General features: G+C 42.1%; 1 protein-coding gene across 10 annotated transcripts; it reads left to right on the forward strand.

Annotated features, from left to right (window-relative positions):
* The first annotated feature begins 8,229 nt into the window (after positions 1 to 8,229).
* Positions 8,230 to 40,068, forward strand: SEMA6D (semaphorin 6D). Of its 10 annotated transcripts, none has more exons than XM_075100384.1 (19): positions 8,230 to 8,280; positions 25,110 to 25,266; positions 25,626 to 25,737; positions 26,337 to 26,397; positions 26,507 to 26,569; positions 26,660 to 26,761; positions 26,972 to 27,062; positions 27,341 to 27,460; positions 27,922 to 28,010; positions 28,775 to 28,992; positions 29,101 to 29,232; positions 29,428 to 29,583; positions 29,667 to 29,840; positions 30,593 to 30,733; positions 30,836 to 30,913; positions 31,745 to 31,803; positions 32,153 to 32,209; positions 34,069 to 34,236; positions 36,329 to 40,068. In XM_075100384.1, the coding sequence occupies exons 2-19, from the start codon at positions 25,158 to 25,160 to the stop codon at positions 37,630 to 37,632; spliced, it is 3,234 nt and encodes a 1,077-aa protein (XP_074956485.1). In that variant the 5' UTR covers positions 8,230 to 8,280; positions 25,110 to 25,157; the 3' UTR covers positions 37,633 to 40,068. The 10 variants fall into 10 exon arrangements, with proteins under 10 accessions (XP_074956485.1, XP_074956490.1, XP_074956487.1 ...); XM_075100383.1 differs by having other exon boundaries at positions 8,231 to 8,280; positions 31,715 to 31,803; XM_075100391.1 differs by lacking the exon at positions 8,230 to 8,280 and adding an exon at positions 8,434 to 8,553 and having other exon boundaries at positions 31,715 to 31,803.
* Positions 40,069 to 72,089: the final 32,021 nt, after the last annotated feature.

Consider the following 72,089-nt stretch of genomic DNA (forward strand, 5'->3'; position numbering starts at 1 on the left):
CAGGGGATTTAGTAATAACCTAATGATCACTGGTTGCTTCTTTGTTGTATATTTTTGCTATGTTAATTCTTCCAGTAGGTGCTGCAAATAGAAGATTTTGTGGGATAGAATAGGTGCCACTGCTGATTTATATTGCCTTGGATCCAAAGTGCTTTCTACACTTTTGACCCCCCATACACCCCTCTTCTAGACCAAGCTTCCTCCCTGACAGCTCCTTTGCATCACTGTTTCCTGCATGACTTGTCACAGACAATGGTATTTCCCCAGACTCTGTGGAGCTTCGCAACACTCAAGATTAGTGGGCTGACATGCACAGTCATACAAGCAGCTGGCAGACTGTGATCTGTGAAACCATGTGGGGATGAAATGGGCGACCTATCTCATTGCCACCTACTGTCACCTCAAAGGTGAAAATATGTCATCTTGCACCCACCAAAGAAAAGCAGTAAGATGTGTCCCAGGATCAGTAATATGAGAGTGGCTCTTGGACATAGTGCAGCACTTCCATAGTTCATGGGGGGAGTGGGGCGGGGGAAGAGTAGCAGTAACTCCAAAGGATCAGTCACCTGCACTTATTTTCGCTTCTTAGTGCTATATAGATAATAATAATAATAATAATAGTAGTAGTAGTAGTAGTTTGTATGCCCTCACCTTCTGTAAGTGGAAATTTTTCTTCTGCACTAATATGCAAATCACAGAACAGAGAAAAGCAAACCTTTCATGGATGGCTCTGTTATGGCTGCTCAGTAGAAAGGATTTTGCAGCCCACAGCTAGCACACAAGAGGGAACACTGAGGTACACCTGAGCTAGAAGTAATTTTTTTAAACAAACTGTAATATTAGATAAGGACATAAGTGTTGAAAAAATAATTAAAGGTATCCACCTATGCCTCAAGAACAAAATATCCTAGGCTAAAGTCAGATACTGAGATGTCAAGGGGTATACACTAAAGAGAAACTCAAGTTAACATGCCAAAGGCAGCAACTCCTGTCATTACTGATTGTGCGTGGGCTATGAACTTTCTGTATGTGTCACCGAGGTATAAGTAAACAATTTGATCATCTTTCTTCAAACCTATGATGACAGCCTCCCCTCTTTCTGGCTAGTAATGCACTTGAGAAATGTGGTAAGGCTTTATTTCTGAGTTCAAGCAGATACAAATTTACAAGCAGTTTGTTTACCTTTCCATTCTTAGTGATTACTGGTATTAACTATTTTCTAAGCACTCTCCCTACATCAGCTGTGAATAATGTCTGTCTGTTCCTTTACGACTGTTTTACTATCACCCAAATGAGGCAGGTATTTGACTCCTGAGTCAGTGTTAGGCTGGACAGCTGCTTAGCTGTGACAACCCAAGAAGCTACCTCAGGCTTGCCCAAAAGAGATTCAGACTGTACTAAATTACATTCTTAGAGTTTTATTTAAGGCCTTAATCCATGGAGTTATATTTGGTGGGACAGCGAAGGTGCAAGGTTTATGTGTGTCTGTGGATGTGTCTGTGTGAGTCCATACATGCAGGCATGCCTAGTTGCTTGCTTTCTGTAATACTAGAACCTCCATGACCATAAAATGTCATCAGCTGGTACCTGTGAACTTACCTTTGTGTAGGATGTGATTGTTGGTATATGAAGCCAAGCTGATTCATGTTGGATTTTATAGACTCTGGAATGAGTAATGCGATACTAATCTATAGGTAAACTAATCTGCTGGTATTTATAACCAGGGAGCAATTGCCTTAACTGCAAGTTTAGAGATGTGACAGTTACAGTAGCTAGTAACTTTACTGTAGCTCTGATTGGGAACCTGTATGATTGGCTGACTTTCTAAGGGTGTATTTGATTTACCTTAAAGAAAACATCAATCTTGTCTGTGGTCATTCTTACTGATAGGGAGTAATTTTTCTTCTGGGCCTGAACATAAAACACTTGAAGTCTGAGCCCAGTGAAGTAAATAAAAAGATAAAATTATCATCTCTTCCCATCGTACGTTATCTTATAATTTATACATTACACATAAAAAAGAGTGAAATAATAGAATGTTTTCAGGCCTGTTCCTGTTCTGAAGGTCACTGGTTCTCCATAGGACAAGGGGGACTCACCACAGAGAATCAATTATAGGATTAGGTAATCCCCTAAAATGGGACTGAAAAGTAATTTTGTGTAACGGAATTTGCTATATATAATATAAATAGATAACATTAAGTGTCTTGTCATCTTGTGATTATATGCCATGCACATAGATTTGTTACTAATGCGTCTTTTCATCTGTCTATGCCTGAAAAGGCAGCACATTTCACTACTAGCAAGGAAAAGTGTAGGTAAATACTGTGGATGGTGAATCTGTACTGAGTAGCAGTATGACAAATGAAATTTTGGAAATTAAAATTGTAGGCTGTGAGGAAGATCACCTATTAATCTTGGAAGTATGCCATTAAATCTAATTACAGTGTTTTGTTATGACCTTAGATGTTTGAAATGAATTCCCCATCAAATGATAGGTGATGTAATACAGCTAACTGAAAAGCTAATCATTGTACAGAAAATGGAGTTTGCTTGCTTTCAGTGACTCCTGTAGACATTTAAAGTGCTGAGGGGAGTCAGCAACACCTACCATTCTATACGGGGCCCCAAAGGGCACCATGGCAAAGCCTTCAGCTCGACTTTCCTGTTCCCAGCTCTCTGCCCTGTACACCTGTCCCTGTCTGGGTTTTGTTTTCTTTTAACAAGATTATTCGTTTGCAAGGACCAGGAATTAATCACATTTTACTATTGCAATGATCTTTTCAGGGAAGTGCCATGGCCAGAATTGTTGGCCTGAAAGAGCTGGTTTTTCAAAATTAAATCTGATGGGGAGCTTGCAGGCAGGAAAAACGAGTTCTACAAGCCTGTGCCGTTATGTTTATTGCTTGAATCCCTTTTATTAGCTTTGACATACAGTCATCCAGATTTCACTCCAAGCACATTTCAAGTAGTAAAATACACAGGACAACACATTACAAACATCATGTCTATGTCTTTTCCGTCTTTGCTGACGTGGGATTCTCTGTGCCAGCCCCGCAGCCTCAGCAGAGGATGAATTTCTGGCCTTCCACTGCCTCAGGTTCATCTGTGCAGGATCCCACGTGATCCCCACTGGCTGACCCACGCAGCAAACTGCCAAAGCATTAAAAAAAATTATTTGTTTTGCAATTATTTTCATTAATTACTGGCACATATTCGTTACCTCCCCAGAGGTAGATGGGGGAATTGGAAAGCCAGTGTATTGAATTTCAGTCAGACTTTTCCCTAAGTAAGAACTGAGAGCAGCTATTAGATTTATCACTTAAATATTCAATACAGAGATAGTGTTCTGTATGCTTCTCAAGGTAAACTGATGTCAGATGATCATGGGTGGGCATGGAATAGCAGTGTGGACCCATTTCTTACACCAGCCAGAAAGATAATTTACAAGAGTGGAAGCATATGCACACACTGATCCTATACAGAGCCAGGATAAAGTTGCCAAGTTTGGATGCACAGCCCATCAGTGTTAGCAGAAAATTATCCCTACGCCTTTAAGTGACAGGAATACAACCTGAGATTTCTACACATCCCTCTAAATGAGGAGGGAGATTAGAAATATATAATAAAGAGAGAACAATGATGGTAAATTGAAGTTTTGACAGTCAGAAATACTTTAAAAACAACTCTCAACACGGTAGCCAAGAAGATGCTAAAAGAAAGTGTTGAAACTATATTTTACAAAATGCTAATCACTTAAAAGCACCTCCTATAATTTTCTGACAGCTGACAAGGGTGAAAAGGGGGAGTTTATATTATCTGGAAAATATGATAAAATTATTTTCTTTCCTTTAAGCATTATAAAGAACTACACTTATGTGCTACCTGAATTGGATACTATTTACAGGGATAAAATTATGATGGCTTTTCTTAAACTTACCACTCTTTATACAGTACTTGACTTACAACCAATTATTTTCCTGTATCAACACAGGACAGGCTCGTTATATTAAAAATTTGCTAATTTTAGCCTATTGGTGTAAATCATGAGTGACAATGTTCTGAAATGTCTCACTTCTTACTTGCATTGATACTGCTAAAAGCTCAGGACTCAGAGAAGGAAAATGGCTGGCTCGGTTTATTGCTTTCCCAGCCAAACACTGGGATTTTCACCTATATTTCCCCAGGCAACAAGGTTTAGGGTGATTGAACACGGATAGGATCTAAATGCACTCCAGGCAGATTAAAGACCCACCTTCTTGGGATCTAAACCATAGGGTATGGGGGTGAATAAGTGGCTACAAATAGAGCAATAACTACAGTAAGGATTCATGGAGACTGGATGCTAAAGCCAGGAACTGTAGGCATCCATCTCACAGAGGTGAGCATTAGAAAACACATAATTCTGCATAGTGCAGGCTAACAGTGGAATACCGTAATGAGCTATCAGTTTCAGTTTATGTGGCTTTAACCCTGTTCTGGTGATGAGCTGTGAAGCATTGTAGCTTCAGCTTTCTATTTTCTACATTTATGTTCTTAAAAATTCAAAGGAGAGAATTCTTCACCAATCTATAGGGATGAAAAGGCTGTTTTTCTTGGAAATTGTCCTACATTTATTCACATACATACATGCCTGCCTTGCCCTGTGCGATGGCTCCCCAGATATTGAGAAGGCATGAAGGCACATAAAATCAGAACTGTATGAAAATAACTCTTCTAGGTTGCTAATAGAAACAAATATTATCAGGCAGACTAATATTTACCCCTGCAATGGGAGCATTACTCATTGAATAGCACCTTAAATTGTCCAACTAATTTTATGCACTCATAATAAATAAATACTATTCTCTTTTATTATCAGACTTAATTACAGTCAAGGTAAGTCATAACATCCGCACTTTGCAACTTAGATTTAAGGATAATGAATATAAAAACTGTTCGTGTCTACTTCCTTGGGAATGATATATCTGATCCATACTAAATTACCTACCAATTCCTCTGTACAATGCCATGCACTAGTTAGACATCTGTATGCACTGGAGAAATGTGGTGCTTTTTGGAGAAAAAACAGAAAAGGGAGGAGGAAAATATTTAGCTAAAATATAATGACTCTTCAGATAGAACATCATCACATCCCGGCACTACTGTGATTTGGCCATCCTTCTGTAACTGACGTTTGCTGGTTTTATCGGAAATGACACAGTTTCACATTTCATTCAGAAGCCATCGTGTCCGTGCGTTAGTGTGCTGAGTCACTGATTCAGCCCTGGCTCAGGCAGAGGAAACCATCAATACCATTTTCTCAGCACTTGGTATTTCCTAGGGATGCGCTGTTAGAGCAAACTTTCCTGGGCGGCCACAGTCTGAAGGTGGTTTCCGAAACGTGCAAACTGCCCTGCACTGTGTGCACTTGCACTTTCTTACCAAATCACCATGTGGCTGAAGTAGTGATTTTAATGGCCGCTTCTGCTTGCTGAAATCAATTCAGCCTTGGTTATAAACGCAGTGGAGGCATTCAAGCAGAATGAAATGTCTGGTTTAAACACATATTAGTTTAGTATTAAACGTATTTTAGTGAAGCAAAAACTCAATTTGTTGTTCTAACAGATGGTGGTTCTTTTATCTGTATGTAAATTTTGAATATTTTCCTTACATTTTCAAATCCATGAACAAGTGTTGCTTAAGTCTTTAAAACACTTAGAGAGTGAGAATTCCTTTAGACAATAGGAATAACCCAGAAGCTAAACCTATGAGATAGGGTGAGTGCTTTCATTACCATCTCCTACACAGGGACAGTCTCATCAGAGCCAAAGCTGGTCCTCGGGCATTCCTGGCTCTTGGGCTGACAGTCCATTTTATCCTGCCTCTGTACTTTCAGATTCTGCTGATGTGTTTCTTTTACAAATCAATCATTCTAGGGGTAATTAACATTTAAAAGCCAGGTTTCCTTTAATTCCATTAGTATATTTGTGACAAGAAATGTGTTGGCTGAATCCAAAGGTTAAGAGTTACAATGAAGAACAAGTTTTAGGATAAATGAAAGTTAAGGCCTAAAATAGCCTGACAATACCCCATTAATGTGCACACTATTGACACAATAGTAGTCTATTGTGTCAATGAGGATTTAAGAAGCTTTGCAGCCCATGTTACTGATAGTTTATCATATCAATAGGAGCCTGCATATATTTGTGTTTAAAAACCTGTGGCAGTGTAATTCCCTGACTGCACACATATTGTAAGTGCACATACTTTAAATCCTTACATAAAGTGGTTTCTAGCCATGCAGCAAATTTTGAAACTATAATAAACTGCCATATTTAAATGTAGACACAAGATGTTAGTCTTGGCTATACCAAAAAGCCTCTAAAATGCTTATTTCAAACTGAAACCCTTTGCCCTACAGGAACACGATCTGATTCTCAACATTGTGTCAGCTGCCTAATTTCAGTTAGATTTAAACTGTATTAATCTCTCATCCCGATACATGGAAGCCTTGAGTCAGCTTCTGGCTGGAATGTATAGTGGGGAAGAAAGGTCCCTTCCCAGAAGCAGCCCCTCTCAGAGTAGAGGCGAGTGTGCAGCCACAGCCCAAGCAGACGCCACAGGCTGGGCTGGGCTTCCCATGCCCCCACCACAGGGAAAACTGAGCAGCATTGCAGAGTAATTTCTACATGCCAGTCACAAAAAGGATGTATTGAATGAAAATATGGGTGGCTCTTCTAGGACTGCAGTTTTTCGGGCTGGCACCACCATCAGGCATTTAAAAATCCAAGAAACAAATCCCACATTTGTAATGCGCTGGTGTGGGTAGGTTGCACCTAGGTACCCGGACCCCCTCTGAATCCACACAACAGTGGGTCTGCTCCAAGTGTTTGACTTCCACCGAAGAGGCCACAGAGCTATTCTGTGAACCAAATCCTTCTCTTTGAGGCAGTCTAAGCCTTTTTGTTCTCAGGCTGCAATTCGATTCCTAACCAAGTGACTAGTCTCTAACGCAGCATTTTCATGCACTGTGCAAATTTTGATGGTTTTCAGATTAGGGCTGTCCCTGAGAAAGAGAAAATAATGTCCTTACACCTTTAACCAGGCAGCAGCTCCTGGGGTGCAACATAGCCGTGCTGTGTTTGCTGTGAGGAAGCCCATAATGATGTTGCCTTTAGCCTGTCACCACTAGGAAACAGAGGGAGACAGCCAAGGGACTGAGTTGCCAAAAACGTCCTATTCCCATGGCTGAGAGATTTTGTTGGCACCATCTCTAAAGAGAATTTAATATGGGCCAAATCCTGGCACCCTTGCTTAGACGAATCAGTTCTCAAGAGGCAACACTCCCGCTGCGAGCGGTGCATGTGTAAAAAACCTGCAGGATCAGCCCAAAATATCACTTGGGAGTATCAAGCACTTGTCTTCCAGAGGGGCAGGAGTGCCGTGGGTAGCAACCTGCCCAAGGACTTGCTGCGGAGGCAATGCCCAGCTGAGGGGCAGGGAATTGCATGTGAATAACAGGGATGTTTCCCCAGCCAAAACTCTGTATTATTTTTACTGAGAATTTTTCTGATTTCCCATAAAACAAGCATGATGATACACTTTGGCGAGTAATCCTTTCTTTTCTTTCTTGCAGGGACATCCAAAATATTTTGTGGCACTTGATGCCTTAATTAATTTATATTTCATGTGAAGAAAAATGAATTAGAGACAGCTATTTCCTGGATTTCATTTCTGCGATTAAACCGCTTGTTTTTGGAATATCTGAGGGGATTTTGGACAGGCACTTAAAAAGATGTCATTTCAAGGACATTCCTCCCGCCACCACCACCACACGCGAAGTACTCGTCTGCAAAATCGAGTCTCGTTAGCCTGCAAAATTGCATTGCTCGCAATGACTTTTTCTTTCGAAGATGTCTGTATTAAGAAGCGAAGGTAGCGCCGGCGATGAGCGCGCCGCCTTCCTGAGCCCTGATGGCTTTCCCTTCTCGATGGCTTCGCCCCAGCCGCGCACCTCCGCGCCTGCGGAGGCGGGACGGGCGGCGGGGGGGGAGGCCGGTTCACCGAGGTGCTTTGGGAGGGGTAAAACTACCGGCGAAGTTTGCGGAAGCCCCGCGCCAGCAGCCGCGGCCTCTCGGCGGCGGCGGGGGGCAGCGGCCGGGGCGGTGCCGCCCCCGCCCCGCCATGGCGCGGCTCGCCGCGGAGCGCCGCCGCCGGGGGCCGGGTTGGCGGCGACGGGGCCACAACCGAAAAGTTGGCCGCGCTCCCGGCGGGGCCGGCGGCGGCTGCGCCCGGGCGGTGCGTGCGCGGGGGCGGGGGGCGGAGCGGGGCCGGGCGCGGCGGGACAGCGCGGCGCGGCGAGGGGCGGGCGAGAGTAAATACATTAAAGGCGGGGAGGGAGGGGAGGAGGGGGGAGAAAAAACAGGCAGGCGGGAAGGGGTGGGCTCTGCGGGGCGCGCCTCCCCCGCGCTGGCTCGGCACCGAGTGGAGCGCCGGGATGGGGCGCCCGGCGGGGGACGGCGGGCGGAGGCGGCAGCCCCGCCGGCGGGCGGCGGCCGTGGGCAGCGGCAGGTACGCGGGGCCGCGGCGGCGCTGCCGAGCCGGGCGGGGGGCGGCGGCCGCTGAGGGAGCCGGCGCTGGCCGGGGAACGGGGAGCCGAAGCGGAGCTGTTCAGTTTATCCCCGGCGAAATCGTCCCCGGGCGCTCGGGGTGAGTTCGGGCCGGCGCTGGGTCGGGGGCTGAGCCGGGCCGGCCCCCGGGGGCTCGGCGCGGCGGCGGCGCGGGTGCCCAGCGAGGCGTGATTTACGGGCTCCCCGGCAGCAGCCGGGCGCTGGGAGGCAGAGGGAGCTGTGTTTCAAGCTCCCCATCAATTATAGATGGAAACAAATACTAGAGTCAGTTCTGAATTATCTCCGCGCAGAGGCAGGGGTAGCTCCGCTCCCTCCTCCTCGCCTCCTGCTGAAAACAATGCTCCGTTCAGGTGCAGAGCGGAGAAACTTTACTTTTTTTTTTTTTTTTTGGGGGGGGGGCGGGGGGGAGCATTTCAGCACTGCAGAAACCGATACAGCAGCTTTCAGGGAGTAATTAGAAAGGGTTCAAAGCCTTCTTTATTATTTATACGCGCTGGATGGAAATGAAAGGTCACACAGATATTTCTAGGTGGATATTATGCCTGTGTTTTAAAGGATTGTTTTGTTGTTTTTTTTTTATGATTGTCATTGTGTTTTATCTTGCGAGTTGGAAAATGAGATTAAGCATACTTTAGGTTGATGTATGGAAAACATCGTAGTTCCGGTGGATAGCCCACTTGTTAGCGTGAATATGGCTAGTCCTAAATTAGTGGGTTTTTGACAATCCTTGAGTTGTTTCTTACTTCTGGTCAAGATTATGTCTGTATCACTGGCATCAACGTGAGCAATTTGAGTGAAATTCGGCCCTCGGTGTGTGAAGTCATTTGTATTTGTGTGTGTGCCTTAGAATACATTTACTTTTGAGCATGGCAGCAGCAGCAATGATGGTTCATAATGCTCACATATGTGGCACTTGCTGTACAGATGGTATTGTAGCTTATCCATGTACACAGACACACACGCCTCACACATAATGTGCAGGAATTACAGCAAACTTCCTCTAAAATACCGTTCAGTGCTCTGTAAATGTGTGACATTTTTCCCTAGGTATTTCCTTTGGAGGAAAACGTGCAGCTGTAGTGGGATACCTTTGTCTTCTAAGTTGTTAGTCTTTCCTTAATGATGTTTATTAATTTACTTAAATGATATTTGAAAGAACAGCTTCCTACTGTCTTACAGGCTTTTACTGCTGGTCTATTGCTCTCACATACAAATACTTTCACAGAGAGTTTTCTGAGGTTCTCTCCTTTTCCCCCAGTCCAACAGGAAGCTCATTGTAAAGCTTTGCAATCACTTTTGTGGCAGAGAGAATAGGCGTTTTTCCTGCTTTATTCATGCTATAAAATTGTATGCACCTCTAAAGTCTACTTAAGTTACTATTCAGTAAATTAAGCTGTATGTAATCATGCTTAATGTAGTAAGTGACAGGCATATTTTGTTATGTTGGCAGATACTGTATAAACATTTACTCTGGCTTAGATAAATACAAATTGCCAGTTGAGCACTCTGATTTCTTTTCTATATAATAATGAACTTTAACACTTTTTATATTAACTAATATAAAGCTCAGCTGTTTCAAAAACAGGAAGAATAAGTTTGTAGTAGGAATTTATTAGCATTCTGAATCATGTAGCAGTGATTTGTTTTTGAAAGGACAGCCAAAAGAAGTATGAACCAGAGGCTCTAAATTAGTTTATTTAACTGGCTTCTCACTTCCATCTGCACCTTTGGTTACAGTGAACAGTTACCTTCCTCGTATTCTGCAGTCACTACCTGTTCTCATTTATGGTCACGATGCAACAAAGATAACATCTTCGAAACGTGCTTTGTGTGATGCAGGAGTGTGTGCCAGGAATACAGTGATGGCCCTGTCAAAGCTCTACAAACCAGCTGTATGGCTGTGGGCTTTTTCCCCCTAGCCTCTTGTGCCCTTTGAGCTGGACCATCTGAATGTTTCTACCTCTTCTGTATGGCTTATCTGAGCTGACTATTACAGCAGATACTGTAGCCCTTGGAGCTGCCGTGACTTTGATGTAGTCTTATGAAGAGCGCACATTTAGATAGAATGCTTAATTATATATGTAGTTAATTCTGACTAAATGAGTCTTCGATCTGATCTGCCCTGTTATATGAGGTATGTGAAGGTAAAGAAAAGTACATCATAGAAGCTCACTTCAAAGCATGTATTAGGGATTTGTAATAACATATCTTCTGGTCTTACTATAGTAGGTCACATGCAGATTGTAGCTCTTGATTTTAATGGGTTTTAAAGTCTTTAAAAACACTATTGCACTTAACACAGGATTTAGCATCCTTTGAAGTAGGGTGAAGCCCAGTTACCTGGATGGAACCTGTATAAAAATGCTGAAATGCTTTGGTTGTACTTGCTTCTGAAAAAAATAAATTTGAAATATGAAGTCAAGTGGAGGTCCTATGTAAATACAGTCAGTTTTCACTGAGTGTCATACAAGTGATATGACAGAGACTATTTCAGTTCTAGCCTTTCTTTGTAAGACAAAGGAAACAGTTACATCAACAGCGTATGTGCTCTATACGTTTATGTTGAGCTTGTTTATGTTGCAGTCTCTGATATTTTTCAGGGAATAAGCTATGTGTTTGCTTTGCTTACTGAACAGAGGAAATGGTGGTTGATTACATACTCGTGTGTTAAACATACCTATAATTCCAGTTCGAAAAAAAAATCAATGTCTTTCCACTGGATAAAGTAATACTTTGCTCCACAAGTAATTAAGATGGAAGGCATATTACTTGCATTGGGTAGTACAAGTTATTTTCAGTCTTAGCGCTCTGTATGTAATTAAAACAGTTCAAATGTTGCTTTCGTCAAAACTGCTGTTAGAACAGATTATCTCTTTTCTTATGCATCAGATAAGCTATTGCAGTTACCGTTAAAATCCATCTAAGCCGTTTTATTAAGTTGTTAGTTGTTCTGTGAATAGCTGCCAGCCTCAAGTTCGAAAGAAAGTAGGTTCTGATTTGTTCCCATGTCACATGGAAGAGGTGTGCAGTGAAAATCATATTACTGCTCTTCCGATGCTGTTTTCTGGAGCTATGTGTAGCCCACTTTCTCTCGTTGTGGCTTGACAGTAATTACAGCACAGCTAATATCAGAAGTTGATTCAGTTTAGTCAAACAGGAAGACTCTTGACTTGTCCCACTTCCAAAGTCAAATGTTTGTGTTAACCACAGAGATCAAATCTGTAGTGCACATACATAACATATGAGTAGTGTTTATTTCCCTAACTTTTTGATTCCATTCGGCTTTTGTTAACTAAACCAGATTAGCATTTTAACAACCCTGAAGTGAACTTCTGCCATTCTCCCTTCTTGGACAGTGTGTGTAGGCCATCCATCATCCTGTCCTTGGCCACAACAGGCTACTGGCTCCCATAACCATTTGGAGCTACACAGAAACCATCCAACTGTGAACAGCACAGCTGGCTACAGCAATTTTTTCTTCCACACCACTGGCAGCATTGTCTGGCTAAGGTGACTAAAGTTAACATCCAGAAGGTGAAGTTTCTTTAGTTTTGGCACCCCTGCCCAGCCCTGCTGCAGCTCAGTGGGCACACCTGCAGAGGGGCTACAAAATGGCTGTGAGGAGGGAGGCAACCACTGGACTCTTTCTTTTCAAGGCTCCAGTTTGGAGACAGCAACCTGTTGTTTGGAGTGGGATTATATTAACTCCGTACGTACTCGAGAGGGAGCTTGCTAGCTGAATCCTGTGCTCTTTCAATTTGCAGACCGGGGGTCTGCTTTGAAAGCCGCCAGCTAAAGAAACAGAACTTGCTGCTTTAACTTTGCCATGCAAACAGCCAAAGAGTACAGAAAGAAATGGAGAATTTCGGCTGTGTATTTCACACATTCTTGTAGAAGCCTTTTTAGTTCCACAACGGAAACCATGTGATTTCACAGGATCTGTGCCCAGACTCTAATACTTGCTACAGATGCTTTCCTTGGTTTGTTCTGCAGATCTATGAATGCAATAGGAAAGAAGTCGTTACAGGATTTATTGTTTTAATTCTGGCACGTGCTATGAATGGCAGGTAACTAGCAGGTGAATGTACTTGTGGCTCTGTGCTAATTTTACTTGTTGGGATTTTTGCATAATTTATATAATTTGGTCTAGCATGGCTGTCTGTCATGTGTGAGCCACAGCTTTCTTGGTAGAAGAGAACGCTTGCTTTCAAGAGCAAAGGAGGTCAAGAGGTGTTACCACACAGGGAGGGGCTGGGTGGAAGTGGAGGAGTAAAGTGGTGGTGGTGGAAGAGGAGGAGCAAGGAACTCAAGCAGGAGACATTTGTTCTGTCCGGAGTGGTTACAAACCTTGTAAATGAAATCAGTCCCTGGACAGCTGTGATTTATATTCTCACGCAGCAGATTGGCCTTGATCTGCCTGACCTTGGTAACATTACAGAGGTTGTATTTGCACACAGATACTCTTCTTGCAAAAGGGTTGTTTGTTGCTGTAGGATTCTTTTGTTTGGTGTTTTCTGTTTTGGTTTTATTTTTTCAACCATTGCATCTAAGAGCCAAATTGCAGCCCAGGTTTCTAATTCAATAGGCAGTGGATAAACACAGAATAAAAAGGATGGCTCCTGTTCTGCACAGTAGATGGTTTGAGGGAAGAGACAGCAGATGGATACAGTCAGGCAGTGGCTAGAAGGACGGGAGCCGGGTTGGCCTGCATAATCAGCAGCCGTGTTAGTGCACAAGCCGTCTAAACATAGCTGAGCTGTGTGTGTCAGGGAAAAAGGGCACGTATGCTTGTAGGCATCAGAGGCGAAGGAGAGCTTTGAAGAGGGCTTGGGATGAGAATTAGGAGTTAATTGGCAGATGCATGCTGGGGGGCTCTTCAAGTGCATGAGGGGCAGCAGGGAAGCAAACACAGAGGTACTCATCTGGAAAGGTAACAAGTGAGCAGCAGGGACCAGCATCACAGACTGGCTGCCCACCAGAGGTGGGAGTGAAACCCCAGAAGAGATGATGAGAGGTGATCAGCTGGTCACTCAGCTCAGCTATTACTGCAATAGCAGGCTTTTCTTAACATGAGCCACATAGTTCATGTCTCTTATGCCAAATGGTCATGACAGATGGGTCTCTGCTTTCCTGAGCAGCAATAAGGTACAAGCTCACACCTCCATTGCATTGGACCTTCCTTAGAGTTTTATTGGAGCGTGAAACAAAAGGTATTTCCCTCAAGTGCTGCTGCTGTGCTTCCCAGGCATGTTTATGGGTGCTGGTGGTGGATAGGGACTGCAGGAGCTACAGCACCAGCAGAAAGTGTTGTTGCTATTTCTGTGTACGTCTATCACGACAGGTGCACTTTGGGGTCAAAAGAAAATTCTCATGCTTCTATTTCAAGCCCTTGTTTATATATCCCTCTGCTTGGGTACCCCCTTCCCATGTTGCATGAACACTTATGTGTCCTATTGGGCTGCGTAAGCATCCTGGTTTGGGAGGCTTCAGAGAAGAAAAATGTGTATTTAACTTACAAAAGCCTCAGTATATAGTTAAGGTTACAGTATTAAAATTTTAAATGGTGTTTGAATGTAGTCCAGTGTTAGTGAGGGAGCTGCGGCTCTGCCTGTTAATGTAATGGTAGTTAAAAACAAGAAAGGGCTGTAAGCAGTCTGCATGTTCCCTGAGTGGTGCAGCACCCAGGTGTTAAATACCAGAGTGCTGCCTGGTGGGTCAGGGAGACTCAGTGCCCTGTGGAAGCAACTTGAACCAACTGAGCTGCAAGGCAGGAGAGGGCCCTCTGGCTTTCTAACAGTTGTCCAAGAGCCAGCATTGGCACCCCTTGCAAATATAGCTCTTTTGTGTATTGCCACCTGGAGACAAGTGCCGAAGAGAGGGGTAAGGATAACAGAGGAAAAGCAGTGGTGTGAAAGCTGTCAACAGTGTGTGAACAATGTCCCCAGGCGTCTCATGAAAGGAGTAATAAAGGGGGGGAATCATCTTGCAGAGTTGAATGGTTTCTTTCAATTTGCAAACTTCTGCTCTCTGTGACAGTTTAACCCAGCACGTGTTTATCAAATATTAACACTGAAAAGCCAGTAATTTGGTTTTGCTCAGTAAATCATATATTCTTCATAAAGTAAATGCTTTGTGGATATTTTTAGCATTATGTAGGTTTTTTTCTTAATGATAACCTCGGACAAAAATAATCAAATCCTATGCTTTGGGGATTAATCTGATTCCATGCAAGGGTATGGACAGAATTTTTTTTGTCTTGTGTACCACTATACAGGTTTTACTGTAAGAGTGGATTATGGCTTCTCCTCCCCCTAAAGGATCGGGGTTTCATCCTCACCAAAGACATAACAAGCACCGCTCACAATTGAACAGTTTTCTTATGTGGCAAACTATGCCAACACAAACCTAAGGTATTTGGTGCAGCTGTAGAGGGAAAACCAGACCTGCAGACATATATAGTGTGTGGGTCATATGATTAGTCAGTCACATTCTTACACTGGCCCATTATTACTAGTGGTAACATAAGGATTTAGGGGAACATTGCAATTGTATTGGGGATCTTGTGAGGCCGGTATGGAGGGGAGAATGGGACAGGCTGTAATGTAGAGTTTTAAAGCCCTAAGTCTCATTCCCTGACTTGCCACAGATTTCCTTGTGACCTTGATTCAAGCACTTGTGGTCCATATGTTACTGTTTTTAATGGGGGTGTTTTTGTACTTTTAAAGGTCTGATCTGTGCCTTCTCTGTGGCTCGCTACTCAAAATGCCAAAATAGTGTGATGCAAATACTTTCCTGCCTTACAGAGGGGGAATGTTATTGTGAGGTGATGTAGCCCAAGTAAAAGACAGGGGAGGGGAGAGCTGGTGCCCAGCATGGCTGCGTCCTGTTCCAAACAACTGCCGAGTGTGGGCTCCACAGGTTGCGTTTCGCCCATGGCAAGTGAGCTGTTCTATGAGGCAGAGAATTCTGCAAACTAATGTGATACAGCACAGGGATGTGCTCAAGCTTGGGACCCAGAGCCAGGATAGCCATGGCTGCACATCATATCAATCCTGCCTCCAAACCCAAACTGGCAACAATATGGGTATAATTTACCTAACTGCATTTATATCAGCTTAATAACTTCACCAGACTGTAGGGTGAGGAATCAGCTGGATCAAATCCTGCACTAATACACCTGATTTTTAAATAAATAAAAATAAATTTCTCACCACTACCCCTTTACATTCTTGATAAGCCAGGTGCTCCCAGGAGGTGTTCAGCACGGGCACTTCTCATGACACACTTCTGCCCCTCTGACTGTCCCCAGGGTCTCACAGCATGAGCGCCAGTGGTGTCCCCTCTCCCTGGTGAACATGTATATACATACATTTACAAATACACACTCGGGGACTACAAGAGCAGCAAATGTAATAATGTGATCCAACTGTTCAGTGCTAGGCTAGAAAGAAGTGTTTTTCTGCTATTATGTGAAAATTTAGCGTGACTGGAACAGACTCTGCATTTGATTAGGCAATTTAAGAAACGTAAGAGACTTCATACTGTAGGGCAGTGCTGCAAAACAATTGCTCGGAACATGTTCTAAAATTGGTTTCCCTTCACCAGATTTCCATGTGTTTCTGCACGACATCTCAAATGAAAATATGAGCAGTCATGTGGCAAGTGACTACATTTTGATATTATGGTAAATAAAAACATCAGTTTAAACAATTATGCGAAATGCTGAGTAGCCTTTGAGATGAAAAAAACCAAAACTCTCCCTCTATTTACTTTCCAGCCTGGGAAAGACATCTCAACACATCCTTTCACTGTAGTTAATCTTTAATGTTTAACAAGATAATAGTAATCATTAACTTTGAGCTCAGGCTTCTTCCAGGTTTTCATGCCTGCATTTTGTACATGTAATTGATTGTGCCCAGGAAAGTGGTAGAGCACATGCTTTGCATGTACAAATAGGTAACTGGGTGGCCAGCTACCAGATTTGTCCATGCAGAAAAACCAAGGCTAGTTAAAAACACATTGTTCTCCTGTCTCTAAGGCAGTATTCCTGTGGGCAAGACTGGCTGTCCGATCCCAGAATGGCATACCGATAATACCAATGTAGTGCTTGAGCTGCTCTGATGGGTTTCTTGCCAGTTGATAGTCTCTTGTCTCTCCCCTTGCATTTTCCAGCAGCCATTTCCTTTCTCTTTTAGGTGAGAGCAGTAGCATGCAGTAGCCCTTTTTTTGCAGCAGCAGCAACTCAAGCCAGCAAGTGCCCTGCTCCAACAAGGCACAGCACTGAGATGCTAGAGGGATGCTTATAGCAGGGGAGAGCAGTGGATGGGAAGAAGTGATGCTTTCTGGGGCAAGGTTGACAGCAACATGGTCTGGGGCACAGCCTGTTCAACAGTAGATGTGCCCTTGCCGCAGTGCAAGTCTGTTTTTTTTCTTAAGCTGTCCTGCTTATTGGGGCATATTCTCTCCCCCAAACCTCCCTTCCCTTTCAAAATATCCCATTCCCTTCATCATGTAGGCAAACCCTGACCTCCTGGGCTCCAGCCAGGTCTAAAATGGGCAGTGCTTATCTTGCGGGTTGGAGCTGGAGCGCTGCTCAAGGTGAAGGCTGCTTTCTCCACCGCAGGGCTCACAGACAGGAGACCCAGGGGTGCTGCCAGCAATTCACTATGGCTGTAGCATTAGCTGGACTTGTGCAAGTTGTGCCTGAGACCTTCATTATGTCCTCACCTGCAAATACTGGTTTATACCTGTCCCTGAGCTGCTTTATCAGATGATGCCTAATCATGCTGAAATGAGTGGCAGTTCTGCTAGGTAAATCATGTACTCTAGGCTTGTGGGAAGGATACTTACTTCACTTATGGCACTCACCCACATTTGTAGCCAGTCCTCCTACAGGGAGGAATAGGTAATACTTTGGTCTAGGTTTTAGGCTTTTGTTTGGGGAAAAGGGGGGCAGTCTGGTTGTTTCCAAGCCTGTATGTACTACTGTAAGTAATTAGATCTTTGCCGTGATGGTTTAGGAGTCCTCTCTAGTTTTCAGGATAAAAGTATTTCAGACTAAAAAACACTATTCAAAAACACAGACACCTGACACAGCTGTGAACTGGAGGCACTCAGGAGTTCATGCTGCTAAACCACAGCTGCTCCCCCCAGCAGTGTGGCATTGCTTTCCTTGGGTTGGGGCAGGGGTAGGAACTTGTGCTACCATTGCTGCCCATGGCCAGGAATTAATGGAGGATCAATGCTGAGAGTATAGAACAAACCCTGAACATCACTGTATTGATGTTCTCTGCACCAGTCCTTGGACACTTTCACAAATAAATTTAGTATTTCCTAGGGCAGTCTCAGCTGGGCACGAGCAGTTTGAATTAATAAAATGCAGGCCTGCTAAAATGGTGAATCCAGAGTACTGCTTAAGTTAAAGTACCTTGCACTTTATCACTGATAGCTCAACCTTGGCAAACTTTTCAAGGGGAGCATGTCCTGAAGCTTTGCAAAACAAAGCTGAAATCAAAGGTTGGCTTCAGCTGAAGGACTTTTGTGTCACCCTGGTAAAGGAAGGTAGTTAACATTCACTCTCAAAAATTAACTTAAAATAAACATAATTGAAGCAATCACTTACAGTTTGCTCAGCACTTTATTTCCTTTCCTGCTGAAACTACCTTGTGCTCAAGTAAATTTTTGATCACAGGAGAATTTAGCCCTCAAAGTGCATCTAATCAACCCCTAAATACTTGCATCATTAAAAGTCACCCTATCCATTTTGCAAACGTTCTGTCAGCTCGTTCTGGAGCAAGAGGGGTGCACTTTCTGTAACGTTAAAAGCCTGCGAACAACTGAAGTATAACTAGCAATACCATAAGCCAATTAAGATGAAAGCTGTGATACCTAGTGGTAGGGTTTCATCACTTCAATATTAAACTATCTTTTTTTACTTGGGCATAGATCAAGAGGTGTTAATGCAGAAACCTTAAAAGAAGTCAAGTATTATCTTGAAATAACAGACCTGTTATTTGCACTTTCATGCTCAATTAATATCATGGCTCCAAACATCCTAAATTTTTTCTTCAGAGCTGCAGATTTTAGTTTTTATAGAAAGTAACGATGGCTATGTACTGCAAGTTTAAATTTGAGTGTATCTTTATAGGACAGAGAACGTTTTTCTGATCTATTTATTAATACAAAATCATGCTGTAAGTTTCTAAAAGGGACTATAAGAATTGAGAGTTTTCTTTTATTATAACAACAAATATTTTTCGGTGTTACTTGATAATTAGCTGAAACAATCTGTCACCAAACTCCACAATACAGATTTATCACATCACAGACAATCTCTGAGATTTGAATGTACAGTAAATCCCTGTGTCAGGCATTGCCTTCAGGAACTTTACTGAAGTCAGCCTTCATTAGAAGAAATGCATTTATACTGGAATGCCATTTGGGGGGGGAAAAAGTATTAAAAGGAAATCACACTTGCATCAATGCTAGCTGTTGTACCGTTGTTTTGGGAGGACTTAGCACACTGTAAAACAATTGCATCACTGAAAAACCTATGTGGAGGTATGACCTAAGTAGGGAATCTAATCCCCTGCTTTGCATATAGTAGATGCTGATACAGATTTTTAAGGTGAATGTTGTATCTATGTGGAATACTTTCTGGCTTGTAAGCAAATGGCTCATTATACCCGTTTCACACAGTGAGACATAGAAAAAAGGACCAATACCAAAAAAATGGAGATAGGACAAAGAAGTGTTTGCTCCCTCTCTAGAGTTCAAGCCACCAGACCCTCGGTCTTCTATTTTGGCTTGCATGATAAAAAAATGCTGCATTTTCTTGCTTTGACTACCAAAACACACTTTTGCCTGGTTCCCCCAGTATGTGGCTCTGCTCTAGAGTTACTTTATTCCATGCACAGTGGGGTTAAGGTGCTATTCTGAGTGAATACTCTGGTGCATCTATGATTGCCAATGCATACATTTCTACAATGGGTCTAGGGCACCACTGAAGACGGCCTGTACCACATTCATACATCTTCTAAATGTTTTGTCTTCTGAAAAGATTGACCTGCTTGGCGAACCAAAATTCAGCAACAGCCTACCTTTCCATACTAAGCAGTAGTGAAGTGCAGCTCCAGCTCCTGCACTGGCACCTTACTGGCAAGCTGTTCTCCTGCAGCTGACTGAAGAAGTTAAACTTCTCCTACCTGGTATCAGTTACAATCAACAAGTAAACTCGTGTGAATCCTTAGCCCCTTAAAGCAGAGTCACTGCCAGCATGCCTTTTAACTTCATGAAGCCCAGAATTTGAACCATACCCTTTTCAACTAGTGTTTTTCAACCTGCAGTTAGTGGACCATAAGTGATTTGTACATCAAAAGATAATCTCAGGCTGTAGTAAACAATATTTTTAACCTTTTTACACTAGTCCTTTGCATCAGGAAAAAAGGGGGGGGGGGGTGTCGGCTAAACACCAGTAAGTTCCCATTCAGAGTCTAACGTAACTTTTATTTGGTTGCAAGTGAAATCTCTGACTTGCTCTAGCCTGGCTGACAGATCTTTGTTGTTTGAGTGGTCTTCTGGTTAAAGAGCTTCGAAGCACTGATTTGGCTAGCTGCTCAGTGCCTTGAAGCCACTGTCCAAGGATGCACTGTGATCTTCACCAGTGGGTTGTCTGAAGGGCTGAGATGAGTGGGAGTTGCCAAGTGCTCCACAAGATCTGCTTTCCTCTCCATCTGAAAGAGGAACTGAAGGCTCAGCTGTAGGCCCTGAGAAATTTGTTGAGCATCTCGAGCAAGCAGCAATAAAGGATTTTTTTGGGTTATGTTTAACTTTTATGTCATTACTAGAGTGGTTTCATGCTCAAAATTTCAGAAGGTGCCGTCTCAGAAATGTGCTAGTTGGTGCATTTGCACTACTTAGTGCTGTCAGGGAGCCATTTGCATGCAGGAAGGAACAGAGGACAACAGGGATTTCCTGATCTGTTGAAGTCCAGTCACTTGAGATTGTGGGAAACCGCATCACATAAATTGACTAAGCTCAGTGTAGTAGTAATCAATTCTGCCTGTCCCCCCTCAACATTATGGTTTACGCATACCTCCAAGCACAGAGATTCTTGATCTCACCTAACAGCCTGATTTTGCCCTGTCTGGTAGAAGACAATGTAGTTAGTCATTGAAGCCTTTTCATGTTATGTGCCTCTTTTTCAGCTTTTATTATTGCAACCTTTTTCTCCTTTGCCTCGCCAATCTCATCACAAGTGAAGCAAATTTTAGGATATATCTTTTGTTCTGACCTATCTTGAACTTCAGCCTGGATTTGCCATACCATACTCCTGTCTGCACTTAGCATTTGGAGAAGCATTTATTGTGTTAAGGAGATTTTTAAAGAATTTTTGGGGCTTTGTTTTTGAGTGAATAGAAGACATTGCAGTAGTTTGGTTTGAAGGTATTTTATGTGTTGCTTCTCTCCAGCTGGCTGAATGCCCTTTCCCTTCCCCCTCCTCTTTTACGTGGTAACTCACGGAAAGATGATTGATGGAGTGTCGCCTGTACGTTGTCAAAGGCTGGAGTAGATTAATGAGCAAGAAACACCAGCCAGTTCCCCTTCATGTGTGATTGTTTGAAGGAGGGCTCATATTTTAACAGAAATGATATCCTACTTCTCTGGATTCCCCCAATCAGGAATTGAAGGATGGGGTTCATATCTGAGATTGAAAGGTGCCAGCCACAATGAGCCAGTTTATTGCCTGGGACAACTGCCTGCCTTCCACCTGACCAACAGCACTCACCCTGAGGCCTGTTTCAGTCAGGCTGCTGTCCTCTTTACTGGTGTAGATTTGTGCCACCAGTTAACATTTATGCCTCTATTTCTCTGTATTTGCAGACACAACTAGTTACAGCGCAGACCAAATGGCCAGAGGATCTCTGATCTCTTAACTACCTTTTCTACCTGGGTGACACTGGCCAATTTGCCTGTGCTGCAAGGAGTGACCACGTATGACCCAGGGCAGCTCAGATCCTTTGAAAAGGCTTTTTTGGTCGTTGGCCTTGGTCATAAATTTGGCCTTGATCTGTGCCTTAATTCCCCAGCTGTAGAATAGGGATAGCAATATGGTAATTTCCAAACATTGCACTTGCCGTGAATTGTTTCCTAGCAGAAATGCTAGGAATGCAATTTATAAGAGAAATTAATCAAAGCCTGGCTGGGGAAAAATAATCAGACCCAGAGTATGATTGTTTTCTGCATTTTCTTGAAGGTAGACATTGGCAGCATTTCATAATCAGCCATTCTGGTCCAAACAGATAGTTCAGCATTGTTATTTGTAGTCCCCAGTAGTGGCCTGCATTAGAAGGTTTGTATGTGGCAAGAATTATGTCTTTCACACCAGCCTATCTGTGTCTACCAGAAGCATACACCTGACTGTCATAAAGCCCTGTTCCAAGGCCTAGACGGAGCCCATTTTTCTGATTTTCCAGGGAACAGCTGTTCTTCCAAGTTTATTCTCTTTTCAGTGGTTCTGATCTCAAGCCTGTGTCCAACCAGCTAAAAGGTGAAATTTCTTTTCATACGTAGCTGGAAATCAGAGCTACTGTTAATTTTCTTGTAATATTTTAACAAGCAAAATAATAGAAATCTGTACTTCTTACTGGCTGGTAAGAAGTGATTACCTGTGGTTTGCTGATCCAGTCCAGCTCTGTCTCCTTTTCTCTCCTGTCATGACAAAGGTCTGTGCTTTATGCAGATGTAAACATTTTCTTTGATAGAGATTTGTGGCAGGTGGTGTCTAGTTAAGAGATTGCTGAACATAACTGTTCCAGCCTTTTATGTTCTCAGAGTTCATCTTGAGTATATTCAGATGTTTGGGCATTTTCTGAGGAAGACATAAATGCGAGTTTGTTTCTGCTCTGGATGCAGTCCTCGGAGACACATCCTGTGGTTTTACGTTTACAAAACTTTGCCTTGTTTTAGGGAGTATGATATACCCACTGAAATTTGAATCTAATTGAGAGAACTGATACTCACTCTGTTTACCTGGCATTTTGATCGTTTCCTTTTTGGTTTTGTGACAGTTTGTTTTTAGGTCACAATGTTGTGTCCAATGCACAGCAAATTGCTCTTTTGTTCTCTGCAGCTGTTTTCTCCAGTCCAGAAGACTGTATCTGCCTTTGTAAGGCAGGTTACATTTAAGTTTTGTATTTGTTGCCCCAGTGAATTCTTCCTAGATGGGATACTGGGAGGAAAGAGAGGAAAAAAGAAATTTCCTAATACATGCTCGTGCTTGATACTGGCAGAGCTTGCACAGCTTGAAGGCTGTGTGTGTTTTGCAGCCAGGCCAGGGTCACTGTGAATCATGATGTGTGGGCCATGAACAGCCTCATCTTCTATGCTAACTAAAGCCTACGTGGCTGGGAGAGCTTCTTGCTCTTTGGCAATTTGTATTCATTTGTTCTCCAAGAAAACAAGGCTTCAGGGAGGACTTCTACAAAGCACCTTACAGATGTTACTGTGCACTGACTCGACGTATGGTATATGTGCCTCCCCTTTCTCTTCTTTCAGTGGGACAGCAGTGGGTTGGATATTTGGAGCCTGCTTTTCTTGAAAAAAAGACCAAAAAAAAAAAAAGATTGTGTAACCATTAATGATTTGTTGTTGTGTCTGGGAGCCACTGTGCTGCAGGACTTTTCTCTAATGGTGCTTTCACAAGAAAGAACTAATTTGACTAACTTTATTAATTCCAGTTTGGTTTAAGTTTGCTCATTAGTAATTTAACGCAAGATGCTTCAGCTGAAGAGGCCATGTCAGGACAAGGAAGAGCAGAGGGAAAGTGCCAGGAATCATTAGTGTTTATTAACCGTCGCACTCATCAGTCTTGACTAAGAGCACAGCCCATTCGTTCTGGACGGGTGGAGTGAGATACAGAAATATCATTAACAGTGGAAAATGCTTCTTTTCAGGTCAGTCCATAATGGACAGGCATTCAGACAACACCCACACCCCCATCACCAAATATTATCAGCCTTTAAGTTGGTCTCTTCACAGTCCAGCCTTAACTGTCAGAGCTCAGCAGCCTTGTGGAAGGAAGAAGCCCTGCCCCTAGCCAGCCATAGGATCAATTAACAAATACAGTGTTTTCATCCCCATAAACATTACTGAAAGGTTAAGTGTTGTTATGAAGGGGTTTTTTAATGGCTTTTTGAATTATTAAATGATTAATACTTATGTGCTTTGCTGGATCAGGCCTGGCACTTTGTGCTGGCAACGTGTACATCTCACAGCAATTCTTGAAACATTAAAATGGAAAGGCTTCTCTTTTTTTTCTGCTTAGACAAAGAGTTTAATAACCAATTTCAGCAACTGCAAGACATTGAGCTGGTGACTCAAAGCTCTGACCTGTGAATTGGGGCTGAATGAATGTCTCCAACCTTCTGGAGGAGGGAACAGTACTACATTTGCCAGGCTTCTAATGAGAAATGTGACCCCTGCCCAGACCACTTGTGGTTATTAAGGATTGCATTTCACTTTGAGATGTGTTTTCTTGCATCCTGCCCAAATTGCAACCTGAGTAGTTACATTCTGCTCACTAAAATATCCCTGCAGTTTAATTGGAGCAGTTGTGTTTCCCTTCCCCTCTTGAAAGCTTTGTTGTATAATATTGTGGTGCTATCATAATATGTGCTGTATAATCTATAGAGTACACACACAAAATCCCACTGTGGAAGTCTCTGAAGTTGCTAGCTTTCTACAGTAACAAATATAATTAGGGAGAAAGTGGCATCTTGGGGAACAGAGTTCAGCATTGTGCCCCCATTTGAGTCTGGTGCTGCCCTTGCAAAACGTCTGACAAGCACCATCGCACCGCAGAGGCAGCGTTTTTACATTTACTTTGCACATGTGTAAGTCACTGCACAAGGCAAAGCATCAAGTGTCTTGTCCTAGACATAAGGGCTTTTGCAATGAGCATGTTAGGCTCAGTATTATGATGGCACAGCCTGGAAAGAAGCAATAATTTTAAAACATGGCATGGATATTCAGACAGATTGTGTCGGTCATGACTTCCTGTCGATAAGATTTAGGCATTTTATGGGGAAAGGGTTTTACTGGATGACGTTCAGTGATAGAAGGGATGGAAAGAGATTGCAGTTTAATTAAAATTCTAATCCCAAGTTTGACAATTTTTTCTCGCCAGGTCAGCAGCCTGCATGTTCTGTTTGTGATCCCCATGAATTAAATGGGCTGACAGTTGTCAGCTTCTTTGGAAATGCCTGTAAATCCAGCTAAAAATTAGCAAACATCAATATGTTTCAGAACAGCTTTGAGTAGGAATATGTCATGGAGCAGTTTTCCATCAGCGCACGTACAGGAGCCTTTCATAAGCACCAGTTTAGTCCACTGCTGCCAGTGCTCAAATACAAACGAAGAAACCTTTCTTCCCCAGCAGGAAGTCACAGTTACTGGCCTGCGCCACTGCAGTCTCACTGGCATGTTCCTGTTTTCCAGGTAGTTAAACAGTGTTGCCACAAAGGTAGTGCTCATCCTTCACCAGCCATGAGGCTTCCTCTGCTTTGTGCCTCCGTGATGCTAATGGGTCTGTCCCAGTGCCGAGCCGTCAGCTTCCCTGAAGATGAGGACCCTATTAACATTGTTGACTACCACTGTAAGTAATCTGCAAATGGTGCTAACCACTAGGGAGGAAGTTCTAATGTGTTTTTTTAAACTTCCCAAGTAAAAAAAAAGGTCTGTTTTCTTTCAAATTGAAATGTGTTTACTGGCTTTGTACCTTTAATAGAACACTTAATCATTTTCTTAAAAAAGCAATCAGAAATACAGCAATAACTTCAGGAAAAAAGAACATTTGCTGACATTAGCCATCTTTTCCTCATTTATATTCAAGACATTACTCAAGGAATTTAGTTTAAACCCTTCTACACCTAGTATATACAGCTAATCAATGCCATATATTGATTCTTTGGCTCCATAATCCTGAGTGATGGTGTAGCCCATTTTTACTTGCAGATTCAAGGCAATATCCAGTATTTAGAGGACGCCCTTCAGGCAATGAATCTCAGCACAGACTGGACTTCCAACTGATGTTGAAAATTCGAGACACACTTTATATCGCTGGCAGGTAATTTTCCTTCACTCGGTTCATTAGATTAAAATTCTTTTCTCTTCTGGTTTTGCATTAATGTGTAAAATTCATTTAGAAAAATCTGCAGAATATGATAAAATTAGAACTGGGGAAGGACTTCCCAGAGAAATATAGTGTATCTATGGCCAGTGCATGAAAATTGGATTCGAAGGCTGCAGTTACTGTAGTTATGCTAAAACCAATGATCAAATACTCTTTTCCCTCTTTTATGTTACTGCCCTGATAAAAACCTCTCCTGATCATTTTGAGCTTGGACTGACGGATCAGGAATGTAGGAAGTGAGGATAACACACTTCAATATTTACAGTCTGGATTAGTCTTCAACAGAACGGAAAGACAGAGGTGGATAGCTGGACACTGGAGGTGCTCTCTACAGACCACGCCAATAAAAATCAAAACCACCCCATTTTGCCCATGACCAATCTTCTTCAATTTGTATTAAACACAGAAAATCCATAAGCGTTTCATAGAAGTTTCTGGTCTAACAAAACACTCTAAAAATAGGTTTAGTTTATCTAAAACAAGGCCAATGAGTTAATGAATTTACTAGTGTCTTCTTACTCTTTGCAAAACAGGGACCAAGTTTACACTGTAAACTTAAATGAAGTTCCAAAATCAGAAGTTACTCCAAGCAAGGTGAGTAGATACAGGTGCTGGCGAGGGAGAGATTTGCTTTGGTTTTCATTTTTTTAAAGATTTTTTGTGGAAAGGAAGTCAAATGTTCTTTTCTGGTTTGATGTAACAGAAATTAACATGGAGGTCAAGGCAGCAGGACAGAGAGAACTGTGCTATGAAAGGCAAGCATAAAGTAAGTTTAGCATGTACCTTATAGAAAAACAACACTAATATTTATTATATATTTGAAGCCTGTGATTAATATGTCATACTCTCCTTTCAGGATGAATGCCATAACTTCATTAAAGTCTTTGTTCCAAGAAGTGATGAGATGGTGTTTGTCTGTGGAACAAATGCATTTAACCCTATGTGCAGATACTATCAGGTAAGGGTATTGAAAATGTCATTAATCTGTTACTGGTTTTGCTCGCTCTAATTATGCTATAGCAAATACATCGGAGAGTGCTTCAAGGTGAAATAAAAACAGACAGAAGCCAATGTGCTGAATTAAGTTTTCTGCAAAGACAATGTTATCCTTTCATGCCAGTGTACAAAATAGAAATTACACTATCACCCATTTATTTTTCTCCTCTAGCTGAATACCTTAGAGTATGATGGGGAGGAAATTAGTGGTTTGGCAAGATGCCCATTTGATGCCAGACAAACCAACGTCGCCCTCTTTGCTGGTAAGAACTTTTGCTTGTAATGAGTCTAAATGATTAATGACACGAAAGGAGCCAGAGAGCTTTTAAAGCAAGCACAGGAAAGCTAAAGGTGTCATGGTGCCCCTGCTCTTAAATTTTTTAAAGGGCCTCCAAAGGATTAGAAGCTGACCTGTTAATAAATAGGTTACAGCAACCTGGGGAAGAGTGGCAGTAAAGAAATGGGGAAAAATACAGGCTGGTCAGAATTCTGTAGATTTTTTAAAGGCCTCTTAATACCACGTTTTCAACTTCCGTTTTAGATGGAAAATTGTATTCGGCAACAGTAGCAGATTTCCTGGCAAGTGATGCTGTTATTTATCGCAGCATGGGGGATGGATCTGCCCTAAGAACAATAAAGTATGATTCCAAATGGATAAAAGGTAATTTGGGGGAGTATTTTCCCATACACATGGCAAATGTAATTTCAGTGGCACAGGGGGTCAGGTAATTCACAGCCAGCATGCTTTACACACATGGTACAATGTCAGCATATATGCAGTTTTCAATACAGTATGATTACAATAAGAAAGCATTTTAAATACAAATAAAGCAAAATTGTTGTTAAATACATCAGTACGTCAGTCTGCAGTAACAAAATACCTTAGCTGAAATGCAATTCCTCTGACGCCTTTTTACAGTCCATTAGCCAATATTAAAGACTTCAAGATCGTTTAAGCTCCAGCGCACCCATATTTGGATGTCCTAAAGGTACCTGGAAGACTGGAGCTCCTGTTAGCTGGTGTGGACCTGTGGAGAAGCTGCCAAGTCACACAGCGCAGTCAGGGTTGTGTGCCAATTGAGTAGTTCTTTAAAGTAACCTTCTCCTTGCTCTTTCTTACAGAACCACACTTCCTCCATGCCATAGAATATGGGAACTACGTTTATTTCTTCTTCCGAGAAATTGCGGTAGAGCACAATAACTTAGGCAAGGTGGGTATTGTCACAGCGAGCTGTCAGGTTAGCCATGAGTTGCAGCAGAATGAGATCACTCTAAAACAGTATCAGTAACAAGCACAGCTTGCAATACGAAGTAGGGACTAGTACAAAGTTCGCACAGTTTTCCCATCATGATAATTTATGGGGGTGGGGGAGTGGGAAAGAGAAACAGAACAGTGCATTCTTCAACCAAAAAGTTGTTTCTGTTCTCTATGCCTTGCTGTTAGGCAAGCTTGCTACAGGTATCTTTTAGTATTGCTGTTGCCTTAGTGTTGCTGTTGCCTTAACGCTTGTGGCAAGTAATGGAAAATCTGAGGGTTTTTTCATGCTTATTAAAGAAACAAAAGAAAACAACACAAAAGAAGAGTTTCAAATAAGTTCCTCCAATGTCCCTGGATATTGAATAATTCAGTCATGCCAGTACAAAGTATAATACTCATGCCTCACCATGGAAGGATATTCTATAATAAATTATTAAATCCTTTACACATGGATAATTAAAGTCTTTAAATCTCACTAACAATATGATTTTGAAGGGAAAAAGGGTGGGGACAAGCTGCAGAATTGCATTTGCTTGGTGATACTTTAAGATGCCTGTGCACTATGAGCTAAACACCATTTGCTTTCATCCTTTCTGTGCAGATTCCTGTTAACAGAATTATCTTTGGTTTTTTATTAACAGCTCAGAAACAAGCACTGTGTTCCTTGCATCTCTCAAGTATTTCTCTGTTTTCCTTTTTCCTTTTTGCCCTTGACAGGCTGTGTATTCCCGTGTGGCACGCATATGCAAAAATGACATGGGGGGGTCCCAAAGAGTCCTAGAAAAACATTGGACATCCTTTCTGAAAGCTCGGCTCAACTGCTCCGTTCCTGGGGATTCATTCTTCTACTTTGATGTTCTGCAGTCTATCACAGACATAATAGAAATCAACGGAGTCCCCATGGTTGTTGGTGTATTCACCACACAGCTTAACAGGTGAGAGATGAGCAAACTTACATCAAAGGTAGTTCTCTGTTTCTGTCTTACACTGGGATTGGTGCCATTGTAGTCTGAGTTCTTGCAACTATTTTTCTAATTTTACAGCATCCCTGGTTCAGCAGTGTGTGCTTTCAGCATGGATGACATTGAGAAAGTCTTCAAAGGGAGATTTAAAGAACAAAAGACCCCTGACTCTGTTTGGACAGCTGTACCTGAAGACAAAGTGCCAAAGCCAAGGTAAAAGGTTCTTACTCATGATGCCATAATGTTGTCCTTGTAAAGAGCTGCCTTAAATCAGCTGTACTCTTGAGCATCTTGTCAGGTAAAAACCAAAGCAGAGCTTTACACTTCAGCCATAAGGATGCTTGTTAGCAGGCTGCCTTCTCTCATTAGCTAGAATCCAAGAGGAAAACAATGTCATTCTCCTTTCAGACCTGGCTGCTGTGCAAAACACGGCCTAGCAGAGGCTTACAAAACCTCCATTGATTTCCCAGACGAAACACTCTCCTTCATCAAATCTCATCCTTTGATGGATTCAGCTGTTCCCTCAGTCACTGAGGAGCCCTGGTTTACCAAAACACGTGTCAGGTATGACGCCATTTAAAAATAACGCATATGAAAAGGAAAAGAAGAAAACCTGCTGGTAACGATATGCCTTTTGGTCTTTATAGATACAGATTGACAGCAATTGCTGTAGACCATGCTGCTGGACCCTACCAGAACTACACAGTCATATTTATTGGCTCTGAAGCAGGAGTAGTACTTAAAATCTTGGCAAAGACCAGGCCTTTTTCATTGAATGACAGCGTATTACTGGAAGAGATTGAAGCATATAATCATGCAAAGTAAGTATTACCAGAACACGTAAGCTCTTCATCTAGTCCTTGGTACCTAGCTAAAAAGAATTATGGTAAACAGAAACCAGTTCATTATCACCAACATCACACTTGTTTGTCATTTCATGGTGTTCCTCATGTTGAATAACCTGAATATATTTGGTCACTTGCCATTTTGCATGGGTTGAGTGAACAACCTAATTCCACTCCAGTGACGTCAGTGATACAGTCTAATTCTTTCACAAATAGATACTCTTCTTCCTGAATGTGAACTGTCAGACCTATCTGCTGCTGTTAAAAAGAAATGTTGTGAGCTTATCTTGAAGGTTTCTCAAGAGTGACCAATAATGTATAAACTACATCTAATCATTTTAAGCTTGTTTATTCTGGCCCAAAGAATTTGGGAATGGAAGCATTCCAATCAGACTCTACAGGCATCCAATACAGGACTCCTGTTCTGCTCTGTAGAGATATTTATGCCGACTGAGAGAACAAAGAAAATGGATTTGGATTTTTTTCCTACATAGTTAAGCAAAATTGTCACCTAGCTGTAAATAAGAGCCAGAAGATGGCATTTGATAACCCATAGGTTTGTTTAGAAATCACTCAGCAAAGACTGGTAAGTTACATTTACATATGCAAAATGTCTGTATTGTCTCTATCTACCCAGACAATAAATAAAGAAAACATCTGCAGTGTAAGCACCACACAAAGTACTAAAGTTACTAAAATAATGGCCTACCATTATTTTTGCTGAACAGGTGTAATGCTGAGAGCGAGGAGGACAGAAGAGTAATTTCCCTTCAGCTGGATAGAGACCACCATGCTCTGTTCGTGGCATTCTCCAGCTGCGTCATTAGAATTCCTCTGAGTCGGTGTGAGCGTCACGGGTCATGTAAAAAGTACGGCCCCGTTCCTAAACTCCCCTTAAAGGAAGGGCGGCAACATCTCTTGGGAAGGAAGTAAAAAAAAATGCATGATTTTTTGGGGTTTTCTCTTGCAAGGGCATGTATTGCTTCACGGGACCCATACTGTGGCTGGTTAGACCACGAGGCATGTGGAAGAGTGACACCAGGCATGCTGTAAGTACTGCTTTTCAAATTAACCCAGCACCTCTACATAAGCTTTATAGCCCACATGAGCTCATATCCTATGTGTATTCCCTTGCACTCCAATTAATAAACCTCAATTTTTTTAGGGATGGTTTTCCAGTGTACTGTATATGTAGGAGAACAGAATGCTGAAGTTTGACCTAATTCTGCAATCTCTAGGTGAAGACATGCTTGCAGTGGGAGTTTTACATGTGTGTGGGAGGGCAAGCAGACGTGTAGGAAGAGCAGTTGGAAGCAGGAAGGCAAGAAATTGCTGCCTGCAAACCCGAGCACCTCAGAGAGGGCAGTACACAGTATGCCCTCCCAGGCATGCTCATGGCCAGGGCACAGTCAATTGCAAATATGAAAGCACAGGATTCACAGTGGGAAAAGATTTTTGCCTCCACACTGGAGGCTGGGTGATATATATGCATACCAAAGGCATCGTGCACAAATCAAGTCTGTAATATACAGTGCATTAGCAGCTGTATCTTAAAAAGAGGCCTTTGTAGCAGGCCAGTGCAAACTTTAGCTAGTACAATTGGATGGTTGTATCTAAAACCAAGAGCATGCTCAATGTAGAAGACATGATGAAGCTGCTGAAAAAAGGGATTTTTTTTCTATTTCCTGGCATAAAGCAGGTATATAGAGTTTTAAAGTCAGGTTATAACTAACTTGTGCATCTTGTAGAACAATATTTTGGGCCATACACTAGTTCTTGTATATGTTTCCATTTGCTGCTTCCAGGAAAAAAAAAATCATTTGTTTCCCTACTAATACTGTTAAATGCAGGTTCTCTTCGTTTGTTTCATACAACCACAGCGGAGCATATGTACAAGATGTTGAATACGGCAACACAGCGCAGCTTGGGGACTGCCATGGTAAGGCACAGTCGTTGCTGCTCGTTTATAATGAATGTCTCAGCAGTAGCCTGCAGCCACACCTTACGATGGATGTTAAATTTATGATGAGCTTTTCAGTAACATGATGAACACATTGCCTGGTGTTACTGTGAATGTTCACAAAGCTAAGCTTTTTGGTCCTGGGTGGCAGAGTTTTGTCTTTCCTTCACCAGTTTACACCTATTTCGGGTCTACAGCAAAGTAGTGAAGAATTTATTTTTTTGTAACCAGTAATATTTTAGTTTTTATTTTCCATTACTCAGGTTTGAGATCTTTTGCTTTCTTTTTGTTACTTTTTACTGATTACTTGTTCCTTTAATTCTTTTAGAAATTTTGCCTACTACAGCTACACCAGATTACAAAATATTTGGCGACCCAACATCTGGTTAGTTTTTTTAATTTTTTTGAATTAATGACCTTTACTTTCCTTCAGTTCAGCATTTTCAGCCCTTTTTTCCTTCCTTTTGCACAGTTGGCAATCCTCCATTTTTGTGCTTTTACTCATGTTCCCACTGATGGTAAAGATAGCCAGACTCTTCTCACTCAGCACTTCACCCTGTGTAGCAGCATGTTAACAGCTCATTATTGAGACATCTTTTATTAAAGAGCCTGCTTAACATAGATGACATCTTCACTGCACGGAAGTCCACTAAGCTTTACTCTTTATCCCCAGCCATGCATTTGTGAATGCCCCTATTGGTCATCTCGAGTAGATGAATGGCAGAATTTCATCATCTTCCTCCTTACCTCTCCTTTCCTCTTTTCCTTCTTTCCCAGCAAGCTTTTTGCACAAATACACATTTTTCTAAAATGTGTATTTCTATATTTTTGAAATGTTTTAAGTGGTTTGTGCTAACGAAAAAAATTTAACATCACAAACTGTGTAGCTGAATGAGGACTTGCGGAGACAAAGGTGCCTTAGCCAGAAGCTTTATGCATTGTTGTCAGATGGACTTTCACATCCTTTTCTCCTTCAGTGATTTTTCTAATAGTGTTTTCACCATCAGCCCCTGGAGTTCAGGAAGACGGGACCCAGTACTCCTCTGTTGAAGTCAAAAGCAGAACCTGTGTTGAATTCAACAGGAGCAAGACCAAGCCCTTATTTTCCATTCTTTGCTCCCAGCACCTGGTCTCTGCTTTCAAACCAAGAGCACATTTCTGATTGAAAAATAGAAAAATAATGTATTTCTATGTTAAATTTGTAACAGTGCAACAAGAACATTATTCTATGTTTTGGTTTCCGACGATAGTTGCAATTGTGTAATTTGACAAGAAGTAATGTTTGACACAAATATTTTCCAGATATATTTACCCATCATGTAAGTTAGAAACTCACTTAGGAAAGCAAGACAAAACAGAGCTGTGCTACAGGGAAATGTTGCCTTGCTTGCGTGAGCATTTACTTTATCAACTGAATTTTTTCTAAGTGGTATTTTAGGACACAGATATAACTGAACCTTATTTTCAAGTCCTGAATGGGTGTGCTTTTGGAGAACATTCCTCAGTCAATCTTGAGCCATAGACATTCATGCCTAAACCTACTGGGACAGTGAACACAAAATACCTGAGTGTGCAAATTAGACTTTGGACTGTAAATCTAATTTGATGTTTCCTCCTTGTGTGCATTTTCATGTAGGCTGTGGTGATTCTGTTCAGCAAATGTACTACAGAGGAGCTAGAATCTATGCAACATTGTTCCTTAGGAACCATTACAAAATAGAGGTTAAAAACATTCCTTTCATCCCCACCTGTAGAAGTGGCTCATTCAGCAGTTCCTGGTATACCATAATAGCACTAATGGAGCTGATCTGGTTTCTCAGGCGTAACCTGTCATGAGCGTGTATCTTTCCAAGTAACTTTTTTTTTTAAGATGTTTAAAAGGCAGCCAAGTATGTTGTCTCCAGTGAAGAATATAGAGCAATTAAGTAGAATAAGTTGTGCTTTTTCACCTCCACCAGTTGCTTACTTTAACTTTTGCACTGCTTTCATTTTCATGTTTGACTTCTCTGGCTTTTTGGCTAGCAGCTGTTGATGTTTTAATGTATTTTTTTCACACTTAAAAGTTTTAAACCAACTGATTTTAATCAGCCTGCTGTACTTTTGCAAACTTGTAGGGGGTCACATTTTGCTCTGACATGTAACTCCCATTAAATACTGTCTCCAGCTATAGCTTAGATGTGCCATGAAACAGTGAGGAAAGCCTGACTGTAATACACATTAATAAAAATCTGTTTGCCACCACAGACATGGAGTTCTCCTCAGCTTCCATTACCACAATGGCAAGTATCCCAGTTATATCACCTAAAGTGATTGGTTCCTGGAAACCTAAAGTGACTGGCTCTCGGAAATTTGTAGTTCAAGATGACCCAAACACTTCTGATTATTCTGATCCATTATCAGGTGTCCCAAAGGGTAAGGCCTTACCAGGGAATACATTGCAGCTGAATGGAAACCTGATAGTCTCAGCATTGTCTAAGGCTTAAATGTAACAGCCATGGTTGTTGGGCTATATTTTACACCCATTTCCTGTGAATATGCAGACAGTGCAATCATGTTTTTCATACCTACTTATCTGGTGTACAAAGTGCTGCTTAAAGCTTGTAATGGGAAACACAGATAATAAGCCCAGCCTTTTATTCCTGGGGTGCTCCAAAGCTCCCATTAAACTCAGTGGGAGTTCTGGATGCATTAAAAAAAATTACGTTCAGGACTTATCTGGTGGTTCTTTTCAAACCAGTCTAGTTTGGATAAGACTATTAGTCCTCATGAATGGTTGCTTACAAGAGCTTAATGATTTTTTTTTTGTGGTGGTTGTTTGGTTTGGGAGGGGTGGGCAGAAGACAAAGTACAGCTCCATGACAAGTCCATGACAAATCCATGCATTAAATGGGGCATATCCCAAACTCTGCCTGCCTGCACCATGTTTCTGAAGAATGTGGGTCAGCTCTGAGTAAAGATATGCTGAATTTTTATTCTCTGGATATGAGCATCACTTTACAGATGATCTCAGTACATAGAGACACACACACAGAGGTTTTAAGCTGACACAAAAAGAAACATACTCCGCATGTAATTCATCTTTCCACAGCCATTCTTTCAGCTAAGTTGCTCTCACGGCAACAAACAGTATAATTCAGTAGGATGACTGCAGTCAACCAAAGAATCAAGAAGCTTCCAATCCCATGACCAAAACCTAACACAAGTCCACATCAGTACACAGAATAGCTAGGTGACAGACATGTTTGCACAATTCGTATTTACTGAAAATCTCACCAGCCAAAAATCATTTGTGGTTTATTACCATTCACCAAAACATATCAGGTTTCCTATCAGCCATTATGGCAGTGCATTTGTCATTTTAATTTGCTGCAGTTATTTTCCTTTTTGCTTTAAATTTTTCCTATCATTTGCTCTTGGTTCTGAATCACATTTTGTGTCATAGCTATTAGTGAACTTTACTCACGTTTTCTTTCTTCTTCTGCACAGTGCCATTAAAACCTATAACCCTGAACATTAACGATGTTCAAAGGCCTTGCCTCTAACAAAAGTAAATCTGTTCCTTCCCTCTTGCTCTTTTATTTTAACATCCCTTGGGATAGTTCACAGAATTACTTTCATTAAAAACTAACATTGTCTCAATTGCAAGATGTCTGTGGTTGCTTTAAAAATCTCAAAAACCAAAGGGAGCTTGTTAATATACAAATAAACTAATCCAATATTCAACACCTTGGTCTAAGCTGAAAGTTTTCTAAATTTTAACATTCTCTAATAACCTTGCAAGTTGGGTTTTTTAATGTTATGCAAGTATTTATGTTCATTATTGACTAGAAAAAAAAGAAATTCGTGCTCTAATAGAATGACATAATCTTGAACTTCAAAAATTGTACACTTATATAATGGAAGGTGTGCCACTCAAAGGCTAGCAACCCTGTGGAGGTATTAGTTTACAAATTTTGCACCATATTACATTGATGTAGCTACAACAATGCAGTATGTACATTATACAGTTTTACAAAGCATTAGCATAATCCTGTCTCTCTTTTGATACCGATTTCTGAGTTGGGCAGAAAATTGAGAGCGAAATCCATCCATGAGTCATTAATTGCTGTCTGGCCCAGTAGCACCTTCTAACCTCAATTTTCCAGCAGAAATCATTAATGTTAATAACATACAGGCCCCTAGTTGTGAGCCTTAAAAGAAATTCGGGGACAGGCTAAACTGAACGTAATATGAGGAGAGACGCTTCGACAAGCATTCCTCATTATTGGAGGAAATGGACAGTCTTCATTTAGACTGACCAATGCTCACACAGTCATTTTTATTTATAAAATTATTTGCATGCACCAGTGCTGTGGATTGCAGGATCCAACTGAGTTACACCAACACTAGACACAGAGCACTTACAAAAACTTAACAGACACTTTCCTGAGGGAGGTTACCATCTTCTGAAATGTATCTGTACTAAGTACATTTAGATTTATGATCTACTGCATGTCTTTTGCAGGTGTAAGGTGGGAAGTGCAATCAGGAGAGTCCAACCAAATGGTACATATGAATGTTCTAATCACTTGTGTCTTTGCCGCTTTTGTCCTGGGAGCCTTTATTGCGGGAGTGGCTGTTTACTGTTACCGGGATTTATTTGTACGGAAATCCAGAAAAATACACAAAGATGCAGAATCGGCTCAGTCCTGTACTGACTCCAGTGGGAGCTTTGCTAAACTGAACGGGCTTTTTGATAGTCCTGTCAAGGAATATCAACAAAACATTGATTCACCCAAACTTTACACAAACCTGTTGACTAACAGGAAGGAGTTGCCGCCAAACGGTGATACGAAGTCCATGATGATGGACCACAGGGGGCAGCCTCCGGAATTAGCTGCGCTTCCAACTCCTGAATCTACACCAGTTCTTCAACAAAAGACTCTGCAGGCTATGAAAAGTCAGTCGGACAAAGCGCATAGTAACCTCAATGCTTCACGAAAGGAAACCCCACTAAAAAGCCCTCAGTTTTTTCCTTCCAGTCCTCCACCCCACTCTCCTCTAAGTCATGGACATATTCCTAGTGCTATCGTTCTTCCCAATGCTACCCATGATTACAATACATCTTTCTCAAATTCTAACGTGCACAAGACAGACAAAAAGATGCAACATCTTGATCATCCACTTACAAAACCATCCAGCAAAAGAGACCACAGGAGATCTGTTGATTCCAGGAACACCCTGAATGATTTTCTGAAACACTTAAATGAAACTACTAATAATCCCAAAGCAATTATGGGAGATATTCAAGTGGCCCACCAGACTTTAATGCTGGATCCAATGGGAAATATGTCTGAGATCCCACCTAAGGTTCCCAACAGGGAGGCATCTTTATATTCTCCCCCATCAACTCTTCCGAGAAACAGCCCCACAAAACGAGTGGACGTTCCCACCACGCCTGCAGTACCAATGACCTCTTTGGAAAGGCAGAGAGGTTATCACAAAAATTCATCACAAAGGCATTCAATATCTGCCCTTCCTAAAAACTTAAACTCACCAAATGGTGTTTTGTTATCCAGACAGCCTAGCATTAATCGTGGGGGATACATGGCTCCCACGGCAGGCACAAAGATGGACTACATGCAAGGGACGCCTGTCAGCGTTCACCTCCAGCCTTCCTTGTCCAGGCAAAGCAGTTACACAAGCAATGGCACCCTTCCTCGTACAGGAATAAAGAGGACACCCTCCTTAAAACCCGACGTGCCACCAAAACCCTCATTCGTTCCTCAGACAACGTCAGTCAGACCACTGAACAAATACAGTTACTAGGACATGTCTGTGCTAAAAAACGAGTGTGGCATTGACCTGTACAGGTTGTGAGATGATGTTGTGGTAGACACATAAGACAGAGACTTGCTTGTTATTAAAGAGAACAAAGTGGCCAAAGAAACTGTCTTATTTCAGCAACATCTGTGTCTTGCCATGTGTAGCCCTAGCAAGACTTCATGTACTTGCTAAGAGCAAACACACACACAAAAAAAAAAGAGAACAAAAAAACAAAGGAAAGTGCTGGTCATTACATTTCTTTTGTTTGGAGCTAAGGAGACATGTAGCACAATGGGGTGGGGGCTACTTTACTGTTCTAAATGGCTAAAAGAAATTGGGGGGGAAAAAAATCAGTCAGCAAATACTTGAAAAATGGGTTCCATTTTAGACTGCCACTAAGCGTGGTCCTTCCCATTAAATGTGAACATTTTAATATGTATGCATTCACCTTGCCTCTTGCACAAATGTCAGAAAATGGTAATGTCTCAATATCTGGGTTAATAATCAATTTGCTGGAATTCAGTCTCTGGCCCAACTGTAGCATTTATTTTTTTCCTCTCCGTGTGTGGCATTTTGTTTGTGCCACAGATAAAGCTGTGCGTGTGCGTGTGTACTGTACACACTAGGATGTACTAGATACCCATTGCATCTTTTATGCTATGGAATTGTTTACATTGAGCATGACTGAACAAACAGCTGACTCTGCCTTCTGCAGCCCATTGGGTTCAGGTCAGAGAGTGCTAAGGGTGACCTGCACATCTCTGCCAGCCTTCTGAATGATAATGCCTTGATGACCTAGTCACCCAGTGAAAGAGTGCAGATACGTTTAATTCGTCATAACGCTGTTGTGCTGCTATTGATCCAGCGCTGTGCATGTCAAACCTAGTGTTTTGGGCTGGAACGGGGCAGTTTTTCTGTTTCCACAGTGCCTCCATCTAATACCTGGACACTGTGAACTTGAGCCCCTGTACTTCTCATTGAGGGCAGCTAATATCAATTCACTCGGCAAAGACCTGTGTAACTAGAGAAGGTTACATTTTTTTGTTGCATTTAATAAAGCCCTACACACTGATACATTCTTGTCAAAAAGGGGAAACAATTGGCCTGGCAGAAGCAGTCTGTGAAAACTCAACAGTAGTGCAATCAATTTGTTTTTGTTGTGTAATGTAAGGTTGTTTTTGTTTTTGGTTTTTTTTTTTCCAAAGTCATGCAGGTAATGACAATATTCTGTAAATATTATGTGTGAGTTTACCTGAATCTGTGCATTTTGTGCCTTATTCATGCAAATGATAAATGTACTAAAGAAAAAAAAATCTGTCACGTGTTCTCACTATAGCACATATCTCCCGCGTGCCAGTTGTAAAACCTCTCAACACCACCACTGCCCTCTCCGTCCTGCCGTTTCCCCCCCCCCCCAAAAAAAAAAAAGATAAAAAAGCAAGAATAATTAATGGTAACTAAAGGCAGCCTACGATCCAAGAAGACAGCAGCATTAAATCACCTTACCGTGATAAACATTCCACTCCAGCTCTCTGTAGGATCAAACAGTTATAATGTGAAATGAAATGAGGTTTCTAGGGTAATGGAACACCTGCTAAAGTTGTGTAAGCTATTTAGTAGGTTTTACAGTATCCACTTGCAGCTGATGTTCAACACAGATGGCTATTTTAGCTTGCAAACTACACACTACCACATTGTTTATTGAACATAACTATAGAAATAACCATGGCAGAGGAATATTCATGAATTAGTGGGACAAATAACTGCAACGGGTTTCAGAGTCGGTGGAGATTTATGTTATGTGTTCAAAGGGGAGAAAAGGTTAGTCACTGAAAACTGCATCTCTGTTACAGAACAAAGAATAAAGGATAGAAGTAGTCATTTTTTTCTTGTAAGGCTGTAAGGGACATTTATTTCCTGAGACCTCTGGATCCAAAAATCAATGATCTCGCTCCTAAACACTTCTGTCTTGCAACTAAAACACTACAGATTAATAACTATTTAAAATGTACTCAGTTGTCAAAAGACACAAACTGATTCGAATTCACTTTACAAATATTAATTAATACAGATGTGTGTGAAACCGAAAGATAAATGTATGTGAACCCTGATAACCTCCTGTAACATTGTGCTGCCTTGTAGATGGTAATGTGAGTTCTCTCAGTATTTATGTTGAAATTTCTAACATTCAACCTAGTCCTTATTCTGTTAATTTAATAATAAAAGATGCTTTATCCATTTGTGCAAAGGTAAACGCAGATTGTATCTTTTTTAATGGTACGGCATAAAAAAAAGTAACCCTTAAATGAAGCTGCTCTATACTATAGAGTACTTTAACATGTATAGATATCTTGTAAACTTGTATTGTGGATGTGTAAATAATACGTTCTTTGGATTTTTAACACCGCATGTAAAGTCAAAATAAAATATTCCAATGTACTGTCTCTCTAATTTCATGATTAGTGGAGCTAGTTTTAGGTGCACTGTTGTTGGGATTACAATAGAGGACAAACTCTGCTTGCTTTAATAGCTCTGTGAAGAAGGCACAGTGACCTCCTCACATCAGCCTTGCAGGGGACTTGCAGAGGCAGATGCAATGCACACAGGTGTCCTTCCATTTTTGTTGCAGGCATGTGCTGACATGCATGTTCTTGAGGGAGCGTGAGTGTCTGTGGATGACTTTCAGCCTCCGGAGTTAAATATAAAACGTTGGAGTAACTGGCATGCAGTGGTAGCGTGCAGTACAGCGTCAGGGCTGCCCATATGACACACCAACAAGGTGCACTGAATTTGAAAATATGTAATACATGCCAATATGAAGCCTTTATTGGAGCGTGATCAAGGCTTCAGCTGGGCCCTGGTTCCTGCGAACCTTTCTTGTTAAGGTTAGAAAAATACCAATTACTTGGAACTACAGTACAGTTTTGAAAGGAGCTAGTGTGTTCCTTCTAAAATGTAGGCTACAAAAAGATAGAGATCATTCATGGCAAAATTAACCGCAGAACCTACATAGCAGGACGTTCCTAAATACTAACTAATGCTTAATAACTGACATTCATGTTCCAGGCAGACAGTAAAGCCCAACAGAAATGTACATGCTGTATATTTAGTATGTGCCAATATCTCACGTAATTTTAAAATAATCAGGGTAACTTAATATCAGAAAACATTTAATGTGTTCTTTTTAATTAAAGTTTATTTTTGATAATGGATAAAAAATTTGTTACAAGATTATGCTGTCAAGGTATTAATCATTTGAAGTTACTGTGCATGTTCTAACAATACAATGGCACCTAGTTGTACCTTACTGAAAGGAAAAAATAATCTTTTAAAGGGAAAAGACGCATGGTGCAAAAAAAAATATCCCAAACCTGTAATGGCTCAATATGGTGGGGTTTTTTTGTAGTGCAGAAGCAAATATAAATTTCTTTTCATTGATGTGGTTTTTTTTTTTCCATTGGATGTTTTTTTTACGAAATAAATAAATAATAAGTCAAGTACATACAGCTGTTGTGTGCTGCAAGCCTGTCCTGCTTCTCCACTTCAACTATGCCATTGGCATGATGGTGTCAGCCAGCATGGCTAAAGGTGTTCCCTTTAGGTGAAGGGGCAGTACCCACTGAAGCACACCTACGTGAATCTTTTCAGTCAGGCATTGAGGGTCATAATGAGAAATTACAGTTATTTCAGTGCATCTACAACACAAATTATGGAGTATTTTTTTTGTTCAGAACCTATCTGTATTTATTTTATCTGGAAGGTGTCAAGAGACCGTTCTCCACAGTTACTTGTTTTGGTCCATGTTGAACCAGCCTTCACATAACCAGCATGATGTGGTGGCTGGGTGGGCTCTAGCCAGACTATCCTCTCTCCCGGCATGCTCTGCTGGGCTAAATGGTGGGTGCAAATGTCACAGAAGTCTACGAAAACAAATAATGGCCATTTGTTAGAAAAATAAGTACTACTACCTTTACTAACAGCGAGGGGACGTGGTAGCCAAAGGCTGGCCAGCCATAACGGGAGCTTTCAAACTGCTTTGTCTTTAATAATGATGCCAAAGCAGGCCCCTGCAGACTCCCCATTCTGCAAGGGACCTGCAACAATAAGTAAGAGATTAGCAAGAGAAGAAATTAAAGCCATTTCAGTTTTTCTCCTCAGCTGTTCACCTGGGTCAATTTGTTGGTTTTTTTAAAGCATCCTGAAGTCTGTCTTGAAGAACAATCCATAACTGATGAGTGCATGAAGAGTTTGCGATGCTAGCAGTCAGGAACATGCCAGCAAAGGGCGGTCCCAGGCCCAGAGCACAGAGGTGGCCTGAGTGCTCAGGGCTGCGGGGAGACACGGGCAGTCCTGGTGTGGGCACGTGAAGGCAGAGGAGAGGCTCCCGCTCTGGCTTGCTTTGTGCTTTTGAAGAAAAACCCAAATAATTTTGTACAGCACGGGTAAAAAAGACAAGATAAAAAAGGTCTGTAGGCCCACAGTAGTGAGGTGATTGCAAGAAAACCAATTTGTAAAGCTGTGAGTAGTTATCTGTATGACTATGCTGCCAGCACAAACCCATGGCCTTTTAAATTGGGGTCTTAAAGTAATCAGAGTAGTTACAAAAATCAGGATGCCTCTGTCTTAGTGCCGTCTTGCTAATGACTCACTCTGTGACCCTGGGAAGATTATGCAGGGTTTATTCAAGATAATGGAGCCTCAGAAGGCAGTGTTCTTAGTTGGGAGTATGTGCAATTGGTCTGTTTGTATCGTTTTCCAGTTATGGAGGTTTTTCTTATTTTTCCTTCTCCCTCTGTGAGTCTGTGCACCAGCAAGGACATTTGCAGGTAAATAAGAGGAAAGAGAACTTCCTTCCCATCTGGGAAGGTTAGTGTTTGCAGAAATGGGGAGGAGTAGGTTGGTATTTCCCCAGGTGCCTATTAATTTCATGCGATGAAAAAATATTTTTTAAAAATTGATCACGACAAAAATACCTCATAAATGCAGCATCTGGACTTCAGCTGGGATGTGCAAGCTTTTCATATAAAAAGCAGTACCAGGAGACCAACCTACCAAGACTGCATTTGTTGTTCAAATGTCATCATAGCACAGTATGAAAGAGCAAGACACCAAAGGATTTGGGAGGAAAAAAGCATTAAATATTTAATTAGATTCAGCTTAGCTCAGAGAACTCGAGATTCTTGACTTTTTATTCAATCATACTAAAGTGCAACTGGTGTGAGGGCCTGACTGGACCAGCCTTTGCTGTCTGCCTGCAAACGTTTTTGTAGACATTGGCCTGACACACATCTGAAATTATAATCTGTCCTGAACTCTCAACTGAGAAACCATTTCTGCTCTGCCTGAAATGAAATTTATTGGAAGCTCTGATTTTATTAGTGCATTCTGAACTCATCCGATGACCTGATTTATGGTCTGCTTGCTTGCTTGCTTTTTTCCTACAGTCACCAACTACTTTTCTGAGCTCTGCTCATTAAAATCATAACTAGATCCCAGTCTGTCTGTGTCCTACAGTGAAGGCTGCTGACCAGAGCAGAGCTGCTAAAGGGTGACCATATTTAAGTAAAGTTTGAGAACTCCTTGGCCTGCAACAGTGTTGCTCACGCTTTAAGGGTAGGTAGGATACTTCAAGGGTAGGTAAGAGAAGAAAAATCTACCACATGGACGAGCCATCCTGACCATTTTCAGGAATGGTCCCATCTGTCAGCAAAAAGGAAGTTTATGACAGGAAAACTGGAACGGAGAGAAAGAAAAAAACCCACCAAAAAATAACCACCAACAACTCCAAAACTGACCTGCACACATCCTGCTGTCATTGTTTTGTGAATCACAGACTGTTTTTCCAGGGCAGTCCCACTGACTTGCACAAAAATGAACCAAGAATAATGGTTCTCAATAACGGCCCTTCTGCAGGATCATATCTGGCTGTAGTAACTGTTTTGTAACTTTTTCCAGTAGCTGACCTTAAACATTGTCAAAGCCAGACCATGAGCTAACCGGTTTGCTTCTGTAGCTGTATGACAGACTTTAACATATGTCTATTCCTGCACAGAAATGGACAGCTGCCCAGTAGGAGAAGAAAGGTGGCAACTGGCTTTTAATTTGGGTCACTTTAAGCACAGGCTTATTTCTCAAATCTTTGATTTACAACACTGGCCTCACATAAGGGAAAAATAAAAGTAGATTATAGCAGATGAATCATAAAAGCAATGCACAAGCTAGCTCTACCTTCCCTTTCTGTGCAAGGAATAACCATCTGATTACTCCGATTTCTCAGGAATACATGTTGGTCAATTAACAGCTGGGGTTTTTTTGTTATGGACTAATGGCAAATTTTTATAATCAGGCCATGCTGTATAACCATGAATAGCTGTTAGTCACAGGTTATTGTGCCTGGCCAACGACTAGGTGAGCAAGAAGCACTTCCAATATTAATGCTGTATGTGAGAATTGATTTCTGTGAAAGCTTGTGCATGCAGCACTGACATTCAGTCTCTGTCACTGTTAGCGTGGGTGAAATACTGACTCCATTGAATAAGATGGCAGCGCTGCATGGGGCCAGGCCTTCACCCTCAATCACTCAGACATTCCCAGAAAGCAAATGCTAAGGAGGTGTGAGCAAGGCCAAAGCAAAATGGGCTGCACATCTGCAGGAAAGCATTTGCTGTAATAGGATGCAGCCTCAACATCATCTCTGGCCACTTTTGTTTGATAAGGAGATCAAGTCTTCAGAGTAAGAAAAATACCGCTGCAAGAATGGCTGCTTTTTCTGGTTTTTTTTTTGGAGGGTTTTCCAGCAGGTACTGCAATAGGAGCTGAACAGGGTTGCTTAGGCGAGCTGACATTGTGTATGTGCCTGTGTGGAGTCCTCTTGCCATTCCTGGACCACAGTGGCTGTAAATTTGCCTGGTTTTAAATCCATTAGAAAAGCCCATCATATATTAGACTCAACTGGGACGTAAGGTGCTAAACGACAAGAGAAAAGCTTGAATTGAAACTGGCCGTAGATGTCAAAAATCACAAGAAAGGATTCTTCAGGTATGTCAAACACAAGCAGAAACAGAAGGAAAACATAGGCCCACTGTTAAACAGAAAAGGCGAGTCAGTCATCAACAATGCAGAAAAGGCAGAGGTTCTCAACACTTTCTTCACCTCTGTCTTTACCAACACTGTTGGGTCCCAGGCTTTGGGAATGAAATTCTTGGTTGATCCAAACATAGACCCACCATCAGCGAAGGAAGAGTTAGCACGTGAATTATTACAGGAGCTTGAGCCCTACATATCGATGGGCCCTGACGCCATCCACCCGAGGGTGTTGAGAGAGCTGGCTGATCTTCAAGAAGTAGTGGAGAACGGGGGATGTCCCAGAGGACTGGAGGAAGGCAAATGTTACCCCTATCTACAAGAAAGGCTCAAGGGAGGATCCGGGTAACTATAGGCCCATCAGCCTTACTTCAATCCCTGGGAAAGTTATGGAATGAATCCTCCTGGGAGCCCTCACAAGTCAAATGAAGCACATGATTGGGAAAAGCCAACATGGCTTCACTAAAGGCAGATCGTGCTTGACAAACCTGGTGGCCTTCTATGACAGGGTGACTTGCCTGGTTGACATGGGGTGGGCAGTGGACATTGTCTACCTGGACTTCTCCAAGGCCTCTGATACGGTCCCCTACAGTCTCCTCCTGGAGAAATCAATGCGTTATGGCCTAGACGAGTGGTCTGTGCAGTGGGTGGGGAACTGGCTGACCGGTCGCACCCAAAGGTGGTGGTAAATGGCTCTTTTTCAAAGTGGCAACCTGTCACAAGTGGGGTCCCCCAGGGATTGATATTGGGCTCAATGTTATTCAACATCTGGATAACAGGATCAAGCGTAGCCTGATGAAGTTTGCTGATGACACCAAGTTGAGTGGGGAAGTAGACACTTCAGAAGGGAAAGCTGCTCTGCAGAAAGATCTGGATAGGCTGGAAGAGTGGGCCAACAAGAACCTTATGAAGTTCAACAAGGACAAGCGTAAGGTTTTGCACTTGGGAAAACACAACCCAGGAGTGCAGCACAGACTGGGATCCACCTGGCTGGTGAGCAGCTCTGTGGAAAGGGACCTGGGGGTCCTGGTGGACAGAAAGCTCAATGTGAGCAACCAGTGTTCTGCTGCGGCCAAGAAGGCCAACAGGGTGCTGGGTTGCATCAAAAAGGGCACCACCAGCAGCGATAAAGCAGTCAATATCCTGCTCTACTCAGCGCTTGTCAGGCCACACCTGGAGTACTGTGGACAGTTCTGGACCCCGCTATACAAAAAGGATGTGGACAGGCTGGAAGGGGTCCAGAGAAGGGCCACCAAGATGATCAGAGGACCGGGCAGCCTGCCATATGAGGATAGGCTGGGAGAACTGGGTTTGTTCAGCCTTGAGAAAAAGAGGCTTAGAGGGGATCTCATCACCACCATGTACCAGTACTTAAGGGGTAGCTACAAAGAAGATGAAGACTCCCTTTTTACAAGGAGTCACATGGAGAGGACAAGGGGGAAGGGACACAAATTGCTCTTGGGGAGATTCCGATTGGACACCAGAGGAAAATTTTTCACAGTGAGGACAGTCACCCATTGGAATAATCTCCCCAGGGAAGTGGTTGACTCGGCCACGTTGGACACTTTTAAGATTTGGCTGGACAGGGTGCTGGGCCATCTTGCCTAGCCTGTGCTCTTCCTAGAAAGGTTGGACTAGGTGATCACAGAGGTCCCTTCCAACCTGTGATTCTGTGATACTATATAAAGGCACCCACTGAGCACATTAAGACTAGCCTGTGGGGAGCTGCTTGTGCTAACGGAAGCAGAAGAGGGTGTTTTGGGTGTTTGTTTCACTTCTATTGGTAACATTTAAGTAATAGGTATTAAAATCACAGAATCACAGAATTGCTGAGGTTGGAAGGGAGTGCTGGAGATGACCTGGTCCAAGCCCCTTGCTCAAGCCAAGCCACCTAGAGCTACTCAAGCATTCAGGAAATCACTGAGATGAATTAGGACCCTGAACAGAAAATCAGTAAAAATGATTACTCATCCTTAAAATCCTTTCTAGCAGAACTTTCAGATAAAGCTGGTCTTTTTGCATAAAGCTGAAGTCTTCCTTCTACCTGGACTGAGGTGAGTTTTGATAGCCAACTACTATTTTTATTGCAGCACTTATTCGTCTTTGACAAGCATAGAGTGAACATTCTCAAATAGTCCTTCACTGTTCAGATCCCAGAGGATATCAGCTGATCCTAACGCACAACGTACCACTCTCCATGCGAGTCTTTCATCTGAAGTGACATCATGATCAAAGGCAAGGTTCTATGGAGTGCAATGCACTGTGAGAAAGTCACATGATATTTCAGAGCCGTTCATTACTGGGATGGATAGTTCAGAAAGCACTTGAAAATGACATTTTACTAAACATGGTAAGTTCAGTTTTACAAGCATTCCTTGCTATCTCCTGCTGCTTCAGTTAAACTGCAGTACTTGGTAAAAGGCTGGATTTTTCCTTTCCACTGGAACAAAATTCCATGTAGAATTTCTCCCCAGTCTGAGGGATGGGGTATGCCTCAAAAGCCTCTAACTACGTAAGATATTCCAGACCAGGAGACACAAAGTATCACATAGGACACAAAGCAAGATCAGTTGCCAAAAATATACTTTTTGTCACATTTCAGACTAAAACCACTTAGAAACCTGTCATCTCAATTTGATAGAGGGGGGAGAAAATGTTTGCCCTGAAACTGGTTCACAGAGTGGACAGCTTTATGATGTTGGCTTCAAACAAAATCTTGCACAAATGCCACACAGCTAACAATGTCAGCAGTTTCCATCTATATCCAGTACTGGATTTTTTTTTTATACTGCTCCTTGTGTTCTCTAAAACATAGTTTAACTTGTCCTGCACAGGACAATAAGTAACCTGTCTTGAAACCTCATTTTAGTATTTTAGTGCTCATTTGTTTTTCATAAAGTCCTTCGAAGGAAGGCTTCGCCTCTGTCTGGCTGCTGCTTCATAGGATACTCTAGCCCTACTCCCCTCTGCTTCAGATGCAAGGTTAAGTCAGGGTCAGAGAAGCCCAGCTTCAAGAAGTCAGACTGCACCTTTGTTATGCCACCTGATCTCAACTCCATGCTCTTCACAGCATGAATGACAAGACAAAACCTTCTCCAGGATGGTTCTTTATTAGCTCTTTCCTGTCAGGCATGGGGTCCTTAATCCCAGCAATGTAACTTGGGTGTTGACATTTGTACCTCTGAAAATTTCCCCAGATCTCCATCAAACGCCCATAAGTAGCTTGTCCATAACAGGGTCAGGGAGAGCAGTGCGGAGACAGACCCACACCAAACCAGGAATCTCCAAGCAAGTCTGGAAAACCAATAAAAACCAGCAGGGGATACATGTCTAAATACCACTCATGCCTCTGAAAATCCCTTCAGCTGTTAGGCCCATTTAATCCTTGCTCTCTGTTCAGGCATTAACAAAGACGCCAGCTACGATGTGTATCATTCACCCTGTAGGCACAGGGAAGAACCATAGCATCTCTGGAAATCATACCAAATACCCTCATTCCAACCTGAAGAGGCTACAGACTCCAACTAGCTAATACTTCATGATGAAGACAAGGTTTCAACAAATAACACAGACTTATGAAGTCCCCAGAAACTTATTTAAGTATTTCTGAACTATCCAAAGTTGCAGAATGTGTTTTCATTTTGGGGGTTATTTTCCTAGTTGGGTTGCTTTGCTGTTATGGCTGTTGTTTTAAAATAAAGCAATTCTGGCATACTAATAAGTCTATGTGGATTTTTTCCCCCAAGAATATTACAAAAGTTGACATTAAACGTACTAGCCTGAACTCAGTTTCTGTCTGATTTAATAAATTTATGCCAGCCAACCAGCAATACTTTTTTTTTTAATTAACCCTCAAGGTTAAATGGAAGTTTACTAAAATCAGAATATGTTAAATGAATAATTTCTCTTGCTGCTTTCAGGTAGTCTCTCTCTTACCCCAATAATCAGTTCAGCTGCAAAGAGATCAATAAGGTCTTTCAATTCAATGAGTAGAAGGCATACATTAAAAAGTTAGTAATAAACCTGATAGACTGGAGAAGATATTACAGCCTATTATGGGTTTTTTTGACACTAAATCTATCTGCTAAAAATTCCTGAGAAAAGGTTACTGCCCATATACTAACGTTGCCAAATGGGATAATTTGTTACTGTTGCTTGAGAAGATTTCCTGGCATTTATCCACAAACACAAGTCTTGTCTGTTAAAACCTCGTTACAGTACAAATCAGACTTTTAATCCTGAAACCACAAATAGTTTCAGAAGCCAACTGTTGTTGGGTCTTCCCATCCCATAAATGGACAAAGCAGGTTATCATTTCCTAGACTACAAAATCCCAGTTAAGAATCCCCCCCTTCCCCACTGAGGAGACTCCCAACCTAACAGCTCACCAGGTATGGTGTGCACAGCCCCCGACAGCCTGCATGCACTTCTCTGCACTTTTGTTAGGAAGCTGTCTCCATGTAGCAACTGGATTTTATTGGCCCCAGGAGTGGTCACACAAGGCAGCTCAGAGCATGTTGCACTTGCGAGCAAAGACTAAATTCAAGGTGATTTAGTGTCAGTCTCACTGAAAAGTACATGAAACAGTATAAACCCCTCCAGCTATATCCTCTTTTTGGCTGTAATTATACTGATAGTTTTAGATCATTTAATATAGCCATCATCATATTTCTATCAATCTCTTAAGCCAAATGTGCAGACTCACAAAGAAAAGGAGTGAGTTTTAAGAAAGTCAAACTGTAACAATAACTCAGTGACAGCTTCCACAGCAGTGCACCAGAGCTTAGCTACACAGCTCCCAGCAGAGAGGCAAGTGTTTTTACCTCCATTGCAGGAGACAGAGCTAAGAATTTCGTGCTAGAAGAATTTCATGCTGCAGAGTCCCCTCCATGGATTTAAACCCTCAGAGAGAAATGCCTTGGTGTATTCCCATGATATTTCTGTAGAACAGAAATCACCTGGCAAATTACTTCTGGCCATGTTTGGCAGGGATTTACCAACAGTGGTTCAGTTCTCAACACAGTCTCAGTTTTCCTCAGTAGCCCCGTTTTGTTCTTGTTAAGTAAACAAGACTAGCACTCAGAAAAGTGCTCAAAGTAAAGCACTTTATATTAGGTGCTTGACTGAAATAAGCATTTCAATTAGTTTCATTAAGGAAGTTATTACTTGTTAATTGAATAGCAACAGACTGCTAAGGATCACATTGAGGTCTAATAAGTATGTAAGAGCAAAATCTGCTCTTCATGTAATTCCATCAGCAATAAACTAGTGTAATTAGCTTCTTACTAACAAACTTAAATTGTGGGGAATGTTGAGGCAGATAACTGGCACTTAGGAAGACACCTATAGTAAGTTAGTGCAGTATCAATTCACATACTTATGAAATGTCAGTTTAAACTCTGAACAAGTAGTTTATATCAATGGGCTGTGGGTTACTTGGTTAAATGCTATTTAAATGCTTAAACTTTCATATTCAGAAAAAACTAAAACAAGTCTTCTCACTGCTCTTTCTAAATATTACTACAAATGCCTCATTTCCAGGTGTATAACCTATGGATTATCTGCAGCAACCCTCAGTAAGGACTCTGGGGCGCTGGCTTTGCATACTGGCACATGTGGGTGATTCAAGGACTTGTTTGCCCAGGCAGCTGTCTGCTCAGGAGCCTGCTTGCCTCTGATCCCTCACTCCCTCATACCGTGTGCAGGTTATTTAGCAATTTATTTTCATGGAACTGTACTTCTAAAGGAGTGTGAGTCATCTGAGGGCCAGCTAACCCCTTACTGCTTGCACTTCAGCAGACAACTACCACAGGACCTCCACTCCCTTTCCAGTTTGATCAAATTAAGATTCATACCCCAGGACTGTGAAGTCTCATTTTATACTTGAAGAATCTGAGGCACCAAAGCAGTAACTTTTGCCCAAAGATGACTCAGAAAAATCACAGTAGCTCTGGGATCAATTTCTTCCCCAGGAGCTAGTACATATGATACCTTGATATGCCATTTGGACTCCATAATCAATCTGAGCTGATGGGAAAAGGTTAACATTAGTAATTGTCGGGTCAGGACAAGCAGCAACAGAACAGACCTTCATGCCTTTAGTCCTGTGATCTTATCACAGCTCCATCTCTTCCTCCAAATATTCTGCAGATGTTCTGGAAAGGCTCTGCCTCCCGGTTTGAAATGGAAATCCCTCTGCTCTCTCTTTGACTTAACATGCAGTTTGGCTGCAGGAAATGAAACATTTTGCAGTGCACAGAGCTTATGGAGGACTCCTTTTTGTATGCAAAGCCTGAGCCTTCGTGCCCAAGGGAGGCCTTGGGAGCATCGGTAGGAAAGGAAGGTAAGAAACACTTCAGGGAGCAGAGCCATCCCTTGGTGGCAGCGGGGGTGGACTGGAGCTTCAGTGAAGGTGTTTGGGAGAGGAGACAGAGGCATGGAGGTGGGATGCTGCCAGGGCAGAAACCAAGCAGAAGTGAGGACAGCAGGCAAGAGTCCCCAGCTGGACACACCAGGGTGTGGGGCAGACAAGGTGGAAGGGAAGAGAAATACAGGGCTGGGGTCTGAGCCTGGGTGAGAAGGATATGAGGCCCAGGAAGCGGGAAGCTATTGGCAAGGGCAGTACTTGCCATTTTAAGGGTATCTGTGCAAACCAATTTTAGAAACTTCTATTTTAAAACACATTCACTCCTCCCTCTTCTCCACACACAGAAACACACACTGATCCATCATGTGGAAATACTTCAGACTCATCTATTTTAAAAAATTGACAGCATATCCCTGTCAGCTAGGAGTGTGATTTTTTTTCAGCTATGCCAGCAAAAGCCCTAATGTAGAAACAGCTGTAATATGAGCAAAAGGAAAAAAAGTTTATTTTTGCTAATACAGCTTCTTCTGCTCAGGCAACTATCAAGCTATATTTTTTGCAGGCTTTTTCCTAGTGTAAGCTTCTGCATTCTTGAGTTACTGCACTGTCAGTGCAGCCATGCACTAGGTTCAAAAAAGGTGTCCAAAGGCCTTAAACTGTGCTGAAGAAAGGACAGCACCTAGCACTGTGAAATCCTGGCAGTGCCTGGAGCTTGTAGGTATGGATGCAATAAAAATACCAAATAACAATGAATTCTGAGCCCAACTTTCCCAAGCTTCAGTGTAATGGCAGCCAAATCCTTCTTGCTTCCTCAACTTTGCAACAAGCAGCTGCAACCCACTGCAGCATTGCAGGTAATCAATGTCTTCTTAGGGTAAATCATATCTCAAAACTTAGATCTGGCTCAGTGTCCAGAAAGCCCTTGGAAGCTGAGAAGTATGAGGAGGACTTTTCTGTTCTGTATGAATGGATCAAAACTTAAGCATCTGGGGGAAAAGGCAATCTCAAATAATAAATAATGCAGAAACTCCAACATACCTTTTAAAGCTTCAGTCCCCTTATAATTCAATGTTTGAAATGCTATGCTGTTCCTTCAGAAGCCTTTTCTCTCTCTGCTGCTGCTGATGGTCTGTCTTTTTAGACACTTGAATAATGTCTCTCTTCCTCTTGTAACATCTTCTTTGACTACTCCTCATGCATAGTAATGCTAATAATCTTGCGGCTTTCAGTGACATTTTTCTTCTTTTAAATGAATGCCTGGTTTTATGCAGGGCTGTTTTGTTCAGCACCTTGTCTCCTGCATGCTTCTTTCACTGCACAGTGTACCTGTGTACGTACAAATGTCTATTTACTGCTGCCCATTATGAGCTCTTCATGTTCCATTTAGCAGATACAGAAGAATCAGACTAATTGATTAGCTGTATTGTATAAATTGTAGGAAAGCATAAATGATGTAGTCAAGATTAGCTTGCTAGTATGTTGGATATTGTACAAATATCTATGTAAGCATAATCCCTCCCAAAAGAACTTCACCATCATTAACTAGGGACCTTTTGCATGTGAAACGGACTTGACACCAGCAAATTATACAGTGGATAATACTATGTGCAGCCATGTAGAAGAATATATTGTATAATACCTGACCACCACAGAGTTTTACAGTTCTTTCCTCAGAGAAGATGAATCCAGATTCTATCACCTACTAAATGCAATAATGTAAATATGGACAATAGATAAGTATTAAGCTCATTTGTCAAGGGAAACTAGGCAATTAATCTCAGGCCATGAAGAAAGAAAAGGACAAGAAATGCACACAGAATCCAAAATTTAACTGTTAGTCTAGTCCTGTAACTGGTAGGGAGCACACTAATGTGATTTGTGCTTCTACGTTATTTTTAGGCACCTTCTCAGTCATTATTAAATGTTAAAAGGATCTTGTATCTTTTGGAAAGGGTGCAGCTGAAGATCCTTGCTGTTTCCAAAACTTCCTGAAATAGAAATCCTCACGTGTAAATGGCCAATATAGGATTTCAAATTCATTTTATATAAATAATTCTAGTAGAAACCCTGGACTAAAATCATTCTGATGGCTTTGATACAAATGCACAGTTGGTCTATGAACTTGCAGCCACTGCAAAGAGTAATCACATTAATCTGAACACTATTCCAACAGCAGCTGACAAAGAAATGAACACCAAACTAGTCAGCTCAGGCCCCTCCTGCTTATTTAACCAGTCCTCCTACTGCACTTAATATGGCCACTATAAAATCCAGAGAGAACTCTTCTGCTTAAGTAGTCTTGAAACAAAGTTGTACGCTGCATTCTCAGAAACAGTCACACACCATTAAACGTAAGAAGCAAATTATAAGCAAGAGCTTAGAATAAAGGTGAAACACAGACACCTTCAGAACACTGAACATGATTACAGCAAACGCCATCATTCGCTTTTCCTTTGAATTGGTGTTAACAAGTAAAGCGTTTTACCTGTCTTTGTTTACTGGGAGAACATAAATACTGCATAAACTCCCTCTTCTTGCCAACTAAGCTTTGTCTACAGGATGGCAGCTTGTTCTAACTATGTTTACATTTTCAAAGAGTTGAAAGCTCACTAGCTGAAAGCTCAGTGGTTGAGCAGGAACAATTTGGGATGCTATACACATGTGAAATATCCTTTTAATTAAATAAGTACTTCAGAAAACCTTAAATGTCTCAGCCTGAGATTGCCCGAAGATCTGCAGCACCATTCAACAGGATGCATCTCCAATAAGTATTCCATGAAACACCCAAAGTGCTGTGGGAGCTTACATCCTAGTCTAAATAGCAGCTTCCTACGGCATTTAGAGCCTCCTTTCCCCTGGTAAAGAAAGATGGTAATAGACACCTAGGAAGAGGATCACAAAAGCACTCAGGTCTTTCTGAGGTGCTAATGCACTACTAGGCAATCCATCAATGCCCTGCCTCTACCTTCTACATGTCCCAGCTTCCCTAATTTTGCCCACAGAAGCCCCTCGCACTCACATGCCAAGTGGCTGCTCAGGGCCCTGCAGGGTCCCTTCAGAGAGCCAGCTGCCCCCTACCTTGGTGTTGTAACACCAAACCTCCCAGTGCTGGGAGCCTGGTGGAGCCTTCCTGTCATGGGTTGACCATACTGCAGAAAATACAGCATAGATAGGCAGTGCTGTATTTTTAGGCACTATATACTTACAGTGCCTAAGAGCTTCTTCGCAAGGCCACGCAGCTGGTTTGGGGAAATTTTTTACACAAAAACTTCAAGACGCCTCTGAATGCCAGCACAGCTACAGCACTAGGCGGGTTCCTTGTGAATATTCTTGCAGAGCAGTCATTGAGTGTTGTTGCAGGGGAAGCATCTTGCAGTATTGTGTGCTATTTAGTGGAGACAGAAAAAAGCCCTGTCCTGAGTCTCCCACCAGGCAAGCGTAGGGAATCTTGCCAATTCAGCATGAGCTGGTCTAAACTTAACTGTTTCAATCTGCCTATGATGGGCTGGTTCTGCCTCCAAAGCTGCAAGCTGGCTGAAGACCCGTTGTTAGGACCTATGGGTTGAGAGGAAACTGAAACAGCTTCCACTGTTTTTATGCAAAGTCGGAGCTTGTCTTGTGAAAGAAATGACAAGATAGTACCAAAGTGCATCTCTAAGTCAGCCCAAGGATGAAATGCCCTGGGTGCTTCTGCTTTGCTTGAACAACCAAATTCTGATTTCCCATTTCACATGAAAGCAAAACAAGAAAATCATATGCCTAAGCATGGTTGCTCTGTCTGATACAAACTGAGCTGTGCTCCATAGATTACTGAATGAAATATTAGCATCAAGTACCACCATGCAGTGCGCAACATCTGGAAAAAAAGTCATAGAGCAATTTTAATTATTTTTATAGGAGAAAACTGCAAATGGGAGAATGTATAAGAGGGATTTCTAACAGATTGTACATTGCCGGGGACTCACTTTCCAGCTGAGGCAAACCTCATAATAAAACACACAATCACCTCAAAGCTCAAACATCAGCAGAAACCAGGCAGCCCCCATGGAGAGCTCCCATGTAAGATGGGCTTTCAAAATGGCAGCTCCCCACAAGTAAAAAGCAGCCTGGATGCTTTGGAGAAAGTCTGAAAACATTTAAAGGATTGTGGTATAGCCTTGAGTGAGATCTTCCTTTTTTTTGTTTCTTTGGGGGAGGTTTTCCTTGTTTTGTGCATTAAATAAAAGAAAGATCAGACACTTTACTTATAAGAATATCCTTGATAGCATACATTCTTAGGAGAAAAAAAATGAAGATGATTAGAGAGCAAAAACAAAGGAGACAGGAGGAATTCTAGGGACAAAATGTTCTTGACAGGCTATGGAGAAAAAAAAATTGAGAGCTGCAAAACAGCAGCCCCTGTTATTTGCAAACACGTACCAAGGAGGCTGAGAATAGATCCAATGACAGCTGCAGCCTAATTGATAGGAGACTTGCCTAACAGGTTGTCAGACTGCTGCGTGGCTTCAGTCCAGGCCACGTTGCTGGAGGCGCAATGTTAGAAACACTGACAAACGTTTACCAAAAATAAATAAAAAAATATTCCAGGCCAAAGGGAAATATGGCTCCAAGTGACTACTTGCAAAATTGTGCTACATCTCCAGGAAAGAGGAAAGTAAGCGGCAAAATGTGTGAGAGTCCCCCCAGGGCCTGCAGGACAGACGTAGGCAGCCTGCCAAGGCACTCCAGGATTGTGCTGCCTGTCAGGAGCATTGGCTCTGGGTGTGCTGAGAGCAGACCTCCACAGAGGCAACGAAAATAACTACCAGATCAGCAAAGAGCACAATCAAGAGCGTTGACTAGCTGTGAAAGAAAATTATATTCGATCTATAGAGATGGATCTGTTTAATGGTAGGAAAGAAACCAAAGGGGCAAGTCTCTGAACTCTCCTTTTACTTACCAGGAGAAGGATGTATGGGTTCCTTGGCCAGTGGGGATGGGAAGCACTGTGAAAGAGCTGAAAGTGGCTTAGGTACAGCCCTCAGCCCCTCCCATGCAGCACACTCACAGCCCACACACACATCCCAGTCACACTTGGGATTCTTTGAATATATTCAGCTACATGCTAGGACAGAAAGCTCGAAAGAATCTTTGGTCTTGAGGTCCCAAGTCAGCAATGCATCCAAGCAAGCTGCAGAGCAGATAGGTAAACAAGAGACAGCTAAAGCAGAGGGAGGGGGGGTGGAAAGAGAGAAGCCATATGGATGAAAGCCTGTTAGGACTGTGAAGGCTGCTCTCTTTGAAGGAGGTCCAACCTTGGTAAAGCTGAGACTCTATGTGGGAGGAAAACAATCCTCTGAAGGTAACACCTAGTACTATAAGCGGCACCTGGGGCAGGAATAATACTGTGCATGCATGCACAGAAAGACCTTGAGTACGCAGTCCCTCTTGATTTACTAGCATTAACAGATGAGTAAAGTCAATGCCTGAAGAGAGCCCTTCCACAGCAAGGGGACAGAGCAGAAAAATACAGCACTGGCTGAGAAATGTGTCCCCAGCTGTTCTCCAGCTCTCCTCATTGGCTTGGGGTTACTGCACTTGACACTTCTCAATCTCTGGTTAACAGTGAAGATAATCAGCAAATTAACACATTCAGAATTTATTCTTAAAAATACTTCATTAATTCCTATTAGAAAGGAACTTCAGAACTAGCACTTTCTTTACTTGGACACACCACAATATTAATTTCTGTCTCTGAGAATATCCGAAAAGGTTGTGAAATATCCATAAACAATGTTTTGCAGAACAAACCAAGTGATTTTAGATAACAAATAAACTCATAAACCTCCCCGTCTTCACATGCTGAAAACAAAGGGAAAATGCACCAAGGAATCATTTGCTGGTCTCTCCTTTATGGAAAAGTGACATTAGGTCTTTATGTTTCCTGAATTAAAACTCAGAGGGCACTTTTTTCCACAGCAACATACAGACGTCTAACACAGGGCCACCATGAAAATCAATGGAGCAGCCAAATGGCTAACAACTCTTTAGGGTACTTTCAATATATGCTCCTCAGCAAGTAGCAAATTCGGGGGTAGCTACAGGATAACAAGAAAATTACTCACAAGCCAGGGCAGTCTGGATGGGGGGAGTTCACCACAGCAAGGGTTCTGCTCCATGAGAGTGAGACACTGTCAGAAATGGGTTTCAGAGGTAGGTTTCTGCAGCATTCTCTGAAATTCCAGTCTGCTCATGACAATCTTCCTCTGAAGAGCAACTATTAGCAGACATTTGTCAGGCCACACCTGGAGTACTGTGGACAGTTCTGGTCCCCGCTATACAAAAAGGATGTGGACAGGCTGGAAGGGGTCCAGAGAAGGGCCACCAAGATGATCAGAGGACCGGGCAGCCTGCCATATGAGGATAGGCTGGGAGAACTGGGTTTGTTCAGCCTTGAGAAAAAGAGGCTTAGAGGGGATCTCATCACCACCATGTACCAGTACTTAAGGGGTAGCTACAAAGAAGATGAAGACTCCCTTTTTACAAGGAGTCACATGGAGAGGACAAGGGGGAAGGGACACAAATTGCTCTTGGGGAGATTCCGATTGGACACCAGAGGAAAATTTTTCACAGTGAGGACAGTCACCCATTGGAATAATCTCCCCAGGGAAGTGGTTGACTCGGCCACGTTGGACACTTTTAAGATTTGGCTGGACAGGGTGCTGGGCCATCTTGCCTAGCCTGTGCTCTTCCTAGAAAGGTTGGACTAGATGATCACAGAGGTCCCTTCCAACCTCTGATTCTGTGATACTGTGATTTCTCCTTTATTAGGTGAGTTCAGCAACATAGTTTCCAGTATGGGAAATAGGTGATAACAAGAAATTCAGAGCAAGGATCATGAAACAAAAAGTTACCAATCAAGGGAGTCAAAATTCTCAAGAGGCTTGTGCTTGATGGATGCATGGGTACATACAAATATCCAGTTTATGCATGCAGACAGATCAGAAGTCTGATAATTATAGTAGGAGATGAGCCTATTTCAAGCTTTACAACCAAGCACCTCTGGATTGTGTACATTCCGACAGTATCATATCAAGAAAATTAAATTACTCAAAACTCTGCTAAACATTCACAACCCCAGATCTGGCTTAAAATATTAGTTACCGCATCTCCTATTAACTGTAATGAAAACCTAATCCCTGGACTATAAGGAGTGTAAAATCCTGTTGAAAGTTAGCCTTTTACTTTGTAAGACCGAGTACTCAATACGGTTTAAGGTGCTGTGTGGGAGAAAAGGCTGTAGACTGAACCACTATTCTCATATTTTTTATTAAATAAACTCCCCAAAGAGCATATTCACATCAGACTACTGCAAGAGCAGAATTACTGCCTGTGCTGGAAACAAAGCATCTCAATTTTTCATACAGAAAGTTTTTGCCCCCTATAAAAGACCCCAACCCAGACTGGGTGAAATTTAGAAGCACGATCCCCTTATTGACTTTAATAGAAACAAGACTGAGCTCTATGATCAGCTTTTATTTAAGGCAGACATGCTCTTATGTATTGTGTTTTTGTAACTTCACTAGACCTTAGAAAGCATTAACCTGTTTTGAATTCACAACACTACTCCTTAAACAGTGGACTCTCACCCCAGAGACTAAGGACACTGAAACACTGACCTCCTGCATCCAGTGATTTTTATCATGAGTTTGCATCCCAGAACTGCAGGTCAGGTTTAGATCTCAGCTCAATATATGAGCACATAGTGGGAGTGAGGAGTTATTTTCTAGGGCACATGAGTCAAATGTTCCACGCTGATAGAGAAAATGGTATGGTTACTTAATGTAAAGGAGTTGCTGCTTCTTTACAGCCAGCCCATTTCAGCAGAAGCCTCTGTAGGAATTAATGTAGAATTACTTTCTTACTGAGCAAACTAACTGAAAAATCTTGCTTATTGACAGGGAGCAAGAGATGGCAGATAGCAAAGCGCAGGAATATTCAAATGCAGATTGGTGTTTTACAATAAAAACAACTTCTGGCTTTTAAATGGAACAAACTATAGTTAGTCCATTTCCCCAGATGGCAAAATCAGAATTTTTGAAATGCCATAAATCATTCATAAATTGCATCTGTGTCATCCCAAGAAGCCCATCTAGCCACAGCATTCAAAATTCAGAAAAGGGTTGAGCATGTCCAAAGGGGATCCAAAGCCCCACACGAAACTACTATTGTGAATGTCAGCAAAGGAGTGCACATTCAAAGTTTCATCCCTTGTTGGAGCATAAATCCTGGGCAAAGGCTTCAGGCATCTTCAGCAGGGCTTCAGCACCCAAAATAGGATGGCCATTTTCTGTATAGTTACTTGAACTTTCAGTCACTCACCTGGGCTCCAGCTAAGCTGCAACCAACCAGGATTTGATTCACCTCTCAGGTAAAGAAAAGTAGTTCCTACTCTGGTCTAAGTACCATGGTTTATAAACCATTCATTTATAACTCAGATTCAAGTGATTTAAGTTTCAGTTACCATTATTCAAGGCTGACATACAGCAGGCATTGGGACCATAGGTCAAGGCCATTTGTTGACCTGATGCTCTCCAACATAGCAACAGAATTGCTCAAGAACATCTTTGCAACTTGAGAACTGCAATCACCAACTGTGTTCCTTTGGCAGGGTCACACTTCCCTTCTGCTACAACAGTAAAACTCATCTTGGTGGGATACTATCCACGGCAAGACTGTGCAAAGAATTCCCCAGAGCCACAGTGCCTTACATCCCTACCATCCCTGCCAAGCATATTTCTAGCATTAAAACAAAATCCCAGCACAGATGACAAGAGTAACAAAAGAACCTCAATCCCCTACTACAAAAAGCCTACAAAGCCCTCTGTAGTCCAAGTGACTCTTGTGGGGAGGAAATACATGATACAATTAACTGTTTATGATTGGTAATGATTTGGAGGTACATGGAGGAAGGGCAAGAAAGTGATAGAGCTGTTACCATATCCTACAAAATCACTAGCACAATGCTTTATCTCTGTCCTTTAATTTCAGGATCAATTCCCCAGGTTTTACTAAAGCAAACTGACCACAAAACAAGAAAAAACCAAGTCCCCATTCACCACCATAAACATTTCCAGGTACACACACTTTCTTCCACAAAAGAAGAAGAAGCTCTGTACTACCAAGGACACCAAAAGAAGAGCCCCAGTTGCAGCCCTGGCTACCAGGCACCCCAGCTAGCAAGCCACCCTCTCTTTGCAACACTGCAATAACCTCAAAGAATAACAATGGGTAGTGCTGGATCAGAGCCTTCCATCATCCATCTACAGTCCTGTATGCAATGATTAAAAGTTATATATTATCCATCAATATTTTGGCACTAACTGCAGGGCTGGAGTCAAAGAGCTTTTGTTTGGCTGCTGTTCACCAGTCCCCCATTAGTGGTTTTGCTAATCGTATGAATAATGGTTGTTTTGTCAAGAAATGTTTTTTAATATCTGTCAATTCAAATAAAGACTTTGCTAATCCTCAAAGCCATGGAAAACAGGCAGTTCACAACCGTTTCATGGGAACCTTTTATACTTTAATGCTATCAGGAAGTAATATTTTACCTGAATTACCCAGTATTGGAACTCTTACTGTTCAAAATGTTCAGCTAGGAGCTATCTTGCTCACAGCTGCTGCAAAACTAGACATTACAGGTTGGTTGCAAAATTCCAAGTGCCACATAGGAAGATATGTATTAAGCATATGTGCTAAACATAATTTTGTATAACTTAGGTCTTAAAAGAGACGCCTAACAACCCAAATAATGATCAAGTTGTTACCATTATTATTTACTGAAAGCTAACACTGTGATATGACACAAAGGGAGTTAAGATGTACTCCTTGCCCCAGTAAGTTGCAAAGATTGAATCATTTGGCTTCACTGAAGAACTCAAAGAGCCTAATGAAAAAATGACTGACACTTGCTGGAGACCATGCATGAAAAAATTCAGTGGCAAAGTGTGCCTTGAGAAGCTATAAGGCTGTAAAAACAGAGATGTGAAAATTATATTTTTGCCGTAACCTTCAACGCATAGTAATCATAACCAGCTAGACTTAACCCGGTAAGAAATATGAGGCACTGACAAAGCAAGCCTGAAACTTTGTGAAAAGACAGACAAGCCCTTGGCAACCTGCTTGGTCCAGCTTACTAGCTTTTAACACCCACACTTGTAAGCCTTTGTGATGGCCAAGGTTGACTGACTTTGAGAAGAGTGCTCATGACTTAGGCAGACATTAGATTGTAGGGGAAGAGCAGTAATAACCACAACCACCTAGTTCCCAACAGCTATTGTTTTTGCTTGGCCCTATTTCAACAGGATCATCATACAGAGGAACAGCACAGAGGGTTAGCGAAGAAAAGCTGACCAAGAAACTGAGATCCCTTCTGCATGGCCTTGACAAAGTTCCCTATCCTATGTGCGTTTTAGTGCCCCATTGGTAAACACGGGCCAACCAGAAGAAGAAAGTGCTGTGTGATAACCTAGTAAGCAAACCATCATTTTGAAGGTGTCCTGCAGAAGGAAGCATATTGTAACAGACCCACTTCAACATACAAAGTTTGATTTTATCTCAAATGTTTATAGGTTTTTTCAGTGTCTACCATAACAATATGGTTATGGATCACTGCTTTACCACATGAACACATTTCATCATTCTAGATTAGAGCAGTAACTTATTATGTATAGTATAACAATTCAGTCATAGCTCTCTCAGAATTACAACTGTATTTCCTAGAAAGATTCCCAAAGAACAAAAACCTGTTTATTATTGAAATAATTTTCTCCATATGTGTCAATTCACTTAATCCTGTGTATAACTCAGCAAGCTTTAATCCTTCTACATATTTCCAATTCAGCAATATCACCCTTTTAGCTACTGTGTTTGCTCTTAATAGAAATTTTCCCCTGTGGTTCATTCATATTCAAGAGACTATTCAGGTCACTCAGTGCAAATATTTTTGGATCACTGGCGATGTCATTGTCCAGAATCATATTCACTCTATTTCCTCCATTCCCAGAATAAATTTGCTAGGTATGGGATGCTGAAAAAAAGCTCTTGTTCTCATTCATCTCATATTTAACTGAAGAAGCTAAACAGAAAATAAATGAAGTCCGATTTGCATGAAATTGTGCATTCTGTATCCTAGCATTGAACAAGAGCACAGACATTCTTTGAGTTCTGTCATGTCTAGTTTCTATAATTAATTCATCTCCTTGTCACCTCTGTTGAATTAAGGGAATGATACAGCATGGTTTCCATAACTTAGTATTTGCCACTTTATCTGGCTGCTAACCCCACCCTAATAATACTACCTTCCTTCTATCTGCAGATGCTGCATTTGTCTCTCCCAGTATTTACAATCCTTAATAACCAACTCCAACTTAACCTGTTGAAAAATCCACAGAAAGAGGGAAAGGAGGGAAACATCCTCCCTGTTGGCTTCCCAGCTAAGAGCAGCACTGCATTTGTATTTTGTGGCTCATGCTTCAAACAGAGGACATCGTGCCCCTTTGCTCTACAGTGCACTTTGATCCCCCAGGCTGAGCAGTGCCTTTCTGCCACTTCCAAGCTCTGCTACAGAGATAGCCCTAGACAAGCCTGTCTCCAGGATCTGCCAAGTTACAGATCAAAGCCAGAAAACTGCCATTGTTTCTAACGTTCTTCCTGCATTTAACACTTTGCACTCTATGCTCCAGGCACCTGAGAAACCTTTCTGGCTCCTCCAAGTAAAACCTGCCTGAAGTCCTGTTGGTGGGAGAGGCAGCACCAAGCAGACCCCAAAGGGCCCAACAATCAGACGATGTGCCAAGTTATATGAAATTAGCTCCCTTGTTTCTCTTAAAAGAGACAAAGGAAATGAAAGACGAGCTCGAAGCAAGGCTGTGTCTACCCCCTATTCCTTATCCGGCCCCTTCTAGACATTATTTACAGCAGCACTGGAAGTGCTGGAGCCTGTCTTTTAGAGCTCACTGAAGAAGTCAGTGGGAACATTTCCAAAGACTCTGTGGCCTTGCTGAAAATTGCTGAGGTTTGGTCTGTGCTCCTTTAAGGCTGCAGCGAGAGTATAAGTGGTGGGACACAAGCTAAACTGAAACTCCTGTTAAAGGCAGGGGGGAGGCAGGCGGACACCACACGACACTGAACTATTCTCAAAGCTGAGAAAAGAATAATTTCTAAAAAACCCTTTCCAAGAAGTTTTTTCAGCTTTAAAGAGCAGCTGCAGCTGGACTGGGGCCAACTGTGCAGACTCACTCAGCAGACACAGGCTGAACATCACAATAGCTTCGGGTATTGATGGTTTTAAGACCTGAGAAGTTGGAGGGTAGTCAATGATGCCTTTTCCAGCCCTTTAACCTTCAAGATGCTGCTGTATTTTCAGGGCCCTAGTTTTGGGATTGTTTCATAGTCCCAGTTGTGGGCTGAGGAAAACCTACTGCCACAAGAAGCACAGGTTTAACCCTAGTACAGCCAGCTCAGCTCTTCATCTTGCATAAACAGATAACTTGAACGCCACACAATTCATTGAGCATAGGCTGTTCAGACACAGCATTAAAAATGGAGTGGAATGGCTTTACAGCATTTTTTCAAGTGTAGCAATTTGCTCTAGCAGTCCTGGGCTAGACACTCCCCTTCTCTCTCTTCCTTTGTAACACGCTGGATGAGACAGTTTCTGTTACTGCCATGTGGCAAATTTCTGTGACCTATCAGGATGAAAACAGCTGTATAAAGGTAAAATGACAGATAACCACAAATGCCTACAATCTTCAGACAAAGGCAACACACAGAATAATACAACTTGCTTAAATAATATGATTGTGATTTTAAAAATGCAGCTTATTTTCACCTGACACTGCTGTTTAGATGGACAAACTTTATTCAAAGGCAGTCTGTTCTTTATGGGTCTGTATGTGTCATGTTTTTATTTAGAAAATACCATTCTGTGCTTGAGTATCCTGATTTCACGTCTCCTGGACTGAGAGAGGGGCTGCCTGGTACCACCATCACCCTGGTGTGAGCAAGAAACCTCAAAAATGGCAGTACAGGAGGAGCAGCTCTGCAAACCCTGCAGCTAGCACGGTCTTTAGCTGCAGAGGGATCTCAGGGGCACATTAATTAAGTCACTCCAAGCAAGGGCAGAGTGACATGGTGCTGCGCTGTCACCCAAAGCCTCTTCCACCTTAACGAACCAGGTATCACTAGTACAAATGCTGCTGGTCTGGTGTGGGCTTCAGTGAAGAGTTTGATATATAGTTTCCTACTGCAGTCAGACAGGAATAGAATTTCCTGTATCACTTCCTCTGCTTGAAAGATGGTGTGGAAACTTCAGCTGCTTTTTCCTGATGTGTAGGGAAGAGAGAGACAAGGAGGGGAATATCTAGAGAGCTGGCAGAAGTACAGTAAGAGAAAATAAAAGCAAGAGTAGAGAAAAGAAAGCAGGTGTCCAGGGCAAAAGGAGACTGAATAGCACAAACTTGCAAAGACAACTGTCAGTGAATTGAATCAGGTATTGTAAGAGTCACTGAAAGGAGAGAGGAAATGTGTTTTAAAACAGTTTTGTGTGGTTAACACATTGTGTTGGTTTTAGCTGGGATAGAGTTAATTTTCTCCATAGTATCTACTATGGGGTTGTGTTTTGGATTCGTGCTGAAATCAGTGTTGATAATACAGGGATGTTTTAGTTATTCTGAGCGGTGCTTACACAGAGTCAAGGCCTTTTCTGCTCCTCACCCCACCGCACCAGTGAGTAGGTGGAGGGAGTCACAAGGAGCTGGGAGGTGTCAGGGCTGGGACAGCTGACCCCAAGTAACCAAAGGGATGTCCCACACCATATGATGTCATGCTCGGCATATAAAGTTGGGGGAAGAAGAAGGAAGGGGGGGATGTTTGGAGTGATGGCGTTTGTCTTCCCAAGTAACCGTTATGCATAATGGAGCCCTGCTTTCCTGGGGATGGCTGAACACCTGCCTGCCCATGGGAAGGAGTGAATGAATTCCTTGTTTTGCTTCGCTTGCGTGTGTGGCTTCTGCTTTACTTATTTAACTGTCTTTATCTCAACCCACAACTTTTCTCACTTTTACTCTTCTGATTCTCTCCCCCATCCCACAGTGGGATGACACACATCATGGATGGCTCACAGTGTCATCAGGGCAGTAAGCGAGCAGCTGTGTGGTGCTTAGTTGCCAGCTGGGGTTAAACCATGACACACATGCAATGCAAGGCCCTAAAAGAAGAGAGTTTTCTACAGGTGGCTTTATTTCCTGATTCCAAGAAAACCAGCAGACCTCTGCTGGATAGGGCAGCAAGGAAGCAAAGAGATTAGTAGAGTCTGAACAAAGCAAGAGGGCGGGGGGTGGAAGAGAAGGAGATGGATGAGGAAGGGAGCATTATTCTGTAGAGCAATACAGTACTTTGCTGGGTCACAGCCAGCCTCTGAATGCACCTTAAACTCTTATTTCCCATTTTCTCCCAGCTGGAGAGATAATTGCCTGACTATAGAATTATATTAATCACTTTTATATCTGTGATCTCAAATGCCAGCACAAGGAGTGCTATTAGGCAAAGCTATGTCTCACCATAGGCTACAAGAACAGAACAGAACCCCCTTCCCCTCCTGTATTTGAGAGTAGTCTCTAAGAAAAGCACAGGAAACATCAGGAATTCCCAAGGATAGATGGGGTAAGATATTCCTATGGTTTCACGCATATATATTGTATTCCTTCCCCAAGCCTTTCATACGCAGCCTGATTTATTAGCCTTAGTCAGCATTCTGTCTTGTAGATCTGCCAGAAAAGCACAGTGGGATGAAACATCTGGTAAATTTGCTCAAATTCTATTATGAAATATCTTCAATTCAAGTTTCAATGAAAAGTAAACAAGTCATTGTCTTTAAAAAGTGATTCGCTTTGCTGTCAGAAAACACTGGCAATCAGCAGTAGGCATTAGTCGTCTTTTCAGGGCTGTCAAGGGAGAATAGTTCCAATTGTGGAACACTCTGGGCCAGGTAGAAGATCATGCACATCATTGCTGGTTCAGTGAAATTTCACTTCTTCACCAATGTCTGCTGTCTCAATGCCATGCCGTGACATTTGCTTACATTTTAAGAGCACCCAGGGGATGCATAGAGGGCATGGGACACAGCAGGCTTGCATCTCCCCTGCAAGGCAGGGTGCTGCAGAGACTCCCAGTTTAGCCAGCACTGAACTGACTCCAGATGTGCATGCACTTCAGCAATGTATAGGCACAAGCCTTCTCAGAGCCAGTTTGGGGATTTCTAACATAGATTTCTAACATGGTGCCTTGCAGATATTACCAAGTGAGAAAATGCAAACTGTGGTGATAAACAGGTACAGCCTGTCGAGCTACAGTCAAGAAAAGGAGGTACTTAACAAGTGCTCTGTATTATATTTCTCCATGCCAGCTCCACACTTACATAAATCCCTTGGCCCAGAACTCCCACATTATCCTTCCATGTAGGGCAGAGGCCATAACCCATTGTTTCAGTCTCTAAATTGGAACAGCACCTATAGAGAAGCTGCTCTTAGTTTCTGCAGGTGAATTCCAACCCTCCTCAATCACTTGGGCTGTTTGTGGAGAGAGATGAACATCCCCCACCAAAGGATTCTTCAGCAGTAGTTTAATTTCTACAGAAAGGCATTCCTCTCTTACAACCAGCAGCTTTAATAAGTGGATGTGTGTGCAGGAAAGAATCTATTGGTGGGTCAAACTACAGCACTTGACTGTATTCATCCACAGAGGATATTTTTTAATTGGTGAGGAGCCCTTATAGATCCATCTGACTTTCCTACATACCTGTGGTGCATGTATATTTGAGACAGATTTAGCTAGAAAAGGACAGATGAAAAAGATGATGAACACATAGATCATTACAGAAAACAGAACTGCACTAAGAACTAGTCCATCTGTAAAGGAGCAGACACACGCATTTAGGGCATGTTGTGCACTGAATGATGGTATAGCAGAGAATATGCTTATCTGTGCAATCCACATAACACACTGTCTGCAGACAACACATTCCTACGTGCACTGGCATGAGCCATTTGAAACTGATTTTCCATTTATGCCAATCCTCATGTTACACCATGCCAGGCTGCTGGAGGTTGGATACTGAATTAGGCAAATCCCTGCCACCCTCTTCGGTTCAGGGTGACTTCAGGACAACACAGAATACTTGGAGTAAAACAAGATAAGTCATAAAGTGAAAAAACAAACCAATTAAGAGTGCCGTCAGAGCTGGAATTTCTCTGGGAATGTGTGATAAAACTCAAGAAGGTTTAAGAAGTGCTGCAGACAGTAACGGGGCTGCCAAAAGGACAGCAACTGTCAGAGCAGGGAACTTTTTTTGGGCCAGGGCTAGTCTTGAAGAAGGTGAAATTTTCAGTTCTCATTTAACCTGGGCAAAGAAGGCTAAATGGAGAGAGGTAATACAGAGACAGGAGCAGAGATTAAAAGATTAAAACATCTCAGAGACATGTTTCGAAACAAAGTCTGCAAAAGAGGCTTCCGGCAACAGAGAGAAATTTTAGACCAATCTAATAGCAAGGCACCAGTCCCAGTTGTAAGGGGCACTTCTGAGAAAGCTGTTTGAACTTGCCAAGCAAAGGAATTTAGTCAATCCAGACCAGAACTGATGGGGAGAGGACAGTCCTCTTCTGTTGCAGGCAGGAGAGAGAATATAAACTACCATGAAAAAAAAAGACTGGAAGCGGAAAGGTGCAAGGAACTCATAGCTGGAGCTGACTGAAAAACAACACATCAAGCTATTGACAATGCCTATCATTTGGAGAAGAGGCACAAGAATGTCAAGGAGCTTATTTGAACAAGATCACAGCATGGAAATCACAGCAGTGCCAGAAATAGTGACTTCAGCAATGAAAGAACCACCATAGATAGAAAGTAAATGGGTAAAAACCCCTCCCAATTACCAAGCAGGACCCTTTGCTAATCCCCACTGTGGGAGGATGTGAACTGCATGCTTGAATAAATAATGAACTGGGAAAGAAAGAATACACGATAAATAATACCATGGAGAAAAGTACACACTCCAGGGTAAAACACATGCCAAGGCCCTGGTCTCAACAGGGTAAACCAAATGTGGAGGTAGGGGAGCAGAGCAGCTGGGGGAGCTGCATGGGGCAGGCTAACCACTGGGCTGGCAGGCACTTCCACAGCTCTGCCTTAAATGAGAGACAAAAGTGGGGAGGAGGAGGAGGAGGAGGGATGAGACAGATAACAAAGCCACTGCAGACTGTCTCTATGGGGAAGAGCCAGGACTGGAGGCACACTGGTTGGCCAGTACACAAACTAGGTGGAAAACTTCTCCAGTGAAGCATGTAACTAAACTCACCACAAAGTTAACAGAGAATGGGATTCAAATATTGCCCGTTTCACATTCTAGTGAATTGTGTTTAAAATGAAGGTTTTTCTCCCCACAAAAAAACATTCTCTTGTTTTCTATATGAAAATACACAGCAGCTGCTGCATCTACCATCACACAGCACTTGAATAATGTGCCTTGATCATCACATTTGGAGGAGGCAAAGCTCTGCGTGAGCGGACACTAGCTCCCTGCAAATGTGTAACATAGATGGAGTGCACTTTTGAAATGTTATAATTAAACAAAGGGTTATTGCCTTGTTCGAGATAACATAATTACCCTCTGCCAAGCAGTGCTAAGAGAGTAGATCAGGCCTGTGACCTACTTGCCCATTCTGATATGGCAAGAGACAGCTGCAACCATACTGCCCCAGGCAGTCTGCAGGAGCCTCCCTCTCTCTGTCCTTCTTCCTCACCTTTCTTGCCCTCTTAGATAGAAAAGGCCACAAGGTAAACCAGCAGAAAGAGTACAAGCTGGCAGAGGCCTCCTTCCCAGAGCTCCCAGAATTCACCTTGATCCAATGGATCAGCAGAAATCCAGCCTCTTCCAGGCTCAGAGACTTTGGGAAAGAGCAGGAGGGAGAAGGAGATGGACAGAGGGTGGAGAGCAAAAACTGTGAGAAGGTTGGGAGCAGTGGTGTGGAACAGCTATTTTATGTGGCTCCCATTGATGTGGGAACTACCTCCTCACTCCAGTTGTCAGACTGGGTTCCTGCAAGCTCCTTCTAAAAGTGCTTTCTCTAGCTGATATCTCAACAGAACATAGTTTTCATTACTTTCCCTATAATGACAGTTTATTCTAATCAATAAAGCTAATGAGGAATGGTCAAGAAAATACAGTGGAGAAGAGAGGAGAAAGCCCTTTTCTCCTCTGAATGGGCTTTGGCCATCATTGGCAGACTGCTCAGGGTCCCAGCCACAGCCATGAGAAAGCAACCCCTCAGCTGTCCGACACCTTCTACCATCCACTCTCCAGTTCCCTTTGTCATCCTGAGCTTGTGCAAGCCTCTGGTACTGGACCGCCATGAGTAGCAACGAGATAAGTGGGAGGCAGGACAGAGAACAGAAGGGATGGACGAGCTGTATTTACCTTCCTCTGTTCCTCGTAAAGCTACCATTGCCTTGCTCTTCATCACTTTCCCCCCTTTCCTCTATGACTTAGAAGCAGCAGGATTTGAACAAGAGGGAAAAAACATTTTAAAATGCTTTAGGGATATAATCAATATAAATTAATGGATTCCCCCCCCTCCCAGGGAAGCACAGGCTCCACACTTCCTTCTGTCTTTTCTTGCTGCCCTAGGCCTTTTGTTCTCTGGCAAAGGCTCCCCATTGAAGTGCATGGCATTTTCTGGGCACTATATCTTCAGTATATTCTTTGCAGCAGTGTAATCTTTTTTGGTAGTCACTTGAATAATCAGCAGTCAGTGTTAAAATACAGCATTGTACACTGACATCCCTAACCCTCAGGAAGCAGCAGAAGATGAAGAGGGAAGCCTGCAGTTCTTACTGGCCTCATTTTCTTTCCTTGAGAACTAGCTCTTTCTTTCCTACATACAAGTCTCCCACACAGTTAACGCCAGCCCTAGTTATCTATAGCAAGCTCTTGTTCCCATTCCTAATATCATACAACTGGAGTACAGGGGCTGTTTAGGCTAGTAAGGGAATAACATGGGCATCTAAAGTTGTCCCAGAATGCATTGTTTGCACAACAGCTCTCTGTGTTCCTAACCTGGACACCTCCTCAGATGTGACAATTCTTAAAAAGACCCGTAGAAATTTTTCATTTGCAGATCTAAGTTAATTTGTTAAACATTGACCACAAGGCTAGTAAAGAAGCTGGCTGCTTTAGGTCCTACCCTTTCAATACCAGGATGTATTTTATAAATAATTTAACAAGACAGAAGAAATTAAGGAAGGAAACATAAAACCAAGTCTGAAGGAAGACTGTTCTCTTATCGCAGCTGAAACCATTTACTTTTGTTACATGTAGTTATATTATTTTTAAGTACTCAGCTTTTTTAATGCTAATTCAAGCTTGCAGTTTCTTGCTGACAGCCAGCCATATGTGACCCCCTGTTCTTTATAAATATTACACACCATGCAAGAAGATTATGTGGTCGCAGACAATGGGTTTTTTTCCTTCCTGTAAAACTAAATTCTATCAGCCTGAACCACTGGCTTGCTGTCTCCTCTCTCCTCTCCTGCTCTAAACTTGTAGCGTCAGAGGCTTAGATGTAAAGGATTTTTCAATCAGGAGTGTGTCTTATTGGAGGCTCCTTCTGCTTCCCCGTAATTTCAGCTGTTGCTTCATTCTGTCTTCTTCCAAGAGTACAGCTTCTGCTACCAAAAGTTAAACTGAAAACCAGGAGAGGTGGTAATCTCACCTGAGACCATGTAATGGCTTTCAGAGGGCTTGTGGAAGTACTATTATCCTCCTTTAGTCTTTCCTCCCTGGAAAGCAGAAGCACTTTTTAAGTCCTCAAACCATGCTTAATTAGCCGTATTGCTGGAAAGTGTGCTTGTGGCCCATTGTGACAGCTTTTAAAAGAATATAGTCACAAAAAGAAGCCATAGTAGCATTTTTAACTCAGGAATTTCCAGCTTTGCTTTTGGGCAAAGTGGTGCAGTTAAATGATGGCCCTGCAAGCACATACAGAGGCCTGATCAGGAGAGACGCCAAAGTACCCGGCAGCACAGTGAAACAAGATTCTCAAAACTTCAGGCAAGACACTGCATACCAAGTAGAAGCTGACCCAGAAATCACAGGGATAAGGCTTAGGCTGGAACAGAGTGGTGAAATGAGGCCAAATGGAAGCTCTGTCTCACTATAGTCAATAGGTACACTCAGACTCAAAGCAGAACATCTCAGGAGAGAGAGAGAGAGGGAGAAGTAGCTTTTGAGAAGTAAAACTCTAAAGGCAAATTGTGGGTTTGCTGTGAAAGAACCTGGGGGAGTGAGTCAGATAACTACATTGATCCTACTTCATTCATAAAGCAGCCAACCCCTAGGAACAAGGGTCACCATATGTCCTTAAGGGCAAGTGCTATAGTTTAGCTTTAAACATGACAGCAGTTTCACTGAGGACAAGCCAAGACACCAAGGGTCAACTGCTTGCTGAAACACTGCCAGTCCCTCTGAAGGTCCTCCCTTTAGATATACAACACACACCAAGCCTTCATTATTTCTTTTCTGTTAGGTTTGTTACTTGGCCTTGGAAAAGCCAAAAATTAACTAGAGTATTTTGTGATTCAGCAGATTTAGGAGAATGAAGGCAATCCATGAGGTAAATCATTGGAAGGATTGGAAGGAAGGACACAAAAAGAGAAATGAATGACTAGGTAACTAAAAGGTATGAAACAGGTATTTGAGACAAGAGGTGGATAAGGAAATGCAGGAATAAAGCTAAAAGAACAAAACGTGGCTAGGAAAGGCTGAAAGGAAGAGTGAAAAAAGATTTCAAGGAACAAAGACAAATAAGAATTTTTCAAGTATATAAGAAGCAAAATGTCAGCTGGGCATCTAAGAGAATTCCAAGGTTATTTAGTAAGAGAAGAAAAAGATTGCAGAAAATTAATATGAAATCTTTAC

This window comes from Phalacrocorax aristotelis, chromosome 7 (assembly GCF_949628215.1).
Source record: "Phalacrocorax aristotelis chromosome 7, bGulAri2.1, whole genome shotgun sequence".
Classification (NCBI taxonomy): domain Eukaryota; kingdom Metazoa; phylum Chordata; class Aves; order Suliformes; family Phalacrocoracidae; genus Phalacrocorax; species Phalacrocorax aristotelis.

Bases quoted from the DNA above. Each gene is read 5' to 3' on its own strand.
- SEMA6D (XM_075100383.1), top strand. From the start codon at position 25,158: ATGAGGCTTCCTCTGCTTTGTGCCTCCGTGATGCTAATGGGTCTGTCC. The intron at 26,762-26,971 runs GTAAGGGTATTG...TTTCTCCTCTAG, and splicing joins CTATGTGCAGATACTATCAG to CTGAATACCTTAGAGTATGA. The intron at 27,461-27,921 runs GTAATTTGGGGG...TCTTTCTTACAG, and splicing joins TGATTCCAAATGGATAAAAG to AACCACACTTCCTCCATGCC.